The sequence below is a fragment of the Schistocerca gregaria genome, chromosome 2 (assembly GCF_023897955.1).
Source record: "Schistocerca gregaria isolate iqSchGreg1 chromosome 2, iqSchGreg1.2, whole genome shotgun sequence".
In the NCBI taxonomy this organism is placed as follows: domain Eukaryota; kingdom Metazoa; phylum Arthropoda; class Insecta; order Orthoptera; family Acrididae; genus Schistocerca; species Schistocerca gregaria.
In genome coordinates, this window is record NC_064921.1 from 172,577,292 (window position 1) to 172,649,380 (window position 72,089).

Consider the following 72,089-nt stretch of genomic DNA (forward strand, 5'->3'; position numbering starts at 1 on the left):
GCAGATGGCTGCACTCATTCACAGTGTGTGTTTCTCATTATTGATAAAACAAGATGAGAGGTGGCCACTGTCTTTGTCAATGGCAACTCTCACTTACATTTCTCATAATGTAACAATATTTAATGAAATTGATCGTCATATTCTTCTGAGAACACGAGTTTGATCGTAATAATATCATTTTCTGATTGTAATAATATCATTTAATTTACTTAGCATAGACTTACTGTGGTGCCTGCAAACCAACACAAAGTTAAAACAGAATGACCAGAGGAATCGAACTGTTTTTATTGACTGAATAAGTTAAGAATGCTCACTGTTTGCTATACTTCCATATCCTATTGAATCCATAGCAGGAGGGAGAAAGAAATGAATGTATGAAAATAATTGCAGGAAGAATGTTTGGGGAGAGAATAAGGATGGAACGATATTTAGCGATTGTAGGTGTACGATAGGGAACAACTAGTCAATAGGCAGCGATTATAGACGCTCTGAAACAGCCTTAGGCTGTAGCGAGGTGTAGGAAGGTTGGATAGTCTGCAAAACTTACATTTCAGTCTTTGGGAGGAAAAGCGCGGGATCTTTCTCACTGTGTAGAAGGGAGGTTTGACCGGCATATTTAAACTGCGGAAATTCTAAGCTGATGATTGGTTGGGAGCCACCCCCAACGTGAGCGGTCATGCGAGCAGAACGGCAGTGTGGGTCCAAGTTGTGGACTGCTGCTGAAGACTTGGACAAGAAAGGACGCTTTTCTGAGATGGTTCGAGCCATGCACGATTTAAATGTGGGAAATGTGCTATATTTATGATTAATAGTTTCACATTAGGTGAACAACCATTTTTTGCAGCTAAATGTAAAGTAATATTAATATTCTAGGGGAACGAAATTTACTTAGGTAGGTCATGTGCAGTAGTAGGTGATGTAAAATTGTTACTTTCCTTTGTGATAGTAATTTGTAGCTTTGGGGTTTTATAGCAATTTCGAGGTGAATAATTTAGTATGATATGTTTGAGCAAGCAAGTTCATTAGAAAATGAAATATTTAGGTTCGTGTGGCAATTTATTTAGTTTTACACCTGGCACTCACCACATGGGGCTGATCAGGAATTTTATAACTAGCGGATGCACGAGTGCTAGAGACCTATAGCATGTAAGTAGGAAGCGTGCTATTACATCAAATATGCGTGTGAAATTAAGTACTGTTATAAATTATCAATTTTCTTACATATCTGTGCAATCTTGAAAGATTTAGTAAGGTGGATCCTTTGTTAAGGACATGTGGTATCCTGTGTGAAAGCGTGTGTCGAATTTTAGCAAACCAAGTAAAGATAATGCTTGCTTACTCATGTTTATTGGAATGTAGAGTCACGTGGGGAGAACTTCTGAACAATTAAAATTGCAAAGCGGAGAAAGAGATTATAAAACTGATGACGTAGCCATGAATTTAGGTTGCAACAAAGTAAGTAGTTCATCTTGAGTGTATGTATTCTTTGTATGTAAATTTGGAAGGGTTTTCATATTTCAGTGGGTGAATTTGTGTCAGGCAGCAGTACAATAGTGGCTATTAAAGTGTATGATCAAGTAGGAGAGGAATTTATATGTAATAATTCGTGATTTTGGTAGAACAATTTTTAGTAGAGATATTTACTGTATGGTGAATATCAGAAGTGCTAATGGCTCGATCCTTACATTTCTCCTGTGCATATGTTGGTGCAGTAATTGTGGGTGTATGTGGATTAATTGATACAGTTATGGAATATCCCTCCGATCCCAAAAGAGGGCACTTGTGGTGATAAGAGATAGCAGTCTGAAGGAGACCATAGTTTTAGTAAAAAGTCAGATGCATTAACGATAAATAAAGATACAACGTCAGAAGCGTTAAATTTTACATTGTTAATAGGAAAGTCAGATCAATGTAAATTACACCGTGGAGTCTGGTGCAAATTTCATACTGTGTAAAGATCAGTCCCTTAATATTTGTTTAAAGAAGTGAGTTTTTTTGTTCTTATAATAATCTGAAATGCTTAATCATTAAACCAATTTGTTCTAAAAAAATTCAAATTTGAGTCAGAACATTCTTTCTGTAAGAATAGACAAACCTTTCATTGTTTTATTTTATCATCAGCAAAAAAAAGAAATTTCATTTAATAGTTTTACTAATTGTATGAATGTCAATCATTGGACCAAGCAGAATTGACATAGCTTTGAAATTAGGGCATTTATGCAAAGGTCCTGCAAATATATCTGTTGCACATAGTGTAAAACTGAAGCAGTAGTGAGTACTTTGCAAAGAAAACTGAGTGATGGTAGGTGCAGTTTTTGCATATATAGCACAGTAAGGGGGGTTAGTACAGCAGTCTACGCTACACCAGGGACAAATTCGAGAGTATGTCCACCTCTCAACCCAAGTGGATGGGTGTACACAGACAGAACATTTGCCAGTACTTGGATGCGAAAATTCAGGCTGTGTCGCATGAAGTTACAGATATGCACAGGGAACTAGAGACATATTGCCAGACTCTTCTGAGAATGGTGAATGCGTTAAATGAGCTAGTTAATCAAGTCAGTAAGAAAATAACCAAATTAACTGAAAAGGTCGATGCTTTTCAGGGGAAAATAGATGTAGACTTCCTTGTTGTTGAGAATGGTGATCAGGATCATAGTAAGAGGAGGAAGAAGATGACCAGGTATATAAAGCCTGACACCATGGAGATGTCAATGAAGCAGAAAGTGATTCAGGCGCGTAAAGCAGTTCGTGAGAAATTATGGCTGCTCATTAGGGCATATGGATCGACAGCAAACACTAAGAGAGACCTTAAGCCAGTTACTGAATCTCTCCGACAGCTCTCAGCAAAAACAAAAACAAATGATAACGAGGACGTTGTCATTGATGAATTCATTATTCGTCACACCCCAAGTCAGATAGATAGAACATTCGGCATTAGCAGGGAAAGACCGTACATGTTGGGTGCGCATCCTATAATTGTAACTGAAGACGCAATACACATTGGTGATAGACGGTTTGACTGAACACCCGGCTTAATGAATCTTATTTTCCTAAGACCTACCAAGAAACCCATAAATTATTCAGTTAAGAGCAGGGAAACGTACTGTGAAATACTGCACATGCCTGGTGCACACGAGATCACGAAAAGCCTGAGCAACAAGAAATATAAAACCATTATGATGCCAATACCTGAAAGTGAAAACAACAACGGCGGCAGCAGCGGTGATTGTATTGACATTGAGCATCAAGCAGTGAACAATCGAATCCCTCAGTATATATATATATTATGACGATCCCAACAAACTAATAGATCGACTACAGTTGCTAATGTCATCAGCTGTTGCAGGTAATACAGCTTATTCGAATGGGGTTATTTCGATAATCTTAGAGCTTAGAGAGAGAGGTATCATCGATTAAGTATGGAGATGGTAGTTCAAGAACTGCACAAGCCAGCACGCAAAACAGACTCTCGCAGGCATTTTATGATTAAAGGGTTGGATGACTTGTGGCAAGCTGATCTTGTAGATATGAGGCAATATTTACATGAGAATAACGGATTCAAATACATTTTATTGGTTATTGATACATACTCCAAATTTGCCTGGACATTACTGGTCAAAACAAAAACTGGTCGAAATGTCGCTGATGTTTTTGAGTGTTTGCTGTAGACAGGAACGAATCAATGCCCAGGCAACATCCAAACCGATCATGGTGGGGAGTTCTACAATAGATATTTCAAGACAGTGATGCAGCGGTATGGAATACATCACTACACAACACTCGCTCACCTGAAGGCAAGTATCGTGGAGCGCCTGAACATAACCATAAAATGTGGAATGTGGATGCGTTTTAACCTTCACGGCTCATACAAATGGACAGATATCCTCCCAGAAATAATTGCTCAGTATAATAGAACCAAAATAGTACAATAATTTGAGACCAATCGATGTTCGTGATAATGGACTCATGGATACGGTGTACTATCGCATTAAGATGCTTGATCCACGTAAACAGAAACTTAATGTAGGTGATATGGTGTGTATCTCAAAACACAAGATGGCATTTGGGAAATCATACCTACCGAACTGGTCAACTGAAATATTTACAGTTTCAAAAGTGCAATGAACGAATCCTAGAACTTATATATAGAAGGATAGTAAATGTGAAGAAATTGCACGCTCCTCCTACACTGAGGAGATGCAGAAAAGATCAGAACTGAATGTTTTTCTCGTGGAGAGAGTCATATGATGTCAGGGAAATAAGGCACTGTTTTAGAGAACTTACTGCTATGATCTTATTACGCACACTGCTGATTTCCAACGCATGTGAGACATGCGAACAATACAACTTGCACTTCTTTGTTATTTGATCTTTTACTTTTACAACTAAAAAGTTTCCTACGTTATCATGCAATCAATTCTGAGGTTGGCTCAGCTATATCAGTTTCTTTCTCACTTTGTTCTGGGTCATTCATACAGTATTCTCCACTTTCTTCATTGCTGACATGGGACATTTCCCAAGCTTCTTCTGATTTTGGAGCTTCTCCTTCCACATGGTTCTTGGCCTCTGCTTTTCTTTCCCATAGTGGAGCTCTGTAGGGGGATCGTTTAAAGATTCATAAGTGTTTTCTTTGATTCCAACAGAATTTACATCAACTCTTTTGTTGGATAGCAGATTCAGTAGATCTTAGGAACCTAACAGAACAATGTTTGTTTTTCTGAAACCACTCCCAATGTTGTATCCAAGGTTCTTGGGTGTCCAGCTGGACACCCAAGAACCTGGGATACAGCAAATTCGCCGGGATAGCCTCAGATCACATACTCCCAATGTTGTCTGTACAGCTTTGAATCAGTTCTTTAATGACTTTTTTCATCACTGGGAACTGTTGGTTGCTGCTGTTTCTGCAGGTATGGTGAAGCTCTTGTAAAATAGCAGTCCTCCAAATATTTTTGGTCCAACAAGTCACTCTTTATACACCCATAACGTGTGCCCTTAGGTCCTCCACATTGCTATGGGTAATACAAATTTTCAGCTTTGTATAAAACATTAATCAGTAATAATTTTCCATACCACTGCCAGAAAATATCAAGTTCGTTACTCATTTCACAAAGTAATTTATTTTTCACGCTGTTTTTGATACTTTTGACAAATTTTTTTTTACTTGCAGGATTGTCTGTCAAAATTTGTTTTATAGTAACTTCCTGGCAAATTAAAACTTGGGACCTTTGCTTTTCGCTGGCAAGTGCTCTACCAACTGAGCTACCCAAGCACGACTCACACCGCGTCCTCACAGCTTCAATTCTGCCAGTACCTCGTCTCCTACCTTCCGAACTTTACAGAAGCTCTCCTGCAAACCTGCAGAACTAGCACTCCCGTAAAGTTTGGAAGGTAGGAGATGAGGTACTTGCAGAATTGAAGTTGTGAGGATGGGGTGTGAGTCGTGCTTGGGTAGCTCAGTTGGTAGAGCACTTGCCTACGAAAGGCAAAGGTCTCACGTTCGAGTCTCGGCCCGGCTCACAGGAAGTTTCATATCTGCCAGGAAGTTTCATATCTTCTCACACTCCACTGCAGAGTGAAAATCTCATTCTGTTTCATAGTAGTTTATAATACTACAAAGCTCTACATCACTAAGTGCTTCTTCAGATATGTCAAAATAATCATTTATTGTTTGCGCAGACATGCCACTGTGCCCCTTTTAATATTTTGAATCACTCTTGAGCTAAGCTGCTCTTTGCACCTCATCAGAAATGAAATGACCCAATCTTCACCGGGTAGATTATTTTTGAACTTCTTTGGAGTGCTGCTTTTTTTTGTCGAAATATCCTTTAACAATAACAAGCAAACTCATATATGTTAACAGAAAAACCCCTTCTCTGAGAAGAATGATTTTATCTGAAAAAGGAAAATGTTTAAATAACACATATGTCTTATTAGATAGTTTACTTATAGTACTGCACACTAAGCCTAGATGAGTTCTGCCTAACAATACTCATACTTTTATATAGAGTTCATCATAAGAAAAAACCTGATGTAATCATTATAACATTACACCATGCATTCTTCCCCATTTGCTTGAATCTCATTGGATTCTGCTTCACATGGAGTGGAAACCAAGCTATGTCCAGTACAATCAAGTACAGAATGATAATTACTGAACCATGTGAAATAGAATCATCCTAACTTCTGACTGGTTTATGAAAGGACATTCAAACTGCACGGTTGGCCGCAGTTGTTGTTGGCCATTTGCACATGAAAAATGTCACAGTACAGTTTGCCTGGGTGTATAGGCCTACTATGTGAGTAATAACAGCCCAACTGCGGCTGAAAGGAAGTTTGCGACAGAGTTCAAGCTGAAGACAACAGTTCCAAGTGTGCTAACAATTTGATTTGAAAGTTTGAAAGAACGGGTTGTATCAGTGATGACAGTGTTGGCAATGTTGGTCGCCCAAAAAAAGGTGAAAATGCCTTAAACATCGAGAAGACACGTGCTGTGATTCACACCAGCCGCAGAAAATCGATTAGATGAGCTGCTAAACAGGTTGGAATCAACTGGGAGACACTGTGACAAATTGTTGTTGAAGATCTGCATCTCTTCCCATACAAAATTGAAACCCATGAGCCATTACACCGCAGGGCCATGGACCAGCAATTGTGTTTCGTCAACTCTATTGTACACAGAATTGAGAAACAAGACTTTGATGTGAATATTATTTGGTTTAGCAAGAAAGGCCACTTTCATTTGGAGGGGTCATCAATAATCAAAACGGGCGGATTTGGGGAAGTAAGAATCCGCATTTCACAGTCGAGAAGTCTCTTCACCTTCAATGGATGGCTGTGTGCTGTGCAGTGACCAGTCACGGAATAATCGGTATGATATTCCTTGATGGCACCGTGACTACTGAACGGTACATGAAGGTTTTGGAAGATGATTTTATTCCCATTATCCAAAGTTACCTTGATTTTGACAAGATGTTGTTCAGGCAAAACGGAGCTCGACTCCATCGAAGCAGGAAAATGTTTGATGTTCTGGAGGGGCACTCTGGGGACCGCATTTTGGGTATGGGGTACCCAGAGGCCACTGCCATAGACCTTGATTGGCCGCCAAATTCTCCAGACCTGAACAAACGCAACTCCTTTTTGTGTGGGCATATTAAAGACAAAGTGTACAGCAATAGCCCCAAAACCATTGCTGAATTGAAAACAGCCATTCAGGAGGTCACCGACAGCATGGATGTTCCGACACTTCAGTGGGTCATGCAGAATTTCGCTATTTGTCTGCGCCGCATCATCACCAATGATGGCAGGTATGTAGAACATGTTATAACGTAAATCCGAATATCTATAGTGACATTTACATGTTGAATAAAGTGTGTACTTGCCGAAGTTTGTAACTAATTAACATTCTTTCACATAGCTAAATAATTCTCACCCTTTGCTGTGTTACACGCACTTAGATTGACCGACAATGTGGGACAACAGCTTTACCAGCTCATTTAACTCGGATAGCAGTAGCCAGCTAGCAGGGCTGCCTAACCTGCAATGATGTATACAGTTGCAGTTCAGAAGTAAAAAGGAACGAGTAGAGAAACAATGCAGCTCCGAATATCTTCTAATTTTTAAATAGAATTAAATAATATTCGGCAAATCTCCAGCACTACTGCATGCTTACGTGACCAGAAGGGAAGCTTAAAATGCGCTTGTTCTCATCTAACATAGTTTTCTAATTACAAACAAGAGTTATGAAAATTCTTATCTTAAACATGGGTAATTTTGCTGAGCAAGCTATGTGTGATGCAAAAGCATACTGCAGGGATTTAACTATATTGTCAGATACTGAAGCCATTGGAGGTATTAATTTCAGTCAGCAGTCTGGTAAACGTTTCGGTTCTGGAATTGTCATCTGCTCAGTTCTGTAACTCTCATCTGCTAGGATGATAACGAGTCGGTCAAAAACAGTACCACAAAGCCACCAGGCGCCGCATTTTCTCCTCTTCTTTTATGACATGCCGTTCTACATCCCACCAGCGTTCGGCAGTGCCATGTGAAAAAGCTGGCTGTATTAGTTCCAGTCCATCTGGCAGCTTAACAGTCTTGTTATTTCTCATGACAAATCCCATAACTTGAGTCCAGATAGGTTTCTGTTGGGTTCATATTGTAGTAGTACAGTGGAAAATGTAGAAATGCACTATTTGTAGGGTTTTCTCAACGCTGCGAAAATGATTGTTATTCATGTTTCTAGGACACTTATCACTCTGGTTCATGTGAGACCACATCTGCTATCTAAAACAATGAACATAGTCCAAATAAAGAGTATTTGGTTTTTCATTTTTGTCCTAAAAATCAAAGTGTTATGTTTTCTTTATTTAAGCAACCGTCATCAACAATCTTTCATAAAATATAGCTAATTAAGAATTTATATTTGAAATGAAAACAGAATTTCGCGTGCAATATGTAATTACAAGCAACAAACTGTGCATTATTCATAAAAAAATGATGATGAATTTTACAATTACGAGATGTATGAATTTCAAATTGAACGGAAAGAGAGAGAGAGGGAGAGAGAGAGAGAGAGAGAGAGAGAGACAGAGAGAGAGAGAGAGAGAGAGAGAGAGAGAGAGAGAGAGAGAGAGAGAGAAACAAAGGGGCGACATGAACCAGCAATCAATAAACTGCACTAGACTACGAATCAGCTCTGCTACCGATTCCACCATACATCCAGTGTGTGTATGTAAACAATTTTATTGATCATAAATAATTACAGAGTTTAATCAAAGACTCTACTACATATGGCCAAACTGGTGCTGCACTTTAGAAACAAACATGAACAATAAATGTCCTGCTTCTTTTCGCGGCATCCCCAGGAATCAGGGGAAAGCAAGTCCAGCACACGTCAGCCGACGGCGAATCTTGGCATCGGTCGTCTCACCATCATATGTTTGAATATCTTGTACATAGAACAGCAGCTCGACAGGACTTTGGCACTCAAGATCGCCAGCTCTCAGGGTCGGAACCCCAAGTCAAGGAGGTCCTGTGCCGATGCGGGAGACCAGGCTCCCTGCCAGTTCCCTGTAGCTGTGGACATCATCACCTTGTGGACACCTCATTGCAGATTGGAGACAGGATGATGGATGGACAGCGTGTTGTAGTAGGTCGCCTTCTGGGTGTGACACCAATCAAGCCATACATGGTCGCCGACTACCTGCACATCGACCATGCGAGCGATGCCATCTTTCCCACCACCATGTCAGGCTTGCACAGTCCCTCAGGTGTGTGGAGGTGGGGCTCTACAGTGATGGTGAAGCCCTCTGCACAAGTCCACGGGCGACATACTTGACGAATGCGTCATATCGCTTCACCCGTGACCCGTGCATCTGGTAGCAAGCCTGGAGGACGTGGTTGGCGGTCTTGACAGCTCAGCAGCCCACGCAGCATCTGGTGACGGCCTCACGCCCCTGATTGCGCTGCGCCTTCATAGGGAAGGCTTTGATGTAGTTGGTTGGTAGGTTGGTTTAAAGGCAGGAGAAGGGATCAAACTACGAGGTCATCGGTCCCTTGTTCCTAATAAAACAATGCCACAAGTGTTGAGAATAAAATGGACGAAATATATAACACAAAATGGAAAGAAAAGAAAAGCCACAAGAACGAAGGGAAGGAAACGAACACTAAAAGGAACAAAAGGGGACAAGAAAACAACAGAAAGACGCAAGAAACAGAAGAGAGTAAGACATGAAAGCAGACTACAGTGGTTGGCCAACCACTGGAATAAAAAGGGAGAGTCAATCACTCTGCAACACATTAAAACCTCCACCCTAAAAGCGCTAGGGTGGAGGACACAGAGGGACAAAGGACGTGCGCTAAAAACTGCATAGAAGTATAAAACTAAAACTGCTGTGCAGGTATTGTCGCCCAACACTGAAGGCAAGGTGCTGGGAAAGTTAAAAGTTTGCCACAGAGTGGCTAGAAGGGGGCAGTCCAGCAAGAGGTGGACGACTGTCATTTGGGAGCCCCAGCAACACTGAGATGGGTCCTCGCGGCGGAGTAGGTAACCATGCATTAGCCATATATAGCCAATGCGGAGCTGGCAAAAGGACAACTGATTGCCTGTGAGAGGCCTGCATGAAAGACTTCCAAACATTCATAGTCTCCTTAATGACACGTAGTTTGTTGTGCGTGCTGTTATGTCATTCCATCTGCCGAAGTCGGAAAACCCTGCGGTGTCAGACAGAACGCAGGTTAGCTTCAGAGATGCCTATCTCCAGAAGCTGTTTCCGTGTCGCCTGTTTGGCCAGCCTGTCGGCAAGTTTGTTGCCGGGGATTCTGACATGTCCTGGGGTCCACACAAACACCATGGAACGGCGGGACTGTTACAGAGCATAGATGGACTCTTGAATGACGCTACCAGAGGGTAGCGAGGGTAGCACTGGTCGAAACCTTGTAGGCTGCTCAATGAGTCAGTACACAGGAGAAATGACTCGCCAGAGCCTGAGTCGATGTACTCAAGAGCACAAGATATGGCCACCAGCTCTGCAGTGAAAACACTGCAGCCAACTGGCAAGGTGTACTGTTCAATACGTCCTCCACGAACATATGCGAAGCCTACGTGACCATCAGCCGTTGAGCCGTTGATGTAAACCACTTCACAGCACCGGAACATGTCAAGAATCAAGAGGAAGTGACAGAGGAGGGCGGCGGGGTTAACAGAGTCCTTAAGGACATGCAAAAGCTCCAGACGAAGCTGCAACCGAGGTGTACAACATGGAGGCGCACATGAACGGACCACAAGTAGAGGTGGTAAAGGGAAGGACTCCAGTTCGGAGAGAGGGGAAAACATGCAAACCGCAATCGTTAGCCCTGAAGTGGGCCGCCGATGGGGGAGATGAACTGCCATGGGTGGGGAAAGGAGACGGTAATTCGGACGCTCAGGGGAACTCTGAACGTGTGCTGCGTAACTGGCGAGCAGTTGCGCATGTCTGATCTGCAGTGGAGGGACATCAGCCTCCACCAGTACCTTGGTCACCGGACTCGTCCTAAAAGCTCCTGTCACTAATCGAACCCCACAGTGGTTCACAGGGTCGAGTAAATGCAATGCTGAAGGCGCTGCCGAACCATAAACCACACTCCCATAGTCAATTCTGGATTGGAGAAGGGCTCTGTAGAGCTGCTGCAGCGTACAGCAATCTGCAACACAATTGGTGTTGCTCAGGCAACGGAAGGCATTGAGGTGCTGCCAGCACTTCTGCTTATGCTGACGAAGATGAGAGGGCCAAGTCAATCGAGCGTCAAAAACCAGTAACAGAAATTGATATGTCTCCACTACAGTGAGTGGATCGTCATTAAGGTAAAATACGGGTTCTGGATGAACAGTACGAAGCCGACAGAAGCGCATGACACGCGACTTTGCGGCTGAAAACTGGAAGCCAAGGGTTCAAATGGCTCTGAGCACTATGCGCAATGCCTCTCGGTCACGATCTTCGCATTGGTGGCAGCAAGGTGTTGGTGGTTGTGATGAACCCCGAGGCTGTTCTTGGTGGTGAAGCTGCAATGGCACTGACTATAGGCATACAGTGCTGCCCCATGTACAAGATCATCGACAAGGCCGGTTGGATACTGGAGTAGTTCGGGTGGCACCTACAGCAGAAGGGCCAACACCGCCCCAACTGAAAAAAAGAGTATTATGTGAGGGGGCTGGTAAGAACCCCAAGCCCCCAGTGCAGTCTTTCACTCAACAAAATCAGAGGGCCCACATGAAGGAGGAAAGATCGCAGGTGAGGAGAGGCTAAGAGGCTAGACCCATGTACTTCGAATCACTCACCCTCTAACTACAAACCAAGGAAGGAGCCTCAGAGCAGCGGCCCGGTCGCGACAAGACTCTGCTTCGGAAAGCAAAGTCCGACCATAACCGACACACCACCCTTTGGCTACCTTGAGAGAGTCATGATTACTCCTTAACTGTATCAAATATAGTTCCTCAGAAAACTTCAAAACTTATTTTTTCTGTAAATTTATGGAAAACATTAAGAACAGCTTATTTCTCGGCAGTTTTTAACTGCATTCCACATGCGTCTTCACTACGGAGCAGGAAGTGGCCTCTGCTGTTTTCTTACTGCGTATCAATCAGAGCACAACAGTACAGTGACTGTACACGATTTTTGAAATAAAAAGTACATACCTAAAGCATGATAAACAATAAAACGTTGATAGCTGTTAGTACATTAGAATATATTAAACTTTCATTTAACATAGCTTAGTAATAACATATCTGACATACTTCCAAGAGAATAACAACACCAGTGAACGTGTGCTACAGCTTCCGACCAATCATTGATTTGTGTTTGTTTATATCAGGTTTATTCTTGGAATATATCCACTATAGTGGACCACTAATTGTAACCGTTTGTGGCGACCATCCATCATTAGATTTCTTCATCTCTGACATTATCATCTTTAAATCTGCTCTCTTGGCCTTGTCTGCTCGCTATTCGCTTTGTTCAATTGCATTGTGCTTCTACGTCTCATTACAGGTTGGTGTTTTCCATCCTCTACCATGTCTGGACAGGAATTACCACATGTTTATTTAGGTACTGCAGGGCCTAGATACTGCATGTTAACATAGAAAATGAATAATACCTACCTTTCAATACAGGCTCTTCTACAAAACTCAAAGTTGTTTGCATGACAATAGTGTTTTTGAGGATTTTTTACATTTTCAAAAATCTTTGCCATGTCTGTGGCACTTTTCCAACGCAGCACCCAAAGTTAATTTTCCATTTTTGACTTCATTTACGACTTTATTTAAATCATCAGCATTGTGCTGATTTTGTCCCAGGGAGAGACTTGTAATACATGGGCATCTTGTTTTACCGAAAATACAAAAAACAGTGAATTAGGAAAATTTAGTTTCAGTGGAGTGAAGTGGTACGTCCAGGGCAGAACCAACTTTAATTTTTTTACATTTGTTTAAAAAAGAAGTCTTTTTTAAATTTGGAATATCATTAAAAAATTATTGATCATAGTTACGTTCCTTACCTTTTGCAGGAAATTCATCTTTATTCAAATATGGACAAGTCACAACACAATCTCTCATAGTAAACAACACAACTAATCAGCAAAATTAGCGGTATAACAACAGCTAACTGCCTCGTGCTTTAAAAATTGACGTACATGCCTGGGAAACGCCAATGTTGCCACATTTACTTCGCGTTGCCTATATAGAGGCATATAAAACACTGCGTTCTGTCTCAGTCCATCACTTTAGATCACTTCACCCCAATTTACGGTACTATTTCATATAGAATTGTTGCTGCCCATAAACATTGCTACCGTAGTATAACTCAGATTTGTGCTGATGTTCATGCATGTGATGCTGTTCCAGCAATTCACTTTTTAATTTCTGTATGTTCGCGTATGGTACTCAACTCGCTGTTGCTGTATGTATTCTTTCCAGTACTATTGACGAGCCTAAAATAACAAATCAGTAGTCAAAGATATTTGTCTGTTGTGGGCGTTATGGAAAAAGAACCGTTAATAACTTACTTTTTATGAGTTAGTAGGATTACACATTAGATAATATAAAAGCCAATAAAAAGGAAAAAAACATTTGATAATTTCTTTGAGCCTCAAAAAATTTTAGTTTTTTACGAGCTGCATTGATAGTTTCATTTGTTACGAAATATACCTAAAGACGTCAGCGATGCTCGCTATCACAAGTTACATTAATTTTAAATCTTTGGCGTCGCTAATCAGAAACATCACACTGTCAAAGAACAACATGCGTAAGGTAGCGAAAGAATGAGTGTAAATATGTGCTAGGGACGTCTGCAGGCGAATTTGGAAGAAGACTGTAATTTCTTCATTCATATTTTACCGACACGCTTATCGCATCACGATGAGCAACTCCCAGAAAACAGAAATGGAGGTTGACGAGACGGCTCCAGCTAAAAGTGTTATGGCATCGTCTGGCACTGTTGGTAGTGTTTCTGTTTCGTTGCACCCACTAGTCATAATGAATATCTCCGAACACTGGACAAGACTAAGAGCGCAGAAAGGAACACCGCAACAAGGTATGAACTCAGCATATTAGAAATAGCTGCTCACTCCCAGTGTCTATTTTCATTGTTTTCCTCTTGAATTAATAACATTCACGAGGGATCGTGGATAATCAGGTTTATTTATATTGATTTACTTTTGGGTGAAATTAAATAATATCACCAATCTTTCATTAGCTCTGCTTTGATACCTACAACATAATGTCACACAAAACCTACATATGGAACTGTTCAGTCACGTTGAAGAATTGCTGTATCTGTCCTCGTACTTACGACTTCACGATTAGATGGTGGTCACAATGATCTGTGTCGTTGAAAATTCTGATCAGATGTCATGATAAAGCCCACTTATGATGTTTTTATAAACAAATAATTGAATATGTTGTACATAAGCAAATATGAGCAATGTTTGGCAATGAAATGTGGTCTTACAGTAACCATTTTAAAACCTATTAACTTGACTCAAAAATCCTCATATATCAGTTGACTCAGCACAATGTAGGGAGACAGGCGTGTGCATGAGAGTGAGTGAGTGAATGAGATTAGATTTACTTTCATTCCAATTGATCCGTAGTGAGGAGGTCCTCCAGGATTGAGTGAGAGAGAGAAGAGTGAGTATGTGTGTGTGTGATCCGACAGCTAGCATAAGGAAGTGCTTTCCAAAAGTAAGCCAAACTCCATACCTTTTGTTTGTGTGCCTCTTGACAGTGCAGTGCTTTGTCTTTCAGTGAGTCATCTACTTTATTCCTGAATAATTCATACCTGTTTCTCCGATACCTTCACTGACAGGGTACTGTAACAGAAACCTGTATAGTTCAGATAATTGTCTTTTGTTAATTATAAGATGTAGTCCTTTTTAACAGAGATGTGACCCAACGTGTAGCACATTTATGCATGCTGAAAGGAATGTTTGCTTTATGTTTTACATGCAATTTTCTGTGATTTATCTCAAAGCAATAAAATAACTGTTCCAAACTATGTATCAAATTGTTTATGTACAAGATATGCTTATTTACAATAGTGAAGGAGGAACTGATGCATATAAAAGTTTTGTGTTTATATCTACTCTGATGATAGTCGGTTGCTACTTGTGTGCACTGTGCACCCATAAGATAATCCTGTATATTATATGTGTTCATCAGATTTTTGTCATTTCATAACCTGTTACTCTATAGCAAATAACAATAACAATAGATAATTTACTCTTCCCTCATTTCTTAAATTTGTTCTATGTGATGACCCACCAACACTCACTTATCAGCTTCATATATTACTTCACTGAGATGGAGTAGTCCTTCTGTACTAAGGAATTCACTGATGATCCATCATGTTCAAACATTTTTTAAACTTTAATAATGACATCTCGGACCATGATGATAGAAAACTGAAACAGACCAGTGCTATTGTAAAAAGATACAGAAACTAAGCTCCTTGATTGCTATATTTTCGAGAAATTGGTGACTTTCATTATCTCAGACTGGGTGGTGTTGCCTAATTAGTTGGGTGCTAGTATTTTTTCAATGCTTACAGGTGTCGTATTGTGATTTATAAAAAATATCTCATTGAAATGAAGACTAGAACACACAAGGTTATCCTCCTGAATTTTCTTACAGTTTCATGTCGTTATTTTCTTTTAGCAATTGTAGTCTTGTACAGAAAAGCACAACTTATAGATGACTTTAAGAATGCACTTACTCCGGCTAAAGTTAACAATGGGCCTCCCATGTGCAGATGTTTACAACACCTTTTATGTGTATGATTAAGAGCAAATATGTTAATTTCAAAAAGAAAAACTGATCACTTATCTTCACCCATCCACCTCTGTAGCACTATGATTCAATTTTTTTTAAAAATCGTATGAAACACTGATCCACAATTCAGCTGTTCCATCTTTAATTTCCCTTGAGGCCCTTTGTAAAGTTCTACCGTTACTCCAATTCATTGGCAAATGAGTTTAGCTACCATATAGGTGGGTGTATACCTATATTATCCTGTCATGTGATTTCAGTCTTAAAATAGGTGCTCAACCAATCACAGACTTCTGTTAGAAAAATGGGATCAATATGTGCCTCCGGGGCCTTGGTTGTAATGACACTGGGAACTTACATCAAAATATTAAAAGTGGACAGACAGATTACATCTACATATATACTCCGCTAGCCACCAAGCGCTGTGTGGCAGAGGGCACAATTCGCGCCAAAGTCATATTTCCCTCCCTCTGTTCCACTCGATGATCACACAAGTAGTATCAAAAAAGTATATATACACACACCAAACGGGAAAGCGCTGGTAGACAGGCACAATAAAAAAAACACAAACTCTTTGCCTTTAAATATATCTGCTTGTGTCTGTATATGTATGTATGGATGGATGGGTGTGTGTGTGGGGAGGGGGGGGGTGAGTATATATACCTATCCTTTTCCCCCTAAGGTAAGTCTTTCCGCTCCCGGGATTGGAATGACTCCTTACCCTCTCCCTTAAAGGAGTCATTCCAATACCGGGAGCGGAAAGACTTACCTTAAGGGGAAAAGAGGATAGGTATATACTCGCGCGCGCACACACACACACACACACACACACACACACACACACACACACACACACACACACACACACACACACACAGATATATCCATCAATACATACACAGGCACAAGCAGACATATTTAAAGGCAAAGAGTATGGGCAGAGATATGAGTCAAGGCGGAAGTGTGGAGGCAAAGATGATGTTGAATGACAGGTGAGGTATGAGTGGCGGCAACTTGAAATTAGCGGAGATTGAGGCCTGGTGGATAACGAGAAGAGAGGCTATATTGAAGAGCAAGTTCCCATCTCCGGAGTTCGGATAGGTTGGTGTTGGTGGGAAGTATCCAGATAACTCGGACGGTGTAACACTGTGCCAAGATGTACTGGCTGTGCACCAAGGCATGTTTAGCCACAGGGTGATCCTCATTACCAACAAAAAATTTCTTGAAAAACCTTAATCCTACTCCCAACATCACCACAGCCGAATCCCAGGCTATACGTGATCTGAAAGCTGACCGATCCATCATCATTCTTCCGGCTGACAAGGGTTCCACGACTGTGGTACTTGATCGTCGGGAGTATGTGGCTGAGCGACTGCGTCAGCTTTCAGAAACTCTACATACAAAGTTTGCCAAGGTAATCCCATTCCTGATGTCCAGGCGGAGCTTCAAGGAATCCTCAGAACCTTAGGCTCCCTACAAAACCTTTCACCTGACTCCATCAAACTTCTGACCCCACCGACGCCTCGCACTGCTACCTTCTACCTACTTCCTAAAATTCACAAACCCAAACATACTGGCCGCCCCATTGTAGCTGGTTACCAAGCCCCCACAGAACGTATCTCTGCCTACGTAGATCAACACCTTCAACCCATTACATGCAGTCTCCCATCCTTCATCAAAGACACCAACCACTTTCTGGAACGCCTGGAATCCGTACCCAGTCTGTTACCCCCGGAAACCATCCTTGTAACCATTGATGCCACTTCCCTATACACAAACATCCCGCACGTCCAGGGCCTCGCTGCAATGGAGCACTTCCTTTCACGCCGATCACCTGCCATCCTACCCAAAACCTCTTTCCTCGTCACCTTAGCCAGCTTCATCCTGACCCACAATTTCTTCACTTTTGAAGGCCAGACATACCAACAATTAAAGGGAACAGCCATGGGTACCAGGATGGCCCCCTCGTATGCCAACCTATTTATGGGTCGCTTAGAGGAAGCCTTCTTGGTTACCCAAGCCTGCCAACCCAAAGTTTGGTACAGATTTATTGATGACATCTTCATCATCTGGACTCACAGTGAAGAACAACACCAGAATTTCCTCTCCAACCTCAAGTCCTTTGGTTCCATCAGATTCACCTGGTCCTACTCCAAATCCCATGCCACTTTCCTTGACGTTGACCTCCATCTGTCCAATGGCCAGTTTCACACATCCGTCCACATCAAACCCACCAACAAGCAACAGTACCTCCATTATGACAGCTGCCACGCATTCCATATCAAACGGTCCCTTCCCTACAGCCTAGGCCTTCGTGGCAAACGAATCTGCTCCAGTCCTGAATCCCTGGACCATTACACCAACAACCTGAAAACAGCTTTCGCATCCCGCAACTACCCTCCCGACCTGGTACAGAAGCAGATAACCAGAGCCACTTCCTCATCCCCTCAAACCCAGAACCTCTCACCGAAGTACTCCAAAAGTGCCCCACTTGTGACAGGATACTTCCCGGGACTGGATCAGACTCTGAATGTGGCTCTCCAGCAGGGATACGACTTCCTAAAATCCTGCCCCGAAATGAGATCCATCCTTCATGAAATCCTCCCCACTCCACCAAGAGTGTCTTTTTGCCGTCCACCTAACCTTCGTAACCTCTTAGTTCATCCCTCATCCCTATGAAATCCCCAAACCACCTTCCCTACCCTCTGGCTCCTACCCTTGCAACCGCTCCGGTGTAAAACCTGTCCTATGCACCCTCCCACCACCACCCACTCCAGTCCTGTAACCCGAAAGGTGTACACGATCAAAGGTAGAGCCACGTGTGAAAGCACCCATGTGATTTACCAACTGACCTGCCTACACTGTGAAGCTTTCTATGTGGGAATGACCAGCAACAAACTGCCCAGTTGCATGAGTGGACACAGGCAGACAGTGTTTGTTGGTAATGAGGATCACCCTGTGGCTAAACATGCCTTGGTGCACAGCCAGCACATCTTGGCACAGTGTTACACCGTCCGAGTTATCTGGATACTTCCCACCAACACCAACCTATCCGAACTCCGGAGATGGGAACTTGCTCTTCAATATATCCTCTCTTCTCGTTATCCACCAGGCCTCAATCTCCGCTAATTTCAAGTTGCCGCCACTCATACCTCACCTGTCATTCAACATCATCTTTGCCTCCACACTTCCGCCTTGACTTATATCTCTGCCCATACTCTTTGCCTTTAACTATGTCTGCTTGTGTCTGTGGATGGATGGATGGATGTGTGTGTGCATGCGTGCGTGCCGTGCGTGCGTGCACCTATCCTTTTTTTCCCCTAAGGTAAGTCTTTCCGCTCCCGGGATTGGAATGACTCCTTACCCTCTCCCTTAAAACCCGCATCCTTTCATCTTTCCTTTTCCTTCCCTCTTTCCTGACGAAGCAGCCGCCGGTTGCGAAAGCTCAAATTCTGTGTGTGTGTTTGTGTGTTTTTATTCATTGTGCCTATCTACCGGCGGTTTCCTGCTTGGTAAGTCTTGGAATCTTTGTTTTTAATATATTTTTCCCATGTGGAAGTTTCTTTCTATTTTATTTACACCACATTATATATGGGTAGGTGTATAAACAGAAGTAAGTCATTAAATTATATGATTTAAGCAAGGGCTTGATTTGATTTTTTATTTAGTCAAATTGCTCACGTAATGTACTAATAATGTTTGGTAAGTCAAGTGAAATAATACAGTAATACATGATCATATGTATTCTATTTTGCTCGTTTTCAAAGAGCAACTGGTTGCGTATAATATTAAAACCTGTAGTTTACTGGCATAAGTATTAAATGAATGACTAAAATAGTAAAATAAATGAAAGCACACTTTTATCCTAATCACATAAACAAATTTGTTTTCTCATCATAATTTGTACTTTATTAACTTCCTTCTGTATGTTGATCAGATGTTTGCAAGTATATTTTCATAATACCTGACTCAGTAACTCCTGTGTGTACTTTTGTGAGGGTAGCAGAGCCTTCGCCTGCCTTATGTTGATGTTGTGAGTGACAGTTTTCCTGAAATAATTCCTTGTTTGGCTATAAACATTATCAAACCTGAGATACTTAGAGATTACTGCAGGGATTTATATGAAAGGCCCCAATGCTTGTTTCTGTAGTTAAAAACTTTTTCAACTCCTGCAGCATTTCCCCAGGAGATTGTACCATAGGACAGTCTAGAATGGAAGTATGCAAAATGTTGCAACAGCAATACTTCCCAGTCAACAAAGTGAGGAATGACTCTTAGTGTGAATCACACTGAAATAAGTTTCTTGATTAGCTGACCAATTTACTCTTTCAATTTTCTGGTTGCTAATATCCAATTCAGGAGCTTGAAGTTTTTTATTTCTTTTCTGAAACTGTCATATTTGTTTTTGAAAAAAGTTAGGATTAGGCTATTCGCTGTGAATCACTTGTGTACTTGGTTAGTAACCATCAGGGCCGTGTGTTGATTGGAAAGGAATCGCGTAGAACAGAGGGGGCATGTTGCAATGGGCACACACCAGTCCCATTTCATATAGAAAAGAGCCAGCAACATTGGCAACCCTATGACCAAACAACAGCGAATAGGTCAAACAGTAGAAGGTCCAGGATGGAATAATGACACTATTATGAAAACAATAGGATCACTACTCATCATGTAGTGGAAATGTTGAGTCACAGACAGGCACAACAAAAAGACTACTAAACATGTGAGTTTTTGGCCAAAAGACCTTCTAAAGTAGACAACACATGCACATTCACACAAGCATAATTCAAAAACACGTGACTAATGGCTCTGGCCACTGAGGTGACACTGCTGGCCACTGTGCAGTCTGGGTTGTGGTGGTAAGGAGGAGGCTGAGTGTGGAGGGGGACATTTAGCAGGGTAGGGGTTGGGGATGGTGGAGTGCTGCTTGTGGGAGCATGCAGGGTGAGGGTTATGGTGAGAACAGAATAGGGTAGCAAGGTGCAGCAGTCGGGTGGTTAGACTGGGGGGGGAGGGGGAGGAAGAGAGTAGTAGAGGAGGGAATAAAAGACTGTAGGTGCATTGACTGTGAAGCAGTCCCTGAAGTGAAGAATGTCATGTTGAGCAGCATATTCAGCAACTGGGCAACTCAACTGTCTCTTCGCCACAGTTTGTCATTGGCTGTTCATGCAGTTTGTTGGTTGTTATGCCCATGTAGAATGCAGTGCACTGGTTGCAACTTTGATTGTAGATTGACTGCTTTTACATGTAGCCTTGCCTTTGATGAGATGGCTGATACCTGGTGGGAGGTCTCCTCCAGCTGACAGGTTCATCCACATTCAGACCCTGCAAAAGTGACCCCATTCCAGAAATCCTACAAAATCTCCAGTCCTTCAAGACCTCAGGCACATCCCACAACCCCTCTGCTGAGTCTTTGTCACACCTTCCACTTCCTGCACTCCACCTTCTGCATGTTTCCTAAAGTCCATAAACCCAACCGCTCATGTCAGCACATTGTGACAAGTTACTGTGCCCCCACTGAGAGAATCTGTGCTCTTGAAGACAGCCTATTGCTCGTAAACCATACTCGTATAAGTAAGATACCAACCATTTCCTCCACTGGCTCTCCATTATTCCTCTTTCTGTACCACATGGTACCTTGTTTGTCACTATTCCGCCACCTTCCTTTACGTTAACAACCCTAATGCACATAGCCTTGCTGCTGTTGAACACTACCTTTCCCAATGCCCAACTGATTCCACACCTGCAATATCTTTCCTGGTCATCATGGCCAGCTATATCCTCACCCGGAATTACTTCACCTTTGGAGACATCACCTACAGACAAATTCATTGTACAGCAATGGGCACCCACATGGCACCATCCTATGCCAACCTATTGATGGGCCACCTTGAGGAAGCCTTCATAACCACCCAGAATCCCAAACCTCTCACCTGGTTCATTCATTGAGACATCTTCATGATCTGGAGTGATGGTGAGGACACCCTGTCCACATTCCTCCAGAAGCTCAACACCTTCTCCTCTATTCATTTCGCCTGGTCCTCCTCGACATGACTAGCCACCTTTCTCAATGTTGACCTTCACCTCGAAGATGGCCACATGAGTACTACCGTCCATATCAGACCTACCAACCACCAGCAATATCTCCACTTCGACAGCAGCCACCTATTCCATACCATGAAGTTCCTTTCATACAGCTCAGCCTCTCGTGGCTGTCACAACCGTAGTGACAAGCACTCCCTTCCCAAATATACCAAGGGCCTCACTGAGGCCTTAACAGACAGAAATTACCCTCCCAGCCCTATACAGAAACAAGTTTTGGTCAACCATCACTCCCTGAGCTGCACCATCTGGTCACAAAGGAGCATTCCATTCATGACTCAGTACCACCTAGGACTGGAGCAACTGAGTCACGTTCTCCACCAGGGTTTCGACTACCTCTCGTTGTGCCCTGAAATTAGGAATATCCTACCCACTATCCTTCCCACCCATCCAATAGTGCTATTCAGTCACCCACTGAACCTACACAATATCTTTGTCCATCGTTACTCCACTCCTGATACCAACCTTGCCTCATGGCTCTTCTCCCTGTAACAGACTTAGATGTGAGACTTGTCCCATACAACCTTCCATCACCACCTACTCCAGTTCAGTCACAAGCATCACCTATTCCATCAATGGCAGGGCTACTTGTGAAAGCAATCATGTAATTTACAAACTTAGCTGCAAGCACTGTGCTGCTTTGTATGCCACCAAGACCACCAACAAGCTGTCTGTAAGAATGACCACTGATAAGCAGCGGCCAAGAGACAGCTGGACCACCCTGTTGCTGTGCAAGCTGCCCAACCCAGTGTTTTTCTCATCAGTGATTACTTTACAGCCTGCACCCAGATCCTTTGTACCACCACCAGTTTTTCTGAATTGTGCTCGTGGGCACCATGCATGCCAGGAAGTAGATGTCTGTGTTCCTGGAGCATCAGGACTCCCAGCAATGGCCATCATCCCAGTTAGTCTTTGCTAGGGTGAGTGGTGTCTGTGGGTAGAGCCCTTGATCATGGTAATTGACATTAGGGTGGACATTTTGCAGATTATGGCTGTTCTGATCTGTCTGTCTCTTCATACAGGAATCAAAACTTCCATGCAATTAGTTACAATCACACTACTTTCCCTATACTGGCTACCCCTTGGAAAGCGGGGCATACCAGACATCTAGGAGCAAAACAGGTTTTTGAGTACTTGTTGTACAGTAGACTTTTACTGCAACAAAGTCATTATTTCTGTGGAGCATACTGAAAATAAATTTATAGTAGTAGAGTCTTTATGAAAAATGTGCAATGGATTACTGTTGATTAAAGCCTCTCCTGTTGCTCAGTCTACAACTCTTCATGCATGTGAATGTCTGAGTAAGGTACCAGTGATCATTGCCCAATACACAACTTTTAATATGGCCCAAGCAGTCATTTTCCACCTTGACTTTATGCTTCAAACAGATGAGGAACTACAGGCTGGTCTTCTTAAGCTGCAAGGCATACATTTTGTCCATCAAGTCCAGAAAGTCCCAAGGATTATATAATAGATTCAGGCATGTTTGTCGTGGCCTTTGTAGGGAGTGTCCACCTAGAAAATTTATTCATGGTGTAAAAGTGTGATGTTAAACCTTATGTCCCACTGCTCACAAGTGCTTTCAATGCTTGTGCTTTGATCATATGTTTTTTTTGGTCATATGTTTTCCTGCAGCATGGCGGCCCCAGGATGTAGTGGCTGTGGATGTTCTCTCCACGAAAGTAGTTCTTGTGAACAACACATCTTTGTGTGTCAGTTGCATGGAACATCGTACTTAACATTCACCAGTTTGTCCAGTCTTGAAGGAAAAAAGTATATACAGATAATGCCAAATTATGTGAAACTCAATTTTTCAAAACTGGTTCTCCCACCAGCCTCATCTCTTGTGCTTCTAACAGCACCGTCTTTGGCAACCACTTCCCACACCTGGCTGAAGGAGCAGCTACCAGTGACAAGACTCCCTCTTTGGATCCTTCTCACCAGAAACTACAGATCTGAGGTCTGATTCCAACCAATGGCTGAAGGAACCATGACCTGTAGGTCCCAGGGTTGTCTGCTCTTCATCCATCTTCATGCTCGTCAAGGATAAATTCACAAGAATCATGGCATCCAAAGAAGAATTGGGACAAGGCCACTCTGGTGATCCCGGAGCCACAAGATCCCCTCACTCCATTGGATTCTGAACTAATGCTCATTGATGTGTTTCCACTGCCATTGGTGGCAGACAGTGATCCTAGGGCATGACCAGTCCCCTTGGCTCCTTCGTACCAAACCTGGACACTCATTACACAAACGTCAGTGGAACTGTAATGGATATTACTGACACCTGCCAGAACTAAAACACCTTATTTTCTCCTTTTATGCAATTTTCATTGTTCTACAAGAAATACATTTCACTGCTGCCCAGTCCCCAACGCTCTGCAGTTATTGTGAATTCTATTGGAATTACCCTGATAGAGCATATGGAGGCATCTATACATTGGTCCACACAGATGTTGTCAGTGAGTGGATTCCCCTTCGTACTATGTTGGAAGCAATAGTACTTGTGTATTTCAGTGCACACCACCTCCTGTTGGTGAGTACCACTGTGTGTGGTTGGAGCCTTCCAATTGGCCAGCTTCTTACCATGATCCATCTTCCTTTAGTGATGATACTCCTACCCACTTCACTGCCACCCATGGCACATTTTCAGTTATTGATCTAATGTTCTCTTCTCTCTGTCTCGTGGCTTCGCTGTATTGGTCACTACATGCTAATCTTTGTGACAGTGACTGCTTATGGTGATTCTGTCACTTCCTTGCCATAACGCGATGGACCGGCTACCATATTGGGTGCTTGAAGACCCAACTGGCAGTTGAATGCCTGTGCTGTAATCTTTGCATGCTCTCTATCAGGTTGCATCAGTGAGGTTGTGCAAGATTCTCAGATGTGATACCCACACCGCCGGAACTACTATTTCCCTTTATTTAGATGCCCTCCACTGCCAGCCAGTGTCATGGTGGACTCAAGACATCGCAGTTGCTGTTCAGCATTGCCGAAGAGATGTGGAACATTTTAAGCAGCATCCTTCATGCACAAACCTTATCACTTTCAAGGGACTTTGTGGGAAGGCTACCTGTCTAATTAAATGTAGCAAGAAGGAATGCTGGAGAATTGTGTCTTCTTCCTGGGAATAAACACCTCTTCGTCCCAGGTGTAGCCAAGGTTCCATAGTCTTTTTGGCCACAAATGGTCAACTGTTCTGGGTCTTGTCCTTCAGGGTTGCCTCCATACCAATGAATCACTTCTTTGTGAACATCTTGTGACCCACTTTGTGACAGTATCAATGTCCTCTCCTTATTTGATTACCTTTCTACTGCAGAAATGACTAGTTGAAGAAGATCCCATGTTTTAGCCTCCATTAAACCCTATCATATAATGAATCTTTTGTTAACAGAACTGTTTCAGATTCTTGCATTGCCTTGACACGGTCCCAAGCCCTGACCTAATTCTTGATCAGGTGATCCAGCACCTGTATGCTACTTGATGGCTACACATACTCAGGGTCTTCGACTGTCTTTGTCTCAAAGGTGTCTTCCTTTCACAATGGGGAGATAGTATCATTGTGCCAGTCCTTAAGCCAGGCAAAAATCCAATGTCCTTTGACCCCCTGCGGGTTCGGGGGTAAGAATAGGCCCGCAGTATTCCTGCCTGTCGTAAGAGGCGACTAAAAGGAGTTTCAAACGTTTCGGCCTTATGTGATGGTCCCCTCTTGGGTTTGACCTGCAATTTTCAAAATTTCCGTTGTTAGTGCGTGCCATTTGGGGAAGACCGCCTTACGTGGTGTTCTTCTATTGGTCCACCGTGCACCACCATCTTGCATGCTATGTATTGTCGTGTGGCAGGATTTACACTCCATGTCTTCTGGGTTGCCTCCTCGTCTTGTGCGCAATCCCCTTCTTAGCGCCCACGACAACGGTGGACCCTTTCAACACCTAAAATCCAGCACGATAGCCAGTCCGTTGTGGTGGGGTTGTCATGTACCCTCTTGGTGGTAGCCCCCTGACCACGCAGGGATCGCACTACAGATGCCAGAGCTGTTTCCTCCCCATGCATGCCAAGGAGTATGTGCCCATCTTGTCTGGGGCACGGGGACTCCGGGCAATGGGATATCGGCCAGGTACCCGTTGCTTTGGCTGGGTGGCGCCCTTGGGGCAGAGTCCTCGTTCGGAGTAGGTGGCATCTGGGCGGATGTGGCGCAATGAAGTGCAATAAATCTCACCAAGCTGGTGGTCGCACTGCCACCAGCGCCTCTAAGCGAGGCAGAATTCAATTTGATGCTGCACAATATGACCCTCAGTTGTTACCCTCGTTGGCTGCGCCGTGGGAGGGACGCAGATCTAGTGCCAAGCCGGAGCCTTATGTACCACAATACCTTGTCTGCAGCAGGACTGATGGTGACTCTTTCGAGAAAGCCTCTGTTTTTTGTGGAACACCTGGAGGATAAGTGGCAGGGTTGTCTAAAATGAGGAATGGGTCCATCCTCCTCAAGACGTCCTCCCCAGCCCAGTCACGGGCGTTGCTCTTGTGTGATAAGCTGGGAGGCGTCCCTGTTACCGCCACTCCCCACAGTAGCTTAAATATGGTCCAGGGGATTATTTACCATCGCGACCTCTTGTTACAATCCGACGACGAGCTGAGAGCTGACTTGGAACGACGTGGTGTGCATTTCGTCCGTCGTGTACACAGAGGACCCAAGACTAACAGGGTGGCCACCGGTGCCTTTATCTTGGCCTTCGAGGGTGCTGTATTGCCTGAGTAGGTCAAGGTAATGGTTCCGTTGTGACGTCAAGCCATACGTTCCTCCCCCGATGCGGTGCTGGAAGTTTGGGCATATGTCCTCCCGTTGCCCATCCAGCGCCACATGTCGAGATTGCAGACGCCCCTCTCATCCCGATTCTCCATGTGCGCCTCCGCCTGTCTGTGTCAACTGTGGGGAACACCACTCTCCATGCTCGCCGGACTGCCCCGTTCTTTATAAGGAGCAGAAGATAATGGAATTTAAGACCCTGGACCACCTTACTTATCGCGAAGCAAAACTGAAATTCGAAAGATTGTATCCTGTCCCCCTTCAAACGTCCTATGCTGCAGCCACGTTATCGTCGCCCTCGCGTTGCCTCATCTGTTCCGCCTTCAGTGGGCCCTCGGGGCCGTACTTCTCTGTCTGCCCCCCCCTCGTTTCTGGGGGCAAGCCTTCCTCTGTTGCCCCCTTAGCAGTTGGGAGCAAACCCTCTTCTGTCACTCCCCCCCGCACATGCTTCGGGAGTGACATCTGATCAAAAACCAGGGGGCTCGATCCCTCCCCCTCCTTCTCCGCCGGCGTTGCCTCTGCCGGTTCCTCTCTCGCGGAAGGGGTCCCTCGGGGCCCTCCCTTCTTCCGTTTCTTCTCCTACCCAGCCGGATGTCAGCCAGTGGCTGAAGGTTCCGCCACCTGCTGGTCGTAGGGCTTCTGCGTCATCGTCAGCCTCTGACGCTCCAGAGAAACTCTCCCAGCCCTCGCCCTCTAAGCCAAAGGACAGACGCGAGAAGAAGGAACGGAATGTGTCCAAGAAGAAGGACGTTCCGGCGGTTTCAGTACCGCCTGCTGTACATAGTTCTGACTCTGGGGATGAGGTGGAGATCCTTGCCTCTGCCGCGGATCTCGCCCTCACGGAACCTTCGGGGGCCTCTCCTATGGATGCAGCTGACTCTTGCCCGGTGACGGCCATTGGCTCTGAGGTGCTGTCTGCCTCTTAGTTGCCTTCACGCCCTCCCAGTCCCTTCCTGCTTCCATTCTCCAGTGGAATTGAGGCAGTTATTTCCGCCACCTGCCTGAGCTCCGGATGCTTCTGCATTGCTCTTCAGGAAACTTGGTTTCCAGCAATGCGGACCCGTGCCCTTGGCGGTTATCGGGGATACTATAAGAACCACGCTGCCCGTCAACGAGCTTCAGGTGGAGTTTGCCTCTTTGTTCACCACTCTGTCTGTAGCTCGCCAGTACCCCTTCTGACGCCTTTAGAGGCAGTCGCTGTCAGGATTGAGCTCTCGCCGGCTATTACTGTTTGCTCTGTTTACATTCCTCCGTATGGGCAGCTCCCTCGACATGTCTTGGCTGCGCTGCCATTGTGCCGCCATTGCTGCTTCTGGGCGATTTCAATGCCCACAACCTTCTATGGGGTGGGACTGTCTTTGATGACTGTGGTCGTGCCGTGGAGCATGTGTTGGCTCAGCTCGACCTTAGCCTCTTGAACACCGGTGCTCCCACGCATTTCAGTGTGGCCCATGGCTCGTTCTCGGCCATCGATTCTCTCTTTGCAGCCCCGGACTTGTCCCATCATTCCACTGGAGAGTGCATCCTAACCTGTGTGGTAGTGACCATTTTCCCATCTATTTGTCACTGTCCCAGTGTCATTCTTCTGGGCGCCTGCCCCGCTGGGCTCTCAACAGGGCTGACTGGCCGGCTTTTACTTCCGCTGCCACCATTGCTTCTCCCCCACAGGGTGACATTGATGAGGTGGTCCGTGTCTTGACCACGTCAATTATTTCTGCGGCCGAGGCTGCCATCCCCTGCTCTTCTGGACTCCCTCAGAGAAAGGCTGTCCCCTGGTGGTCACCGGAGATTGCTGAGGCTATTCGCGAGCGTAGGCGGGTTCTCCAGCGTCATAACGGCACCCGTCTCTGGAGACCCTCATCGCCTTTAAGAAGCTCCGTGTCTTGGCCCGTCGTCTTATTGCACGGCGTAAGCAGGAGTGCTGGGAGAGGTATGTTTCATCCTTGGGCTCCCGTGTCTTCCTGTTGCTCGTGTGGTCCCGCATCCGGCGGATTTATGGATACCAGACCCCTATGGGTATCCCTGGAATCTGCCTGGACGGCACTGTCTGCACTGACGCTGCCACCATTGCTGACCACCTTGCCGCGCACTTTGCTACGAGCTCTGCGACTGCAACTTACCCTCCCGCCTTTCGCTCTCTAAAGGAGCGCGCCGAGCGGACGCCGTTATCATTTCACATACGTCGTTCTGAAAAATACAATGCTCGTTTCAGCGAGAGGGAATTCCTTGGTGCCCTCGCCGATTGCCCTGATACGGCACCAGGACCGGACTGCATCCACACGCAGATGCTGAAGCATCTCTCCAGGGACTGCCAGAGACACATCCTCACCATCTTTAACCCTCATTTGGAGCGAGGGCTTGTTCCCGTCGCAATGGCGAGAGGGTGTTATTGTCCCCATCTTGAAGCCCGGTGCGGACCCTCTGGAGGTGGACAGCTATCATCCCATTACCCTCACCAACGTTTTGTGCAAATTGCTCGAACGTATGGTGGGGCGGCGTTTGTGTTGGGTCCTTGAGTCGCGCGGTCTCCTCGCTCCATCCAAGGGTGGCTTCCGTCAGGGCCGGTCTGCTGCGGACAATTTGGTGCGGCTGGAATCTGCTATCCGTACGGCCTTTGCCCGCCGTCAGCATCTCGTTGCTGTGGAAGGCATATGACACAACATGGAGGCATCACATCCTTGCTACGTTGCGTGAGTGGGGTCTTCATGGTCAGCTCCCAGCTTTTCTCCAAAACTTTTTTATTGCGCCGCTCTTTCTGGGTGCAAGTCGGTGCCTTCTCTAGTTCATCTTATATACAGGAAAATGGGGTCCCGCAGGGCTCGGTGTTGAGTGTTTCCTTATTTCTAGTGGCCATTAATGGTCTGGCTGCAGCCGTGGGGTCGTCGGTGTCTCCTTCTTTGTATGCCGACGACTTCTGCATCTCATTTAGCTCAACGACTACGGGAGTCGCCGAACGCAGGCTGCAAGCAACCTTTCACAAGGTGGCATCATGGGCTCTGACTCATGGATTTCAGTTCTCTGCAGCCAAGACTCGAGTTATGCACTTCTGCAGGCGTCGGACAGTCCACCCTCATCCGGAACTTTACCTCGGCGGTCACCTACTTGAAGTGGTGGACACTAGCCGCTTCTTAGGACTCGTCTTTGATGCCCGGCTCATATGGGTTCCTCATATTACTCAGCTGAAGCAAAAGTGCTGGCGGCACCTCAACGCCCTCCGCTGCCTGAGCCACATGTCTTGGGGTGCAGATCGCTGCACGCTGTTGTGATTGTACAGAGCCCTTGTGCAGTCCTGGCTTGATTATGGGAGCCTGGCCTATGGGTCTGCATCACCCTCAGTGTTGACGTTGTTGGACCCCATACACCACTGTGGGGTTCGGCTTGCAACTGGCGCTTTCCGTACGAGCCCCGTGGATAGTCTACTGGTGGAGGCCGGGGTTCCCCCGCTGCCGATTCGCCGCCACCGACTGCTCGCCGACTATGCTGTCCATGTGCATTGCTCACCGGGCCATCCCAATCATCGCCTGCTTTTCCCTGCCAGGATCCTCCCTCTGCCCGACTGGCGACCTTGGTCTGGGCTTTCAATTGCTGTCGGCATCCAGTCCCTGCTGTCGGAACTGGGGTCGTTCCCTCTTCTGCCACCCTTCCGGGTCCGTGCACCCACGCCTCCCTGGTGTATGCCCTGGCCGTCCATCCGCCTGGACTTGTCACGGGAACCCAAGGACTCGGTTCCGCATGTGGCCCTCCGTCGCCGTTTTCTTGCGCTCCTCGCCTCATTTTCAGGCTGTGAGCCTCTCTACACTGATGGTTCCCTGGTGGATGGTCGTACTGCCTACGCTTTTGCTCACGCTGCACCATGTTGAACAGTGCTCCTTGCCGGTTGGCTGCAGTATTTTTACTTCAGAGCTGGTGGCTATATTGCGCACTCTTGAGCATATGCGTTCCTGCTCAGGTACGTCCATCATCATCTGCAGTGACTCCCTGAGCAGCCTCCAGGCTATCGACCGCTGCTATACCTCTTCTCCTCTGGTATCCTTTATTCAGGAGTCTGTTTTTGCCATTACCCGCTCTGGTCGTTTGGTGGTCTTTGGACGCCAGGTCACGTTGGCATCCCGGGGAACGAACGTGTCGACAGACTGGCCAAAGGGGTGATCGACGCCCCCACTTTGGAGATCGGCCTCCCGGCTCGTGATTTGCAGCTGGCGTTGCGCCGTAAGGTGCTTGGGATGTGGCGGTACGAGTGGCGTAACCTGACTTCGCCGAATAAACTACGGGCTGTTAAGGAGACAACCGATGTGTGACGGTCCTCCCTGCGGGCTTCTCGCAGGGACTCTGTCATCCTGTGTCGGCTCCGCATCGGCCATACCTACCTGACGCACGGACATCTTTTGTGTCAGGAGGATCCCCCCCCTGTGTCAGTGCGGGTCCCGGTTGACGGTCGCCCACATTTTGTTGGAGTGTCCCCGACTGTGCAGCCTCCGCAGTCTTTTAATCTCCCGGGCATGTTGCCTTTGGTTTTAAGCGACGATGCCTCCATGGCTGACGACGTTTTAAATTTTATCCGTGGTAGTCCTTTTTATGGTTCCATTTAGGGGGTCCTGCCCCTTTCCCTTTCTGTGTCTCTTGTCCTCGAGTCTCTCATTGGTTGCAGATTTTAGTGTGTATTTGGATGGTTGACTCTTTCCCTTTTTTTGTTCTCATGGTCAGTCAACCAGTCTCCGGCCCTCTTCTTTTCTTCCGTTTCTTTCTGTCCGGTGTTCGTCTGTACTCTTCTTGTCTCTAGCGTTCGCTGCCACATTGGTGTTCTTTCATTGACTGGGGGAGGGGCGTCTCCTCCCCCCTTGGGGTTTTACCTGATCTGTAAATTTTCGTCTCGCCTGTTTTTGGAATGGGGGACTGATGACCTTAGCTGTTTAGTCCCCCTTAAACATCCCAACAACCACCACCAATGTCTTTTGACAGTTTCTGACTGATTAGTCTCACCATGATGTTCTGCAAACTGATGGAGAGGATGGTTGCACACAGATTTTGCTGGATTCTTGAATCTCAGCGTCTTTTGTCCTATCAGGATGGTTTCCGGGAGGGAAGATCCACAACTGACCATCTGGTCCAGCTAGAAACAGCAATCCAGCACACTTTTTCTAAATGCTAACTCCTCATTGCAGTCTTTTTTGACATATGTAAGGAATGTGACAGTTTATGTGATTGCTCTAAGCTTGTTGGTACCAGTGCCTACCAATTTTAATTGTATATTACAGCACTGAGGATGGTCACGAAGTGACTGAAAATTGATTTTGTGGATAATAAAACAAAAGAATACAATCAATGCTGTTTCTCCTTCCAATTATTTCCAAGTGTCTGGCACCTTCACATTGTACTTACTCTCCATAACGTGAGTTTTCAAGGATCCCCACTGACTTCTATTCATCAGTCCTCATCTCACCAGTTGTTCTGCGTTCGAATAGGTAGGTCAAGTCTTTGAACCACACATCACAAATCATTTAATAAAGGCAAGTCGTCCAGTCCAGACTGTATACCAGCTAGGTTTCCTTTCATAGTATGGTGACATAGTAGGTCCATACTTAGCAATAATACACAATTGTTTGCTTGATGACAACAAGTTTCACAGGTCACACCAATACTCAAGAAAGGGAATACAAGTAATCCACTGAATTACAGATCTGTCACTGATGTCGATTTGCAGTAGAATTTTGATATGCTGTATTTGGACATTAAAAATTACTTTGAAAACAATGTATTAACACAAGGTCAGCACAATTTTAGAAAATATTGTTCATGTGCAACACAGCTAGCTCGTTATTCTCATGGAGTTATGAGTGCTATTGACAGATCTTGAATTTATTACATATTTCTAGATTTCCAGAAGGCTTTGATATAATCTCTCGCAAGCAGCTTCTAATCAAATTGTGTGCCAGTGGAGTACCATCTCAGTTGTGTGATTGGATTTATGATTTCCTGTCAGGGGGAGGGGGGGGTCACAGTTGAAGTAGTTGACTTCAAAAGAAAAAAGGAAAGATGTCTGGCATTCCTCAGGGAAGCACACTAGACTCTCAGTAATCCGGCCCTCAGTAGTCTGGCCTCTCAGTAATCCGGCGCACATCCAAAAACGCATGCACAATGAATTATCATGCACAACAATGCTTAGTTAAATCATGCTTTATATACTGTATTTGAAATTGTAGCTTTCATTACAGTTCGGAATCATGTCTTCTTAAAGGAAGTATGTCACACTAGAGCTCAAGCAGAAACTGGAAATTTTAGATAAGTTAAATCGAGGTTCTTCGCAGAAAGCCTTTGCTGCTGAGTTCAGTGTTGGACAAGCAACTATTTATGACATCAAAAAGAAATAAGATGTTATTCGACAGTACTCAACACAAATGGATAGTGAGTTGGGAAAACGGAAGGTTATGCGAGAGAGAGAGAGAGAGAGAGAGAGAGAGAGAGAGAGAGAATGAAGCACGAAGAACTGGATGAAGCTGTTTACAGATGGTCCATACAACAACACAATAAATGAATTCCAGTCTGTGGCCCAATTAGAAAGGAAAAGCAGCTGCATATATCAAACAACTTAGCAGTAGTAACTTGTTTGCAGCAACCGAAGATTGGCTATTAAACTGGAAAAAACGACATGACATTCGGCAGCTAACTGTCACCAGGGAAAGTTGCTCAGCTAACGGTAAGGATGCTGATGAGTTTGTAAGATGGAAGATAGTATAAGAAGATGATTTAACAGCTGATGCCTTGTCTAATGCCGATGAAACAGGACTCTTTTTACAAGATGCTTCTTTCAAAAACATTAGCTGCCAAGAACGAGAAGGAAGCCCGTGGTGACAAACAACAGAAACAGCGCATAACAGTAATGGCATGTTGTAACGCAAATTGAAGTCATAAACTACCGCTTATGGTGATTGGAAAATCCCAACATCCACACTGTTTTCAACACACTGACACAAATACTCTACCAGTGCAGTATTGCACCCAGAAGAAAGTGTGGATGGACAGACAAATATTTTCTCGATGGTCTATGAAACATTTGTACTAGCAGTGAGAAAAGAGCTAAAGAAAAAGCTTCCACTGAAAGCTAGCCTTTCAATTGACAGTACTCCCAGTCATCCTCCAGATGTTGCTCTAAATTCCAATGGTATATATGTACAAGCACTCTTTCTCCCACCCAATATGACAGCCCTAATTCAGCCCACGGACCAAGGAATTTTGTAATCAGTTAAACGTCGTTATAGACATTCACTTCTTGTCTACTGGCTGAACGAAAGAGAAAATGGCTCTATCGAGACTATGCTGAAGGCGTGGAAAGCAATTAACATGCGTGATATTGTTTTCCAAGCAGCTGAAGCATAGAATAAAGTGGAAAACGCTACCATAATGAAGAGCTGGAGAAAATTGTCACCATCAATTGACGCCATGTTGGATCCAGCAGTGAGTGACAGCAATGAGCTAGTCAACTTGGAATTGTCAATTACTGTGTACACTGACATGTTCCACAACATTCCGTGAGGAGAAGAAATTGATGATGAAGATGTTGCTAAGTGGTTGAATGAGGAAAATTGTGATACAGACCAAGCTTTTAACAGATGAAGAAATAATCAAGTGTGCACAAGAAAGTAATGAAGAGGAGGACACAGGAGGAGAAAGCATGAAGATTTCTCTCACTGCTGGTGCTGAAGCTGCCAAGGTCTTCCTGGAGTACATTATGCAACAACCAGATACATGCAGTACTGATGTAATGCTTGTTAAGCAGTTGCATGATTAAGCATGCCACCATCGCGTATCATCATTGTGACAGTTAAAAATTAGAGACATGTTTCATAGTGAGTGATAAGACTGTATAATTGTGTACAGAATACACTCAGGACTAAGTTTTCTTTGAAAATTAATGTATGTTTGGATTTAACAAAATGTATTATCTATGTTTTAAAATTGTATCCTTCTGTTAAGTAAAGTACAGTACACTATATCCCCTATGTTTTCAAAATAAATAAAAAAACAAAATAAATGAATAAAATAAATTTCAGACACTCAATAATCTTCCACTTCCACTAATCCGGCACCCATATGTGCCAGGAATGGCCGGATTAGCGAGAGTCTAGTGTAGTGTGCTATTCCTAATTTATACAAATGATTTAGGAGACAATCTGAGCAACCCTCTTAGATAATTTGTAGATGATGCTATTATTTATCACCTAGTACAGCCATCAAAAGTTCAAAACCAACTGCAAACTGATTTAGACAAGATATCTATATGATTCAAAAAGTGGCAGTTGACTAAATAATGGAAAGTGTGAGATCACCCATTTAGTGCTAAAAGTAATCTGCTAAATACTGGTTACACGATAAGCCACACAAATCTAAAGGGTATCAATTCAATTAAATACTTGGGGATTACAATTACAAACAGCTTAAATTGGAAAGACCACATAGGTAACATTGTAGGGAAAGTGAACCAAAGACTGCATTTTATTGGCAAAACACTTGGAAGATGCAACAGATCCTCTACAGAGACTACGTGCCCTCTGCTTGTCTGCCCTCTGCTATAGTAATGCTGTGTGGTGCGTGTTCCTTAGCAGACGAAGAACATCAAAAAAGTTCAAAGAGCAGCAGCACATTTTGTATTATCACGAAAGGATGTAGTGTCACGGGTATGGTACACAAGGTAGAGTGGAAATAATAAAAACAAAAGCCATTTTTCACTGCAGAAGTAGATGTAGATGTTTCTGACTATCACTCGTTTCTCAGTGACAAGACCACAGTTCTTGGAGTGCTCACTAATTCAAATTTAGTTGTCCAGCTTCTGCTCCTGATAAGAACTGAACACAACTCTATAAAGTCAGCTCATGTGTCATTAACATATGCAAAAAATTTGGAAACATTTAGAAGAAAACACTGCTCAGAACAGATAGATATTATTCACTTCCTCACAGAAACCCTTACAAAAACGAATAAACTAAATGCTTTATGCAAGTGGGATACAGCTGCTGCTAGCTACTGCTCACTAGCCTAGAGCTGAATTACTATGGCATGCCAAAAACTCAAAAGCACACATAGCAAGCTCTTGACTTCACAAAAGTTGTGTGAGAACATTCCCTTCATTGAATATTCTTTGAAAAAGTTCCAGTTACAGTAACACCAGCTTTGATAAGTTGGATTTTAGAAATAGTGCTCGAGGATTAGGTGAGTTTTGGAAACATTGTCTGAATTTGTGCTATATGTAGGTTTAGGGACAGTTTGTTGCAAAGCATGCTGTACTATGCCAATAAATTAGGCACTCATATTTCATAGGAAGTGAGACTGACAAATTTAGGCTCCCTCTGCATTTAAGGAAGGACTGATTTGATGCACTATGGAATGATGTAGAGCTGTCGTCCAAGAGGTCCAAGATAACACAAGTAGCCAGACTAAATGTAAAGCGTAAGATTTTGTGTAAACCTTATATATGTCGAAGTACATAAATATATTGACAAAAATTTATTGACCTGTAGAATGCATTTATATAAGCAGCACTCTCAGCCGTACCAGAGAAAAGAAGGGAACCAGTGGAAAAATGCTCCTGTCGGAACACAAAAAAGGCAAATATGTTCCTCTTTAAAAGACTCTAACAGAAAAGTGGAGATCCAGCTGTCTTAGTTCTCATTCCGCCTTCTTCGCCAAAAATTTTGCATACGAATGTATTTGCAATTGTTTGTGCTGGAAGAGAGGAGCAGAGAGACAGTGATGGTGGAAGAGAGAGGAGACAGTGACTGACTGTGTGTGTGTGTGTATGTGTGTGTGTGTGTGTGTGTGTGTGTGTGTGAGAGAGAGAGAGAGAGAGAGAGAGAGAGAGAGAGAGAGAGCTCTCCATGCTACTCTATCCTGTGCAAGCTTCTTCATCTCCCAGTATCTACTGCAACCTACATCCTTCTAAATCTGCTTAGTGTATTCATCTCTTGGTCTCCCTCTAAATTTTTTACCCTCCATGCTGCCCTCCAATACTAAATTGGTGATCCCTCGATCTCTCAGAACATGTCCTACCAACCGATCCCTTCTTCTAGTCAAGTTGTGCCACAAGCTCCTCTTCTTCCCAGTTCTATTCAATACCTCCTCATTAGTTATGTGATCTACCCATCTCATCTTCAGCATTCTTCTGTAGCACCACATTTCAAAAGCTTCTATTCTCTTCTTGTCTAAACTATTTATCGTCCACATTTCACTTCCATATTTTCAGAAACGACTTCCTGACATTTAAATCTCTACTTGATGTTAACAAATTTTTCTTCAGAAACACTATCCTTGCCATTGCCAGTCTACATTTTATATCCTCTCTACTTCGACCATCATCACTTATTTTGCTCCCCAAATAGCAAAACTCCTTTACTGCTTTAAGTGTCTCATTTCCTAATCTAATTCCCTCAGCATCACCCGACTTAATTCGACTACATTCCATTATCCTCGTTTTACTTTCGTTGATGTTCATATTATACCCTCCTTTCAAGACACTGTCCATTCCGTTCAGTTGTTCTTCCAAGTCCTTAGCTGTCTCTGACAGAATTACTATGTCATCAGCGAGCCTTAAAGTTTTAATTTCTTCTCCATGGATTTTAATACCTACTATGAATTTTTCTTTTGTTTCCTTTACTGCTTGCTCAATATGCAGATTGAATAACATCTGGGAGAGGCTACAAACCTGTCTCACTCCCTTCCCAACCACTGCTTCCATTTCATGCCCCTCGACCCTTATAATTGCCATCTGGTTTCTGTACAAATTGTAAATAGCCTTTCGCTCCCTTTATTTTACCCCTGCCACCTTCAGAATTTGAAACAGTCTTCCAATCAACATTGTCAATAGCTTTCTCTAAGTCTACAAATGCTAGAAACATAGGTTTGCCTTTCCTTAGTCTTTCTTCTAAGATAAGTCGTAGGGTCAGTATTGCCCCACATGTTCCAACATTTCTACGGAATCCAAACTGATCTTCCCCGAGGTTACCTTCTATCAGTTTTTTCATTCGTCTGTGAAGAATTCGCATTAGTATTTTGCAGCCGTGGCTTATTAAACTGATAGATTGGTAATTTTCACATCTGTCAACACCTGTTTTCTTTGGGATTGGAATTATTATATTCTTCTTGAAGTCTGAGGGTATTTCGACTGTCTCATACATCTTGCTCACCAGATGGTAGAGTTTTGTCAGGACTGGCTCTCCCAAGGCTGTCAGTAGTGCTAATGGAATAGTGTCTACTCCAGGGGCCTTGTTTCGACTCAGGTCTTTCAGTGCTCTGTCAAACTCTTCGTGCAGTATCATATCTCCCATTTCATCTTCATCTACATCCTCTTCCATTTCCATAATATTGTCCTCAAGTACATCGCCCTTGTGTAAACCCTCTATATACTCCTTCCACCTTTTCTGCTTTCCCTTCTTTGCTTAGAACTTGGTTTCCATCAAAGCTCTTGATATTCATGCAAATGGTTCTCCTTTCTCCAAAGGTCTCTTTAATTTTCCTGTAGGCAGTATCTATCTTACCCCTAGTGAGATAAGCCTCTACATCCTTACATTTGTCCTCTAGTCACACTGGAAATACCACTTCATAACTGTTTGCTGCGCTATTCGAAAGGTGGGCCATGGAATCTTCAGCTGTCGTGACACAGTTTGTGCACTGCTTGAAGATAGCATGTTGCTTCCAGCATGCTCAGCCATGGCAACAGTAACTTCTTCAACAATTTTTGGTGCTGTGGGCTGTTGGCTTCTCCTAGGAGTAATTCCCAAATAGCCAGTTAAATGGAACTTCCGAATCATGTTCTCCAACACTAGTGAAGGAAGAGGACCTCTCCGTATTCTTTTAATGTGTCAAAGCTCGCAAAGTGCATCAGTACTATTGCTGTTGGTTTTGATAAAAAAGCATTACGATCAATGCTCCATTGACTTTGTCCAGACCCATGTTGACTGTCTGCAAATTCAGTACACACTGATGCTGTCTTTAAAGTCTAAATCGCTGTACCAGTACTGACGCTTAATGGCAAGTCATGACAACAACACTATTAACAATGCAAATTCTGCAGCATGCGGTGTCCTACAAAGTTGGGTACCCACATGGTAAATAGTTTCCAGTCTACTCTAGCTCAAGCCCCCCCTCCCCCCCTCTCCATGAACCATGGACCTTGCCATTGGTGGGGAGGCTTGCGTGCCTCAGCGATACAGATAGCCATACCGTAGGTGCAACAACAACGGAGGGGTCTCTGTTGAGAGGCCAGAGAAATGTATGGTTCCTGAAGAGGGGCTGCAGCCTTTTCAGTAGTTGCAGGGGCAACAGTCTAGATGATTGACTGATATGGCCTTGTAACAGTAACCAAAACGGCCTTGCTGTGCTGGTACTGCGAACGGCTGAAAGCAAGGGGAAACTACAGCCGTAATTTTTCCCGAGGACATGCAGCTTTACTGTATGATTAAATGATGATGGCGTCCTCTTGGGTAAAATATTCCGGATGTAAAATAGTCCCCCATTCGGATCTCCAGGCGGAGACTACTCAGGAGGACGTCGTTATCAGGAGAAAGAAAACTGGCGTTCTACGAATCGGAGCGTTGAATGTCAGATCCCTTAATTGGGCAGGTAGGTTAGAAAATTTAAAAAGGGAAATGGATAGGTTAAAGTTAGATACAGTGGGAATTCGTGATGTTCGGTGGCAGGAGGAACAAGACTTTTGGTCAGGTGACTACAGGTTTATAAACAAAAAATCAAATAGGGGTAATGCAGGAGTAGGTTTAATAATGAATAGGAAAATAGGAATGCGGTAAGCTACTACAAACAGCATAGTGAATGCATTATTGTAGCCAAGATAGATACGAAGTCCACACCTACTACAGTAGTACAAGTTTATATGCCAACTAGCTCTGCAGATGACGAAGAAATTGAAGAAATGTATGATCAAATAAAAGAAATTATTCAGATAGTGAAGGGTGACAAAAATTTAAGTTATGGGAGACTGGAATTCGGTAGTAGGAAAAGGGAGAGAAGGAAACGTAGTAGGTGAATATGGACTGGGGCAAAGAAATGAAGAAATGAAAGAGAAAGCCGCCTGGTAGAATTTTGCACAGAGCACAACTTAATCATCGGTAACACTTGGTTCAAGAATCATAAAAGAAGGCAGTATACATGGAAGAAGCCTGGAGATAATAAAAGGTATCAGGTAGATTATATAATGGTAAGGCAGAGATTTAGGAACCAGGTTTCAAATTGTAAGACATTTCCAGGGGCAGATGTGGGCTCTGATCACAATCTATTGGTTATGACCTGTAGATTAAAACTAAAGAAACTTCAAAAAGGTTGGAATTTGAGGAGATGGGACCTGGATAAACTAAAAGAACCAGAGATTGTACAGAGTTTCAGGGAGAGCATAAGGGAACAATTGACAGGAATGGGGGAAAGAAATACGGTGGAAGAAGAATGGGTAGCTTTGAGGGATGAAGTAGTGAAGGCAGCAGAGGATCAAGTAGGTAAAAAGATGAGGGCTAGTAGAAATCCTTGGGTAACAGAAGAAATATTGAACTTAATTGATGAAAGGAGAAAATATATAAATGCAGTAAATGAAGCAGGCAAAAAGGGAATACAAACGTCTCAAAAATGAAATCGACAGGAAGTGCAAAATGGCTAAGCAGGGATGGCTAGAGGACAAATGTAAGGATGTAGAGGTTTATCTCACTAGGGGGTAAGGTAGATACTGCCTACAGGAAAATTAAATAGACCTTTGGAGATAAGAGAACCACTTGAATGAACATCAAGGGCTCAGGTAGAAACCCAGTTCTAAGCAAAGAAGGGAAAGCAGAAAAGGTGTAAGGAGTATATAGAGGGTCTATACAAGGGCGATGTACTTGAGGACAATATTATGGAAATGGAAGAGGATGTAGATGAAGACGAAATGGGAGATAAGATACTGCATGAAGAGTTTGACAGAGCACTGAAAGACCTGAGTCGAAACAAGGTCCCGGGAGTAGACAACATTCCATTAGAACTACTGACAGCCTTGGGAGAGCCAGTCCTGACAAAACTCTACCATCTGGTGAGCAAGATGTATGAGACAGGCGAAATACCCTCAGACTTCAAGAAGAATATAATAATTCCAATCCCAAAGAAAGCAGGTGTTGACAGTTGTGAAAATTACCGAACTATCAGTTTAATAAGTCACAGCTGCAAAATACTAACGCTAATTCTTTACAGATGAATGGAAAAACTAGTAGAAGCCGACGTCGGGGAAGATCAGTTTGGATTCCGTAGAAATGTTAGAACACGTGAGGCAATACTGACCTTACGACTTATCTTACAAGCTAGATTAAGGAAGGGCAAACCTACAATTCTAGCATTTTTAGACTTAGAGAAAGCTTTTGACAATGTTGATTGGAATACTCTCTTTCAAATTCTGAAGGTAGCAGGGGTAAAATACAGGGAGCGAATGGCTATTTACAATTTGCACAGAAACCAGATGGCAGTTATAAGAGTCAAGGGACATGCAAGGGAAGCAGTGGTTGGGAAGGTGGTGAGACAGGGTTGTAGTCTCTCCCCGATGTTATTCAATCTGTATATTGAGCAAGCAGTAAAGGAAACAAAAGAAAAATTCAGAGTAGGTATTAAAATCCATGGAGAAGAAATTAAAACTTTAAGGTTCGCCGATGAATTGTAATTCTATCAGAGACAGCAAAGGACTTGGAAGAGCAGTTGAACGGAATGGATAGTGTCTTGAAAGGAGGATATAAGATGAACACAACAAAAGCAAAACAAGGATAATGGAATGTAGTCAAATTAAATCGGGTGATGCTGAGGGAATTAGATTAGGAAATGAGACACTTAAAGTAGTAAAGGAGTTTTGCTATTTGGGGAGCAAAATAACTGATGATGGTCGAAGTAGAGAGGATATAAAATGTAGACTGGCAATGGCAAGAAAAGCGTTTCTGAAGAAGAGAAGTTTGTTAACAATGAGTATAGATTTAAGTGTCAGGAAGTCATTTCTGAACGTATTTGTATGGAGTGTATCCATGTATGGAAGTTAAACGTGGACGATAAATAGTTTGGACAAGAAGAGAATATAAGCTTTCGAAATGTGGTGCTACAGAAGAATGCTGAAGATTAGATGGGTAGATCGCATAACTAATGAGGATGTATTGAACAGGATTGGGGAGAAGAGATGTTTGTGGTACAACTTGACCAGAAGAAGGGATCGGTTGGTAGGACATATTCTGAGGCATCAAGGGATCACCAATTTAGTGTTAGAGGGCAGCGTGGAGGGTAAAAATCATAGAGGCAGACCAAGAGATGAATACTCTAAGCAAATTCAGAAGGATGTAGGTTGCAGTAGGTACTGGGAGATGAAGAAGCTTGCACAAGATAGAGTAGCATGGAGAGCTGCATCAAACCAGTCTCAGGACTGAAGACCACAACAACAACTAAAATATTTGGAGAGGAAGGTGGAATGGGGTTATAGGCAGCTGGTTCCTCATTTTTTTGTCAGTCCTTTTTAAAGAGAAACATATTAGTCTTTTTGTGCTCCAAAAACAGCATTTTTCCGCTGGTTAAAACAAAATTACAGATAGTGAAGGAACATAACAATATATGGTTTAAAAAGAACACAAGATAATCTATGGAAGTCATTAAAGTCTAAGCACCAAAGTGCTTGTTTTCTAATAAGGAAATGGAATAACTCTGCAAAAAGTTTGTGAAATGCATACATGCTGATAAATTCCACTACAAGATGATAGTGCCAGCATGCAAAAAGAGGGGACAAAAATTGAAGAATTCTTCTGTGGGACACTATGGTTACAATAACCAAAAATTACAGAAGTTGCACAAAGCGGCCAAGAAACAAATAGAATTACAAAGAAAACTAACTGAATTCGCCAAATAATAAAGGAATTGTACAGCCTATGACATGTCTAAACGTGTTGAATATTCAAGTGACTGTAAACATATAAAGCTAGGAAGAAATAAACTTCTTAGGTAGAAAATCAGATATTTACACAATGAGAATTTATTTCAGAATAGTATGTTATAGGAAATGAAGATTATAGCATAGACAGAATTCACAGTTATTTAACAAACATACTTTGCTAAACAGCAAAAAATGTGGTATGAAGAAAGCAGGAGATAATCTCAAATGAAACATGGCAAGTATTAAAGTGGAAGCAAGAATTTTCAGTTAAGGAGAATAGGAACATGCATGAAGCAATTTGTGGCAGTACCAGTGTGCCCCACTTCTTGTCATTATCTTACCACCTGGCTCCTTATGTGCTATAAATGGGGTATGAACCGATTAGATTTATTAGCTTACAGTTCTCTAGCAGTAAGGAAAAAATATACAAGCACTTTAAAATTACTGTGAGCAATTAATTAGTGTGTCCCCTCAAGAGAAAATCACCTTTCACCTCCTGGTAAGTCAGAGACTCAAAACTTTTCGATTCAGTTCAGTGTGGAGGAGGCAGTCAGTGACCTTAAGGCTGTTACTGCCTTAATATCTATAGTGTTACAGGGAGTGTTAAGAAAGGTAGGAAAATATTTCTGCTTAGTTATTGTGATAGGTTTTATGAGCAGACATCATCAAACATCAGTCTCTTGGGATGCTGTTGTAGAGTACCAGAATTTAAACTTCTACAGGATTTTAAGATTTGTGTGGGCGTATGAAGTGGGAATGACACACCTTAATTCAACATCTATTGTAGAATGTTGTTATGAAAACAGTGCTACATCATAGTTTTATATGAAGATAGTCATGTTGATAAAATAGTGAAAAAATGCATCACAGCAATTATTAGGATTGGCAGGTACAAAAACAAATGGATGAAGAATCCAATTGTACTGTGAGTTTACTTCTTTATTTAAATTTTTTGAACAAAAAACCTAGGATCTGCCCACTCATTCCTGCAGTGCCTGTATTCATCTCATCTGAAAGCTATAGATTTAATCATGTGACCCTTTACTGTCCACTTATTGAAGACATTCTGTAACACTTGAAAACATTTGGACAATGTAAATTAAACAAAATAGACGAAACTATTGAATACATTTGTTTGTCCTGCAAATGCATAAATGATTCCTGAATGCATTCTGATGATGGGGCTGATCCTTGAGGAAAAGGCACTTTACCTTAATCATTTACATGCGCAAACTACCAGCATCTGCAGCCATTGTGCAACCTGGAAGTTCAAATTACTTCCATGGGATAGTGCACTAATTGGGGAGGTAGTCCATTTACTTTTTTATGCAAGGAGCAATCTGGAATTTTGGAAATTACATAGTGGATGTAGTATAGATTCATGGAGAAACGATGAACTGCCGAATTAGATTTAGCTTCTGTGTTGAAAAAAAGAGTACTTTAGTCTCCATGATGTATGGGGTGGTTCGAGGTGACTATCTCAGTCTGTAACACTGCGAAGCGATTTACTTTCCAATTCAATGCTGGATAATAACAACCAGTGCGCAGAACTACCCAACTAATTCCTCCTCCCTTCCCCCCTCCCCCCCCCCCCCCCCTTATGGCATACAGAAGCTGCTGCCGACTTACAACTTAGGTACCTCTTACCTCTTCTTCCTGGCCAGAGTTCAAGATGGAGGAAGGAACACTGCCATTAGATGTCCAAAACACAATATATGAGGCCACTTAGACTGAAGAATTGTGTCATTCGTTAGTGCATACTAATTGCAGAAAAGGATTGCTTTAAAAACCACATCCTGGTTACTGACAACACACTATTCTGGCTGATGGTTGAAGTGTTCTCATGTGGATGGGGCAGGGGGGTTTACACAGAATGAAATGGAGACAATGATAAATGTGCTATCATATCTCAGTTGTGGAATAGATTTGGACATAGAGTTTGATTACATGCATCCATTTGTTCATCAATAGGTCTGTTTTACTTTCTGTAGGAAAAGGCATCACTCGATTGATCTCCAATTCTTGGTATGGTTTGATAACTGCTCCATGGACTTGAGTGATTGTGTGATCGCCTATTTAAAATGACCTCAAGCCTCTGAAGCACATGTGGAACCTGAACTGTGTGAGCTTGGGACAGCAGCTAGAAAGTCTGTATCAGTGTGGATCCCCTTTAGAATCTTGCTGACACATCACTGCTGTCATAAAGATGCAAAGTGCTAATTCACACTACCGTGTAGATGTATTTAAATTCAGTAGATCATGTGTGTCTAAAGTTGCAAAATGTGTCCTTGGAACAATTTGATTACTCTGTCATTGGAACAGATTTGGACATATTTTGTGAAGTCAAAATTCTTAATTTTATTAATGTAAAAATAAATATTATTGTTTGTGTGTTTGTAGAAACTGGCTTTGTCGGTTTCATTGCACACTTAGGGTGCTAGATTAAAAATAATACTTTCTACTACTGGCAATAGTTCTTCCTGTTAAGATGAACACAAATAGTGGTTGTATCTGTGATAATACATGGATATTTGTGTTCTTTTAACTGGTTGTCTTATTTAGAACTTGTGTTCTAACTTTATTTGCTTTTTACAGTTATTGGTGCTCTGATTGGTAAACAGAAGGGACGTAATTTAGAAATTATGAACTCCTTTGAACTTCTGTTCAGTGTCATTGCAGGAGACATAATAATTGATAGAGATTATTACAATACAAAGGAAGAACAGTGTAAGTAATCTTTGTTATATTTTGACTGAATAATACAGTAATTGTGTTTATTGTTTGATGTGAAGTTGTGGCCGAGCAGTTCTAGGCGCTACAGTCTGGAACCGTGCGACCGCTACGGTCGCAGGTTCGAATCCTGCCTCGGGCATGGATGTGTGTGATGTCCTTAGGTTAGTTAGGTTTAAGTAGTTCTGAGTTCTAGGGGACTGATGACCGCAGCAGTTAAGTCCCATACTGCTCAAAGCCATTTGAACCATTTGATGTGAAGTTATATTCACCATTTACTATAAGTTCCCATGGTGCTTTCTGCATTGAATTTCTCTAGAATGCTCATCAATCAAGTTCATGGGTTCCTTGTGCTATGAAAAAGGTTATTACATTGCTGGCAAGCTGGAATCATGTTTGGGGTTCATGAAGGGAATTATCACATCATCGTCGACATGAAATGTTCGTAAAATTGACCCAATCATTGTCATCTAAGTCTTGACCAGTGTATAAGGTGCTTACTGCTAGCATCCATTGCTTAAGGTGATTTTATAATTCTAAGAGTGTAGAAGAAGCAATTTAAAACACCTAGAGTGGTGTAATGCATTCTGTTATTGTGGGGTGATAATATACTGCTTCTACTCTGAAGCAAATGAACAATTCCTGTGGTGTCTGAAACATTTCCAGAAGATTATGGTTTACATTCTGGCTACAGATTGGCTAGTGTAACATTGCTTAGGGGACTCTTGCAGTTTTCAAGCATAAAAGTAAATAATGAGTTTTTTTTGTTTGGTCATCCTCTACAGCAACCACAGAAATATTTGTTTCGTAAATAAAAAATTCCTTCTCTTGTTGCATTGTATTTTATTTCTCCCAGGCATTTTTGCCTTTTTTTCACTTTTAAGGCATCATCAATAAGGCATAAAAGCTAACAACTATTCCACTGATGGTGCCTTAAAGTGAAAAAAGGTGAAACATGCCTGGGAGAAATGAAATACAGTGTAGCAAGAGAACACATTTTTTTATTTACAAAGCACAAACGTAAAGATGACCATTTCCTTACAAATTGTGTATTTCAGTATAGTACTCATGCCATAGTAATTTGATAAGTGTTGGATGTTCACATAACTTTAGAGGAGGTATCCATTTCCTGGTGCAGTGTATTAAACAGAAAGTCCTTGGCAATAATGGCCCAGTGCCTGCACTGTATGGGGGAGCTGTGTTTAACCTTGCCTTTCATTCAGCTTTTCGTTTTCTGCAGTTTCCTCAAATTAGTTGAGGTGAATACTGGATTGTTCTACCAATAATTTGGATTCAAATTCCTGTTTACCTTTGAAGATTTAGATTTTCTGTGGTTCCCATAAACTGCTTAAGAAAAATTCCGTGATGAGTTCTCTGTAAAGAAATTGGTGGGTTTGCTTCCTATCCTTGTTGAGTTCTGAGCTTGTGCTCTCTCTCTCTCTCTCTCTCTCTCTCTCTCTCTCTCTCTCTCTCTCTCTCTCTCTCTCTCTCTCTCTCTCTGATCTTGTCGTTAATTTAACTTTGAACACCAATCCCTCTCTTTCCTCCATTAATTTGATAGCTTAGTTTATCATTCCCATCCCCAAGCTCCTCTGCTATGTGATTATGGATTTGTAATAACTGTGTATTTTTTGTGTGTTGTTGTTGTTGTCTCCAGTCGAGAGACTGGTTTGATGCAGCTCTCCATGCTACTCTATCCTGTGCAAGCTTCTTCATCTCAAAGTATCTACTGCAATATACATCCTTCTGAATCTGCTTAGTGTATTCACCTCTTGGTCTCCCTCTACAATTTTCACTCTCCTCACTGTCCTTCGGTACTAAATTGGTGATCCTTTGATGCCTCGAAACATGTCCTATCAACCAATCCCTTCTTCTAGTCAAGTTGTGCCACACATTCCTCTTCTCCCCAATTCTATTTGGTACCACCTCATTAGTTACATGATCTACCCATCTAATCTTCAGCATTCTTCTGTAGCACCACATTTCAAAAACTTCTATTCTCTTCTTGTCCAAACTATTTATTGTCCATGTTTCACTTCCATACATGGCTACACTCCATACAAATGCTTTCAGAAATGACTTCCTGACACTTAAATCTATACTCTATGTTAACAAATTTCTCTACTTCGACCATCGTCAGTTATTTTGCTCCCCAAATAGCAAAACTCCTTTACTACTTTAAGTATCTCATATACTAATCTAATTCCCTCAGCATCATCCGACTTAATTCGACTACATTCCATTATCCTCATTTTGCTTTTGTTGATGTTAATCTTATATCCTCCTTCCAAGACACTGTCCATTCCGTTCAACTGCTCTTCGAAGTCCTTTGCTGTCTCTGATAGAATTACAATTCATCGGCGAACCTTAAAGTTTTAATTTCTTCTCCATGGATTTTAATACCTACTCTGAATTTTTCTTTTGTTTCCTTTACTGCTTGCTCAATATACAGATTGAATAACATCGGGGAGAGACTACAACCCTGTCTCACCACCTTCCCAACCACTGCTTCCATTTCATGCCCCTCGACCCTTATAATTGCCATCTGGTTTCTGTACAAATTGTAAATAGCCTTTCGCTCCCTGTATTTTACCCTTGCCACCTTTAGAATTTGAAAGAGAGTATTCCAGTCAACATTGTCAAAAGCTTTCTTTAAGTCTACAAATGCTAGAAACGTAGGTTTGCCTTTCCTTAATCTATCTTCTAAGATACGTCATAGGGTCAGTATTGCCTCATGTGTTCCTTTCCAATTCATAAACATAATACTGCCATCTGCTGTGTATGTTACTGTTTCTGCACTTTTATTCAGTTTTTCTTGTCACATATTTAGGCAAACCCACTCAGTTTTTGCAAACTGTTCCTCAAAAACTATTACAGTCAAATGCCGGTGTGTTCATTTAAAAATTATTGTATGACCTTTGCTCAGCAACATCAAATACTGAGGTTGTTGTTACAAAGCATGGGACTCATCCACAGACTGCAGTGATCAGTTGTATAAACATGACTAAGTTGTTTATTGACATAGTCAGTAATTGACTGATAACTTTCAAAAATAGACTTAATTTTCACCATTTTCTGTACTTTTATTTACAATCTGCAATTGCAATTTCAATCTTTTGGTAACTCTCAAGTGGGTAACAGGCAGTGTAATCACAGCTGTAGTCAGCAGTAAAATAAATAAAAATGACATGAGACTCTAGTCCTTATGTCAATCATAGTTACATACACCATCATTGTATGACAGACTGGATAAGAGCACATGACATAAAGCTTGTGCCACTGCATACATAACTAACACACCATACTGCTGCTGTGCATACAGCAACTGTTACCCACTTAAAAATGACCAAAAGGTTGAAATTGCAATAGTGGATTTTAATAAATGTATAGCTAATGGCAAAATGAAGTCTTTCACAGAATTTTTACAAGACTGTGATCCCACAACAATTACAGTTGTGTATATAACTTCTGTCATAGTTTGCTAACAAAATGCAACTATTCTAGCAGTAATATTGTTATGTTGTATGGCATCAATCTGAAAATTCATGGAGTGAAAATTTTACATTTTTGGAATAATAATCACTGATTGAGTTTCCGCAAAATATGTGCCAATAACACAGCACTCCCATCTGTGAAGTCACAAAACTCTTGTAGTAGTTTAAAGGGAAGTTGCTGGTATGTGTACCAGTTTTTTCTTCTCTCTCTCTCCCTCCCTCTCTCTCTCTCTCTCTCTCTCTCTCTCTCTCTCTCTCTCACACACACACACACACACACACACACACACACACACACACACACACACAACCTAACAGCTGCTGCTGGTTTCGTGGCATTCTGAATAATCATTTTTATAAATAAATGAGTGTGCTGATTTCTCTATTTAACATATTATCATCTTTGTTTAGTTACATCTACATTATATAAAAAAAGTAATCACATACAGTTTTAATTTTTCCATAGTGTGCCACAGTATTATGGTTTTAGATAAGTTTTAGAATTCTAATATTTTGAGCATTTTCATTACAAATTTCAAACATTTTGATCAGTTAAACAGGTATTCAGTGATATGGACTTCTTGGGATGGTATACAACTGGTGATCAACCAGATGATAAGGATATCAAGATTCACAAGCAGATTTGTCAGATTAATGAAAGTCCTGTACTGCTAAAGTTAAACCCACAAGCTAGGCACAGTGACGTAAGTCTGGTCACTCTTTGGTTAAAATGCATTTTTTTTTTTAATTTATGATTAAGAATTGTACTGTTAATAATGTATCAAGGTTGCCTTTATCATCTTTATTTATTTGCAGCTTCCAGTTGCGATGTATGAGTCAGTCATAGATCTGGTAGGTGGTGAAGCCACTATGCTCTTTGTGGAGTTGCATTATACGTTGGCTACAGAGGAAGCAGAAAGGATTGGTGTTGATCACGTGGCTAGAATGTCAACTAATGAGGCTGGTGAAAGCTCATTAGGTAAGATAAGGAGTTTTTAGGTTAATATTTATGACAGCAACATCTTTCAAAAATCCTACTTCGCTTCATTAAAATGAAGCTGTTTGTTCAGTTGAATAACTTCTCAGATTTTAAATTATAAATTTTTATGCATTTTGCAGCTCAGAGTGTAATCCATTTGATTCTGCAAGTTAATCAACCTAGCTGATAAAAATTTCACTTTGTGCTGGAGTGGGATGTAGTCTTAAAGTGAAATTGCTTCTGCCCTTTTTTCTCCATTGCGTTGCTTATCTAATAGTTGAGGAAATAAAATTTGTGTGGCATGACTAATAAAAAATCATATGACTCATTCTATTTGGAAGATTTATTTACTTTCCAAATCGGCACCTTTACACTCGAGGTATGAGTAATGCTCCTCAAGAGCAGACAGTGTAGGTACACAGTCTACATGTCTCAAATGGCACCAGTCAAGTTGCTGAGCTGTATCCCTATCTGAAGGACATGATATCACCAACATTACCATTGTATGACCTCACTGCACAGGATGCTATGAATATAATCTTGGAATATTTGCACATTATGTGAGGATTGGGAATGTTTGCTGCCATTTGTTCTTCTCTTGCCAAGTCTTCCAATTACATAATTCAATCAGTGGGCTCTGCTGCCATTGTGCTGGTGCACAGTACAGACGTTACCGTGAAGGTGGTCCATGTGTTGTTGCTGCTGCTGCCATCATGGTCTTCAGTGCAAAGAATAGTTTGATACAGTTCTCCGTGCTAGTTTATTGTAGGAAAGCCTCTTCATGTGTGCTTAACTAGCACAACCTACACCCATTTGAACCTGCTTACTACAATGAAGAGCCAAAGAAACGGGTACACCTGCCTAATATCGTGTAGTGCTCGTGCAAGTACACAGAAGCGCTGCAACAAGACATGGTATGGGCTTGACTAATGTCTGAAGTACTGCTGGAGGAAATGAATCGAGCAGTGCTGTCCATAAATCTGTAAGAGTAGGAGGGGATGGAGATCTCTTCTGAACAGCATGTTGCAAGGCATCTCAGATGTGCCCAATAATATTCATGTCTGAGGAGTTTGGTGGCCAGCGAAAGTATTTAAACTCAGAAGTGTGTCCCTGGAGCCACTCTGTAGTAATCTTGGACATGTGGGATGTCACATTGTCCTGCTGGAATTGCGCAAGTCCATCGGAATGCACAGTGGACATGAAAGGATGCAGATGATCAGACAGGATGCTTATGTACGTATCACCTGTCAAAATCGTATCTAGACATAATGGGGGTTCCATATCATTCCAACTGAATGTCCCACACCTTTACAGAGCTTCCACCAGCTTGAACAGTACCCTGCTGACATGCAGGGTCCATGGATCCACGAGGTTGTCTCCATGCCCATACATGTAAACTCGCTTGATACAATTTGAAATGAGGTTTGTCCTGCCAGGCAACGAGTGGGGCTTCAGTTCCAGAAGCCCATATCGATGATGTTTCGTTGAATGGTTAGCATGCTGACACTTGTTGATGGCCCAGCATTAAATGGTCATACGGCAAGATCCCCACTTCATCGCTACTTTGGAGATGGTGTCCCATCGCTCGTGCGCCGACTATAGCACCACATTCAAACTCACTTAAATTTTGAAACCTGCCATTGTACTAGCAGTAAGCGAGCTAACAACCGCGCCAAACACTTGTCTCATATCGGCATTGCCGACCACAGTGCAATATTCTACCGGTTTACATATCTCTGTATTTGAATATGCACACCTACATCAGCTTCCTTGGCACTTCAAGATATTCACACTGTGCTCTTTTTACAGTTTTCTTTTTCCATGCTTTGCTACATTACCAAATCAATGAGTCCTGATGTCTAAGGGCAAGTCCTATTAACTAATCTTTTTTCAGGGAAGTTATTCCACAAATTTCTTTTCTCTCCACTTCAGTTCAGTACCTCCTCATTAGTGATTCGGTCTACCCATGTAATCAAAATTCTTCTGTAACACTAAGTCTGAGAACCTTCTATTCTCTTTTTTTTTTTTTTTTTTTTTTTTTTTTTTTTTTTTTTCCCAAAACTGTTTCACTTCCATACAAGACTGCACTCCACAAAAATACCTTCAGTAAAGACTTCCAGACAGTTAAATTTATGTTTGATGTTAAAGAATTTTTTGTGTTGTTTCCAGTCTGCATTTTATATTCTTTTCACTTCTGCCATCAGTTACGTTTATGCCCAAATAGCGCAATTCACCTACTACTTCCATTGTTTCATTACTGAATCTAATCCCACTTCACAACCTGATTTAATTTGACTACATTCCTGTACTCTTGTTTTATTTTGTTGATGTTCTTTTTATAACCTCTTTTCAAGATACTTTTCATTCCACTGAACTGTTCGTTTGAGTCCTTTGCCGCCTCTGACAAAATTACAATGTCATCAGCCTCTTTTTATTTCTTCCCCCTCAGTGTTAATTCCTTTTCCAAATTTCTTGTTGGTTTCCTGTATTGATTCTCTGTGTACAGACTGAATAAGGTCGGACTTAAGCTACAACCCTGCCTTACTCAGTTCTCAATATTGCTTCCATTTTATGTCCTTAGACTCTTATAATGACAATCTTGGTTCTGTACAAGTTGTAGATAACCTTTCCTTCCTGTATTTTATCCCTGCTACAATCAAAATTTCAAAGAGTGTATTCCAAAGAACATTGCCACAAGCTTTCTCCAAATAGATAAGGTGCATTCAAAAAGAAACAAACTGTAGGCTGTAAAATAAAAACCTCTGGAGTGCTGAGGGCCCCTACTCACAGCTAAAGGGATACGAGAGCAGACCCATATGATAGAGCGAACATGTAGATGTGTTAACCATCCTGCATGCAGTCATGTGGGAAACAGTGAAATGGAGGCATCAGAACAGCCGCTAGTGTGTTCAGTGTTTTTCTGATAGCAATAGTAGTGCAGTGAATGGAAACCCATTGAAGAAAGGCACAGAGAGCACTGCATATCAGTTGCAGGGGCCAAGGTGTGTCACAAGCAATTCAGGGAAGGGTGGGAGGTGTGCCGTTGACCAGTTGGTCTGGAATGCTACACCACATTATCGATGCCATTGTCCAGCAGGGGAATGTCCTCATTATTCAAAACTGTTGACTTAAGGTAGCAGTCATCGCAGCAGAGGTCAGATTGAGTGTCGGAAGTGTTTGTCTGATCATCAAGGACAGACTGACATTTTGCAAAGTGTGCAACCATTGGGTTTCTCACAATCTTCAACCAGCACAGGAAGCCTGTCAAATGGACACTCCCATGAACATAAGCAGTGCTATACTGATGAAGGAAATGAGTGCCTATCATAAGTGTTGCCTGGAGACAAGACGTTGTTGTCACTTCAAAGCTGAGTCAAAGGGACGAAGTCGCCGGTGGAAGCATGCACTGCCAATTGCCACTCAACCAGTTCTAAGCTATCCACACAAGTGCAAGAAAGGTTATGCTCACCTTTCTTTGAAAAAAGGGATCCCACTTCTGACTGAATTCCCTGTAGTGTGGGATAATGCTGAATGTTTATCAATGCTCACAAACCTTGAAGATCCCTTGCAAAACCATCACATCTAAATGGCCAGGAGACTCACCGTGAAGTCATTCTGCTCCACAACAATGCAAGACCCCGTCTAGGATATACCGTCAAGGAGCTCTTGCAGGTATTGAAATAGGTGTTCCCTAGTCACCTTCCATTCAGTCCAGTCCTGTCTCCCTGTAGTTGTGAGCATTGGGACACACAAGGCAATGTTGGCCCTATGGATTATCTTAACAGATAAGACCAAAGAAAGGAAAAAATCTTTCTTTAGCCAACATTGCCTTGTGTGTCCCAACATTCTGCACTACACTTATTGACCTTCCCTGAGATCAGCATCTTCCTCTTTACACATTTCATGCCAGTGTTTTCCAGCCACGACTTATTGAACCAATAGTTTGGTAATATCCATATGTTAGCACTTACCTTCATTGGAATTGGAATTATGATGATCTTCTTGAAGCCTGAGGCCATTTTGCCAGTCCCCTATACATTGATAAGCCAAAACCTTTTGACCACTTATTTAATAACATTTTAGTTTGTCTTTGGAATACAATACAGTAGCATAGTAATAATACAGGTTGGGGCTGAAAATGCGTGCTTTGCTGTTGAGTATTCAAGACTGTATCTAGTGGCAACCATCTCAGCATATAACAATAGACTGGCTTTAAGTGTAGGACTGGATGCTCACTAGCAGCCATGCATGTACCTGTCAGAGCTGAAACAAATGGCAGAGAGAATTTATTTTTTTAAAGATTTGTTGCAGTAGACTTGGGATTTTAAGTTTCCATTCAAATAATAAAAACTAGACAACTGGTGACTATTGAGAGGTTAAGCATGAAGAGATGCCAATGATCTGCAATAACCCATTAATTGCCAAAATATTTTTCTTCAATCTACAGTTATTTTTGGATTACCCGATCTGGGAAAATGAATGTAATTTTTTTTTAAAGTAAGTAAATCAGTAAAGATGAAGTAAATACTATATTTTTGTCTATCCTCAAATGGGGATCGTGGCAGTTCATGGGATAGTGGTAGCATAGTCCACGGCTGTCATGGTGACTTAGATTACTATCACACGTCCCTCAAACATCCATATGATTGCCCTCCATAGCCCAGTAGTGCCTCCGTCATCCTGCATGCGTGTCATGTATGTTTGAAGTAGACATTTGTCTGGATGATTGCATATCTGGACACTAACACTAACGTAGTTTATCAAGATGGAAGATCCAGCTAGGTGACACATTTCTGTTGATTCACTGTGATCTCAGTGATTCCATTCCCAATTACAATGTCATTGGCTTCAATGGGAACACACAGTAACTTTCTGCTGTGGAGCCCCATTTTCAATAATATGCACTGAATGGTGTGCTTAGAGATCATTGTGCCTGCATCAACATTATACTCTGTTGCCAGATCTGCTACAGATCGCCACATATCCCGCTTTACAGAGCAGATACGGATGTCCATCAGCTTGTCGCGTACTCACAGTTTCACAGTCATTCAACTACTTTACACAGTCGCTCACAACAGCAGCAGCAACATGTGAACAGCTAATCAGCTTCACTGTTTTCAAGATACTTTTTCACAGGTGCTGGGCCATAACAGTCTGCTCTTTGTCAAAATCAATTATGGCAGGGTTTTCCCCCATTTACAGCCTGTATCATTGCTAAAATGATTCCTTATTCATATCTGCTCCACTTCTTACTGGATCACATGACCATAATGTCACAAAGCAGTATTCAATCTAGTGGTGGGCATTGGTCATAATGTTTAAGCTTATTAGTATATCTTGCACACCAAGTGGAATAGTTTTGTTATGGCTGGCTCTCCCAAGGATCTCAGTAATTATGAGGAAATGTTGTCTACTGCAGGGTTCTTGATTTGACTTAGGTCTTCCAGTGACCTGCCAAATTCTGTACTCCATAATCAGGTGCATATGAGTGTGATATTGTTAATTCGCACATTAAAAGCCATTGCATGTGGTTTTCATCATTTGTCATTCTTGACACGCATCTTATGCGTACGAGGATAACTCTTGTGTGCCTAGCTCACAAAATACACTCCTGGAAATGAAAAAAGAACACATTGACACCAGTGTGTCAGACCCACCATACTTGCTCCGGATACTGCGAGAGGGCTGTACAAGCAATGATCACACGCACGGCACAGCGGACACACCAGGAACCGCGGTGTTGGCCATCGAATGGCGCTAGCTGTGCAGCATTTGTGCACCGCCGCTGTCAGTGTCAGCCTGTTTGCCGTGGCATACGGAGCTCCATCGCAGTCTTTAACACTGGTAGCATGCCGCGACAGCGTGGACGTGAACCGTATGTGCAGTTGACGGACTTTGAGCGAGGGCGTATAGTGGGCATGCGGGAGGCCGGGTGGACGTACCGCCGAATTGCTCAACACGTGGGGCGTGAGGTCTCCACAGTACATCGATGTTGTCGCCAGTGGTCGGCGGAAGGTGCACGTGCCCGTCGACCTGGGACCGGACCGCAGCGACGCACAGATGCACGCCAAGACCGTAGGATCCTACGCAGTGCCGTAGGGGACCGCACCGCCACTTACCAGCAAATTAGGGACACTGTTGCTCCTGGGGTATCGGCGAGGACCATTCGCAACTGTCTCCATGAAGCTGGGCTACGGTCCCGCACACCGTTAGGCCGTCTTCTGCTCACGCCCCAACATCGTGCAGCCCGCCTCCAGTGGTGTCGCGACAGGCGTGAATGGAGGGACGAATGGAGACGTGTCGTCTTCAGCGATGAGAGTCGCTTCTGCCTTGGTGCCAATGATGGTCGTATGTGTGTTTGGCGCCGTGCAGGTGAGTGCCACAATAAGGACTGCATACGACCGAGGCACACAGGGCCAACACCCGGCATCATGGTGTGGGGAGCGATCTCCTACACTGGCCATACACCTCTGGTGATCGTTGAGGGGACATTGAATAGTGCACGGTACATCCAAACCTTCATCGAACCCATCGTTCTACCATTCCTAGACCGGCAAGGGAACTTGCTGTTCCAACAGGACAATGCATGTCCGCATATATCCCGTGCCACCCAATGTGCTCTAGAAGGTGTAAGTCAACTACCCTGGCCAGCAAGATCTCCGGATCTGTCCCCCATTGAGCATGTTTGGGACTGGATGAAGCGTCGTCTCATGCGGTCTGCACGTCCAGCATGAACGCTGGTCCAACTGAGGCGCCAGGTGGAAATGGCATGCAAGCCGTTCCACAGGACTACATCGAGCATCTCTACGATCGTCTCCATGGGAGAATAGCAGCCTGCATTGCTGCGAAAGGTGGATATACACTGTACTAGTGCCGACATTGTGCATGCTCTGTTGCCTGTGTCTATGTGCCTGTGGTTCTGTCAGTGTGATCATGTGATGTATCTGACCCCAGGAATGTGTCAATAAAGTTTCCCCTTCCTGGGACAATGAATTCACGGTGTTCTTATTTCAATTTCCAGGAGTGTATGTACAGTGACAAGCTAGTAGTGTGGTGGTAGTGGAACAGCTGTTGTGAGAAGATAGTGGGGAAGGTGGTTAGTATCTTTGATGTTGGAAGGGAGACTGCAGATAAGAGATCGCACATGCTGTCCAGCAAAGGTGGAGAGTCTTGCTGTGAGAGTATTATAAAGAGAGAAAGTTCGTTAACTAGTAGGGAGAGATATAGGTTTGAATTATCGATGTTTTGACCCACGTAAAGGGAGTGTATATGAAAGTTGGCTTGTCACTGTGTCCCTCAACACCAAGATGCCATATGACTGTGGTCTAGCTTCCATAGTCTGCAGTCATTTCCAGCAACCTTCTGGCATGAAGCCCATCGCCTCTTTCATAAGTCATTCAACATATCACCTTCTTACCAGTAGTTGTGTCTCCTTTGAGGGCCAGAAAAATCCATAGAATATCTGCGAGTAATCACATGAGATCTTTCTGTGTCAATCTGTTGAGGGACCAGTGCATAGATGTTCCATATCCAGTCAAAGATAGGGCCAAAGGTAGCCATGTCACATACCAGCCATACTGGAAGTATAGTATAGTGCAATATTGCAGGCCTAACTTGTTCAGAAGTTCAATGCAGAGTCCCTTTGGACATGCATGCTTGTCCGAAGGAACAGGTACTGGAGTGACTACAGCCGTATCTGGTGGACAACCAGTGGTAGTTTGGGTCTGGCTGTGAGTCGTGTTTGGGTAGCCTAATGGTAAAGTGACCATTTGTGATCAGTGGGAAATCTAGGTCTGGCACAAATGTTCATTGCTGTGGTTGTCCATATTCATAAATGCAAATAATTTCATTTATTGTACAGTGCTCTATGTTAGTATGAGAACTAACCAGTTGGCTGTCTGCATGAATGGCCACTGCAGAATTTTGGCTAACTCCAAAATTGACCATCCAGTAGTTGAACATGTTTGTAATGATTGGCAGCAAATCTGCACTTGTGGTAGCTCTTTCCCCATATAAATCAATCTGGAGTAAAGCTTATTTATGCGTGTTGCAAATATCACCTACTGATTAGTAGCTACTGGACAAAATGTTGGTAGTATTTGATAGTAACAGTTACCTATCTCAGGTAACAAGACACCCACACACTTTTGAAAATGCTCCAGCATTAAATAATTTGCAGAACAATTACAGGGTAATATTACATTTGATGTTAACAGTTACCTACCTAAGCTAACAAGATACCAATACGCTATTGATAATGCTCCCGTACTAAATAATTTACGGGGTAATATTATACATTTAACCATTTGTTAATTTTATTACATTAATTAATTCATCTGTAATATTTACAATCTCCTACATTTAGCTCTAGTGCTGCTTTAATGCTGTTTTCTATATTTGTTTTTCTAACCATCTAGCTTGTAGCTTTGAACCACGTTTCCGGTATTAAGCTGGAATTAGTAAAGACAGAACAAGAAATGCCTGTGACTTAAAATGATAAAGTTCTTACCAGTTTTATTTCCTACACATGATAGATATCTTGGCCTAAATTTTAGACAACCTACACTGTTTCTTTGCATACCTATACTTTTCTGGCTGATTCTTTTTGTATCCAATGCAGAAGAAAGAACCTTAATGTCATTTGAAAAATATATTTCTTCCATGTCTGCTTCATTGAAAAACATTCTATGTGTTACAAATTGCTGCAGAAATTATATTTACAGTAGTGACCAACCCTGGCACTGCACAGGTATCACTTGACAACACGTCCGTCATAGCGGTAACAAATTATATACACTAATCCTCATCGTGAATCGGTCTAGCTGTTAGTGAAAACTGTATCGAAAACTCTATAGTAGTTCCTTAGGTTAGCCATCACATCCAGACAGGAAAATGTGATGGGAGCTTTAATGTATAATATGTATGTTCTTTTCCGCTCTTAGAAGAAACTAATTACCATGTTATCAACTGAAGCTGTTTACTTGCTACATGACTTGTAAAATTATGATTTTTTCGGAAGGTTGTAGTGTGTTATTTTATATGACATTGATCATCTTCTGTATTTTGTCATTTGATTTGATCATTTGAATGTTTTATACATGTGGACTTTTGAGAAACATGGAAATAAAATACAGCTTCATCAAAATGAAATAAAAGTCCAACAGCACTGTTTTTTATTTATATATTGTTGCTGTACATGAGTGTTAGCTTCATTTTGTTTGCTTTCAGTGGCAGAGCATCTCACTGCACAGCATTCAGCCATTAAGATGCTGCACAGTCGGGTGAAGCTTGTCTTGCAATACGTGCGAGCAGTGCAGGCTGGGCAGTTGCCCAGAAATCATGAAATCCTTCGTGAAGCTAATAGCCTTAGCCATCGTCTGCCTGTTTTGCAAAGTCCGCAATTCCGTGCTGATTTTTACAATGTGAGTTGTACTTAAAATGCTTTATTTTAGAGCACCTAAATTTGTCAAAAATCTGATAGTGTCCCAAACAAGTAGACTTGTATTTTTTTTTGTATTTTTAAAATTTTTTACTTGTGTATCTAACATTATTTTTCTTTGTTGCAGCAATGCAATGATGTTGGTCTTATGACATATTTGGGAACAATCACCAAAGGCTGCAATGATATTAACCAGTTTGTCAATAAGTTTAATATACTTTATGATCGACAGGGTATGGGTCGTCGTATGCGTGGCATATTTTTTTGAATGATTTAAAATAATTATTTAAAATGAACTTTTCATCTGTGACAACCTTGCAAGTCGTTCACCTTGCTATTAACTGAAAAGAAATGTTCAACGCGTCATACAATACTTCATTTTTTGTCATCAACCTAATTTTAAGTATTTGTGATAAAAAAAACAACCATTATGAGTAAGTTAAATATGCTTTGTGCTACAGAAATAAAACTGTCAGGTATTTTTCTTATGAAACTACTTTGTCGTACTTGCGTGACATTCAGAAAGTGTAATTAAATCTTCTTTGCTGTTACTTTTTCTAATGTTGCTTTTATTATTCAGTTTTTTCCAAATGCAGCATGTGTGTTAACTGATTTAATTTTATGTTGAAATATAATTATTTTAAGAATTGTTTCAAACTGATATTATTTATAATAGTAGAACTAGAGTATGTAAACTGCAGAATGCATCTGCTGTAAATGAGATGGTATGTTTTATTTGAATTAGGAGTTGTTATGAGGTTTTGTTTAAAGTACAAGGTAATTGTTTGAACTATGGAAAAGCTCCCCTGTGGGCTCGGAACTCTTTTGTGACTATTTGCTTGGCAAATTTGTTGCCTGAGCTCTTGCAGTACCCTTTTTGCTGTGCTATCCTTCTACTCTTCATCCTCCAGTTACTCCCCCTTCCTTCAAGGGTCTCACATCCAATGAGCATGTGGTTGGTGCCCACTGTGTCCTTAGCTAGTACTGAAATTGCTTCCCAGTCCCTATGCCAGGCCCTGTCTTTTGTCTACTGTTTTGTTGCTAGGGCCTGTTTGCACACTTGTGATGCTGCAACATAGTTGCTTTATGCACAGGCTGTCATTTCATTTTTTTTCTTGTTCACGACTTCTTACATTCTTCCTACACATCAGCATTTCTTCCTCCCTGTGCATTCCTAAAACCTGTCTTACGTATTTGATGTGCAAAGGGTGACTGTATGATGTGTAATTCCCAGCACCTGAATCCACAAGTATGGTATGAACATACACCCAGATAAGAAACAGGCTCAGGGACATGTGATGGCCCCCAGCTAATACCTTCCCAATCACCAATTGATCCCTATATCTGGAGTTCAGGAGGTGTGGCCTAAGATTGTGCTATTCAGGCCCAAAACCAGTTGAAAGCTACGCTCCTCTACAAATACCCTATTTGTGAAGGGGCCCATCACACACTGAATTACTTAAGTGAAATTATGATCACCTATCTACCTGATGGTTTGACAGAGGGTGAAATCCGAGGTTACCTTGACGATCAAGGTGAAAACCTGTCTGCCAGGTTATGAAGGAGATAGTTAGTGCTGGCCGATATCCACATTCAACCAGGTGGACTTCCCCTTTCCTGTGAAAATGCAGTTAAATGTGTAAATTGTGGCAGCGATGCACATGAAGTAAATTGCACATCCACATCACCCTATTGCATTTACTGTACAGGAGACAGTGCTGCTTCATACTGTGAGTACACTGTGCACCAAATTGACTGGACTATGCAGGTTATAAAGATGAGGGAAAATGTCTCCCCTAGAATATGTTTATGTTTGCTGCTGGCACATTGCACCTCTGCTTACTAACAGCCTTGTTACATTTATGCTGCAGCCTCTCTGCTCACCTGGAGTAATTACCCTGCAAATGTTCACATAGCTAGCAGAGTCATACATGTCACTGCTGGAGTGACCTTAAAGCAGCTCAAGTTTCAGGACATAATGGAAACACAACCCAGCTTGATATCATCGCCTGGTGGGGGTCGGGCAATGCTGGCGTGCAGCGAGTTAGGAGCACTAATGCACTTTTAGTGTTAATCAGAAGATATTGGCCTTCTGAAAGACTTCCATATCACCATCCAGGAGTTACAGCACTGTTGTTGCTATGCTAAAACTAGAAAACACTGTGGCCAGTTAAACCTGTGACCTTCAGTTTAGTGTCATACTACAGCTTATCGCTCAGCCCCCAACACCTTCCTTACTGCTTGGCAACTGCAATGCTTACCATCCCATTTGTGGGTGTAGGAAAGCTTGTGCAAGGGGCACGCCCCTGGCAGATATTTTGAACATGCTTAATATCACTCATCTTACCTCTGGTGAAACCATATTTCTTTCAGATTCTCCATATTCATCTCATTGTGACACCTTGATATCTTCTCCTTCAGAACACAGATTGCTCACTGTCGAGAGTGTTCTGTTGTCTCAAGACACACTCAAGCAATCATTTCCTGTGCGAAATGTGTTTGTTGGTCCTGTACAATCTTTTCCCAAGATGATCTGGTAACTTTGTAAATCTCATTGGAGACTCATCTTCTCATTGATGACCCTTGACAAACGTTAATTCCACAACAGTTATGACCAGGTAGAGTCCGTACACTTAATCCTCACCACTGCCGAGTGTGTTCCATGCTTTTGTAACAGGTTTTAGTGCAGGGTAGGAGTGGCCGAGTGGTTGTCTGGTGGAGCTTGACGATGGAGCGGCCAAAGAAGGCAGCCATTCCATTGATAGAACACTTTATTGATGAAAACAGACACACTGTTCAGCACATCTGAAACAGACAGACTGCAAACTGTGGGAGGTGATCATCGTACACCAGCACTCAGATACAGACATGACAGTGGAGGCATCTCCCACAGACAGTAGTCGTGACCCGGCTACCACAGAATGCAGGTGGCAGTGCGGCAGCAAGTTAACGTCCCTGTGCCAGGGAGGACACTCAGGCGGCAGTCATTGGTTCATTGAGCAGTAGAGACAGTGTCATAGACGCAGTGATGATCCAAAACCTCCGTCCTATCTAAAGGCCTCACCTTCAGCCCCACTCCCAGATTCAACCAAACAGCCCTCGTCAAAGATTTACTGTCCTACACTCGTACTTTCTGCTGGAAATATCACTTTGCCATGAAGAAAAATGATCCTAATCCTACTCCTAATGATCCAACTCCCCAAGACACTATCCAAATTGAACCCTGCCTGGAACAGTTCTGTCCTCCGTCACAGCAGGACCCACCTCCTCTTCCTCAAAATCACCCTCTCCAAACCTTCCAGGAATTTCTGACTTCCAGCCTTGCCTCTCAATCCTTCTTAAAAAAAAACCTCCCAAGCTATCTGTGATCTGAAGGCTGACCGATCCATTGTCATTCTTCTGGCGGACAAGGGTTCCACAACCGTGGTACTTGATCGTCTGGAGTATGTGGCTGAGGGACTGTCTCAGCTTTCAGACAACACCACATACAAAGTTTGCCAAGGTAATCCCATTCCTGATGTCCAGGCGGAGCTTCAAGGAATCCTCAGAACCTTAGACCCCCTACAAAACCTTTCACCTGACTCCATCGACCTCTTGACCCCACCGACACCCCGCACCCCTACCTTCTTCCTTCTTCCTAAAATTCACAAACCCAATCACCCCGGCCGCCCCATTGTAGCTGGTTACCAAGCCCGTACAGAACGTATCTCTGCCTACGTAGATCAACATCAACCCATTACATGCAGTCTCCCATCCTTCATCAAAGATACCAACCACTTTCTCTAATGCCTGGAATCCTTACCCAATCTGTTACCCCCGGAAACCATCCTTGTAACCATTGATGCCACTTCCTTATACACTAATATTCCGCATGTCCAGGGCCTCGCTGCGTTGGAACACTTCCTTTCACGCCAATCACCTGCCACTCTACCTAAAACCTCTTTTCTCATTACCTTAGCCAGCTTCATCCTGACCCACAACTTCTTCACTTTTGAAGGCCAGACATACCAACAATTAAAGGGAACAGCCATGGGTACCAGGATGGCACCCTCGTACGCCAACTTATTCATGGGTCACTTAGAGGAAGCCTTCTTGGTTACCCAGGCCTGCCAACCCCTAAGTTTGGTACAGATTTATTGATGACATCTTCATGATCTGAACTCACAGTGAAGAAGAACTCCAGAATTTCCTCTCCGACCTCAACTCCTTTGGTTCCATCAGGTTCACCTGGTCCTACTCCAAATCCCATGCCACTTTCCTTGACGTTGACCTCCATCTGTCCAATGGCCAGTTTCACATGTCCGTCCACATCAAACCCACCAACAAGCAACAGTACCTCTATTTTGACAGCTGCCACCCATTCCATATCAAACTGTCCCTACCCTACAGCCTAGGTCTTCGTGGCAAACGAATCTGCTCCAGTCCGGAATCCCTGAACCATTACACCAACAACCTGAAAACAGCTTTCGCATCCTGCAACTACCCTCCCGACCTGGTACAGAAGCAAATAACCAGAGCCACTTCCTCATCCCCTCAAACCCAGAACCTCTCACCGAAGAACCACAAAAGTGCCCCACTTGTGACAGGATACTTTTCTGGGACTGGATCAGACTCTGAATGTTGCTCTCCAGCAGGGATACGACTTCCTCAAATCCTGCCCTGAAATGAGATCCACCCTTCATGAAATCCTCCCCACTCCACCAAGAGTGTCTTTTCACCGTCCACCTAACCTTCGTAACCTCTTAGTTCATCCCTCATCCCTATGAAATCCCCAAACCACCTTCCCTACCCTTGTAACTGCCCCCGGTGTAAAACCTGTCCCATGCACCCTCCCTCCACCACCTACTCCAGTCCTATAACCCGAAAGGTGTACACGATCAAAGGCAGAGCCACGTGTGAAAGCACCCACATGATTTACCAACTGACCTGCCTACACTGTGAAGCTTTCTATGTGGGAATGACCAGCAACAAACTGTCCAGTCGCATGAGTGGACACAGGCAGACAGTGTTTGTTGGTAATGAGGATCACCCTTTGGCTAAACATGCCTTGGTGCACGGCCAGCACATCTTGGCACAGTGTTACACCGTCCGGGTTATCTGGATACTTCCCACTAACACCAACCTGTCAGAACTCCGGAGATGGTAACTTGTCTTTCAGTATATCCTGTCTTCTCGTTATCCACCAGGCCTCAACCTCCGCTAATTTCAAGTTGCCGCCGCTCATACCTCACCTGTCTTTCAACAGCATCTTTGCATCTGTAATTCCGCCTTGACTGACATCTCTGCCCAAACTCTTTGCCTTTACAAATGTCTGCTTGTGTCTGTGTATGTGCAGATGGATGTGTGTGTGTGTGTGTGTGTGTGTGTGTGTGTGTGTGTGTGTGTGTGTGTGTGTGTGTGCCTGTGTGCGAGTGTATACCTATCCTTTTTTCTCCCTAAGGTAAGTCTTTCCACCCCCGGGATCGGAATGACTTCTTACCCTCTCCTTTAAAACCCACATCCTTTCGTTTTTCCTTCTCCTTCCCTCTTTCCTGAAGAAGCAACTGCTGGTTGCGAAGCTTGAATTTTGTGTGTATGTTTGTTTGTCTGTGCGTGTATCGACCTGCCAGCGCTTTTGTTTGGTATGTCACATCATCTTTCTTTTTAGATATATTTTTCCCATGTGGAATGTTTCCCTCTATTACATTCATTCTATTAATGGTTCTTCATTTCTCGAATAAGACTTTGGCATGTCTTCCTTTTTATTTCACACTGTATGTAATGTCTCACTCCTTTGACACTTAAGCATTGAGTTTCTGTGCCCCTCTTTGCTTTCTTCTCCTTTTTCTCACAACTGTGTATTGCTCTTTGTAGTTGACTCACTCTTCACTGGTACTGGCATGATTATTGTGGACCGACAGGTTAAAGGAAGATGACAGGATCTAGGCAGCTCTACGTCTGAGATGGCAGTACACAGTACTTACCATCATCAAAATTACACAAACAGCTGTTGTAGTAGTCCCTATGGTTAAGCATTGGGATCATTCATTCTGATGTTTTCTTTCATTATAGAGTAGATGCTTCATTGTCTCACAACCATTTTGTGGTACTATCAGTCCAGGATAGCCAGAAGTGTTAAGTCACATGTGTTGTTTATAAAGTCAAGTTTTCCTTGTGTAGGATTTGAAAAGGTACGTACAATAAGTAAATTTAACTGGTGTTCAGAGTTGTAGTTCTGGTATGGGTGGCAGAAACTGGAAAGTGGGACCTGGAATGTCTCATTGAGTACCTGATCTCATAGTTCTGTGTGCAGGGTGCTGCTGAAATGTCCCTGATCATAGCAGGTGACAATGACTACTATCAGTTTGGTACTGAATACTGCCATTGTTGACCTTATCTTCTGGAAAAATTGGGCTTTATTTGTGATGACTTCCCTGGGGTATTTAGTAGCAGGAGTCTTAAAGTGAAACAAAGCATACTCACATTACTCAGATACGATGTGTATTTGCTTTGTGGTGCAAAAAATGATTTGCCTGGCACAATATTGCAGTGACTCCATGGTAGAGGGTAGTACTTCCTCAAATCCCTCATCATCTTAAATGACTGGCTGACCTAGAAAACATTTGTTATAAAGATTCATGAACCCTTAAGAGAAATGCCAAGATGCATATCATATACTCACTCATTCTCACTTACCTACTAATTCACTTTCTGCCTGCATATCTACTTCTGTACCAACTACATATCAAACAAAACAATTTATTTAAATTAGGCACACTAATGTTCTGTCAATATTTCTCTAATCCATTACCTATATATAAATGTTCTATGTGGAACTTTCTCATAAAAAACTCAAACATAGACAATACCCTAATAACTAATGTGGTAAGTACAAACATTGATCTCAAGGCTAGGTCATGATTTTAAGGAGTATAGGTGTGTCGGAACAATTTCAGGTATAGTCTGAATCACTGGTTTATTCCTATCTTTCTTTCTTCTGTTTTCTCTACCCAGTTCCCTTCCTCCTTCAAAAAGTGCAGCCAGCAATTGAGACAGTACTTCTATTTCACCTTGAAACAGGCTGATTCTCTCATATTGGCAACTGTGGTTCGAGTAGGGAGGTTTTTTTTTTAACATTATCTGGGGATGCCATTTCAACTACCTGGTAGTGGCCTCAATACTGCACAATGAACTTCTTTGTTTTCCTCTTCAGAATGTGAAGGCTGGATAACATAATCCACTGCCTGATCTGTTACTTGGGTAATTTCGCTTTATTATTATGGGTGTTATCCGGTCTTTCTAGAGGCTTCACATTCATCTTTTTTGCCTGGCACCATATCCTTTTAGACTGTTAGTAAAGTCCCAAACAGAGGATAAATCCTCAGTGGTGGTGGCACATTGTCAGTCTCCATCAGCAATGAGCTGTACAGCACCAACCATGACGCACAGGGGCAGACGTGACTGCTGTTGCAGAACCCAGTGGCATGCTGGTTTTGTGGACAAAAATTCTATGGCAGAATCATTGACATAGGAGCCCCACAGCTGATTTTGGTGACACCAGTGCAGCACAGAGGAACCTTGAAACAACACAAATTGAATGACTCAATACTTGTGTGTAACAATATTATGATAATAGTTGTGTGATGACATCATGCTCCTGACACTGATTCCTGCCAAAAACGTGGAAAAATGCATTATCCTGTGGCTGAAACTTTGCCTGACCCTGCAGAATGAGTATTGAGTTGTTTCTGCTGTGGCTGTAGAAGATGTAACAGGCTACAGAGACAATGCCTGTGTAATAATTCGGCTGGTGTTTTCCAGTCACATGGCAAGGAGCTCTAGGATGAAAGAAAAATCTTTAAGGCTTGCTCCTGTTTGTGTGAGAAACAGTGTTTCTCCATGTGACTTTGGAATGTTTGAATGAACTGTTCAGATTCATTGTTAGGCTGAGGATGAAAAGGAGCAGTAGTTTCATGGAGTATGCCATTGTCGGCACAAAACTGCTGAAAATTGGCTAACTTCAACTGAAATCTGTTGTCCGACACAAGGACCTCAGGAAGACTTCTGAACCAAAAAATAGAGGACAAAGCCAATAGAGTACTAGCAGTAGTGTTGTATGTCATGGGACTACAAATGCAAATTTACTGTATGCATCTACCAAAAACAACCACTGTGCATTCCAGAAAGGACTCGCAAAATCAATGTGCAAGTGTTGCCACAGTCGGACAGATGTGGTCACTGGGAGAAGTGTTGATGTAGAACAGGTTGCTACTCTACATTAACTGTGCAACGAGAGGCCATTTGTGGAATTTGGGCATCCATGCCCTGCCAAGAACAGTAACATTGGGCAAGTTGATTTGTGCAAACTATGCGCCAGTGACCTTGGTGCAACAAGGTCATAACTTCCTGCTGGAGCGAGTCAAGAATCGCAAACCTGAGCATAGTCATTCTCTGTATGTAACAGAACAACACCTGACTGTGCAGATAGTGCACTACAATGTGAAAAGTAGCAACATACCACTTATGTGGAATTTCTTTCATACTACATGGCCATCCATGGCACATGTATTTGCAAAAGTACCCGAAGAGCTGGGTTGGAAGCAGTTGCTTCAGGAATACACCAAAAGTCAAGAGGAAAATTTTGAAGAATTTTAAAATCTTGATTGTCAGTTTGATAGCATGTCCCTCAGGTGAATCAAATGCTGTGTCAGTAATGTATCTCCTGCAAATGGGTTGCTTATGCTTCGGTGTTGCAACGTGGCAGTGTTTGGAAGGCAGGGAACAGGAGGCACTGCCTACAATGACAACACCCAGAAACATTGAAAGAAGCAGACTTCTGACTGTTCTCAGCCTCAAATTGGAGATGTTTTAATTAACAAGAAAGCTGTCTACCAAATGGTATAACTGTTACATAAGAGCAACAAAATACAGAGTTCTTTAAAAAGCAGTTATGTTATTTCATAGTGCATTGGTGTAGATGTGATTTCTTTTAGCCCTTGACCCTCTGCAGATGGAGAAGTAATCTCACAGTGTAAGGCTTGGCACTATATAGCATGTCGATAAAAAGGTTAGTGAAGTTGCTGACTAAGTTACAACCCATAGCTTGAGCCAGAAACATTTCATTTTGGCCCAGTTCTCTGAAAGGAAGAGGTGCTGAAATGGAGAGAGCTTTTGTGATAAAAATAATTTTCAAGAAATAATGGAGGAACATACAATGTTGTGTAGAGTGAGCCAAGTAAATAACAGAGAAGATTTGGGTGAGCACATGCTCTAGTGTTGTCCAATACAATTACGGCAGTTAAGAAGAAGTCATTTTGTGATTTGGTGAAAACCAAATAAGTCTAAATTAGCACAACAGAAAAAATAAATGATATTAGTTGACTGTATCAAGCAGCTCAACAAGGAATCTTTATGCATTGAAGTAACTGTAGACTTGTGAGTCAAGAAACATTACGTTGATGAAACAGAAGAGTTCGGCATGCTGATTCCAAAACTGAGTGCAGCAACAATCTTGGAGGGCAACTCTGCAGAAACCAACCAATGTGACGACTGTGCAGCTCACGTCACAGTTCAATGGGCTGTCAGCTGACTGCATGACAACTATACAGTGGCTCATCATGACCTCACTCTGCACACACACAATGCATTGACAGTGCAGTGCAGCCTCTTGTGTGCCTAATTAGATGAACTGTAAACAGCCCCAAGCTGTACTGATTCTGTATGTTGGTCTTAAAATAGATAAATGGGATTTCATTGTTTGTGTTGGTGTTATCTCTGTATGCCTGGTCCCACACGAAACATGGGAAAGTAGTCTAGCTGATATAACAAATATTAGGAAAGCTAGACAAGCAGCCAAACAGTATTAAAAATGTAAACACACGGGTAGAAAATATAAAAACAAGGGGGAGGAAGTAAAAAGTAGTATTAGTACATTTTGATGAATGTTAGAGGTGGTTTCTAGAAAAGCCAAAAGTACAAAATAATGTTAAGTCTACATGCAAAGACCAGAAGGAATTTCTAAATTCAAACCAAATGGTCCCTACACCCAGTGGCATTTCTAAAGCAGTTTGAGGAAATGTTACCCATGGTTGGGCTGATACTACTAAAATTAACTTCACTGTTGAACATTTACTATGTGAAGCAGTGGGCTGGAGTTCCAAATTCATTAAATAAGTTTGACATTTAATTTGAAGTAAAGTTTAAACAAGAATTTGCATGTCCTGCTGAATATACTGAGGTCTACAATGTTTGTAAGCCTGACTTTGAAAAATATCTAAGAAATAACTAATAGAAAGATCAAGTCAGTTATTGTTGACCAAAGGAGGAAGGTTTATTAGTAGTTATGAATTAGGTATCGTGCGTAATGTAGAAGTGCTCTGCTTACTAAGAAGCAATGTGCAAATTAACAGTGACATAGGTGGAAAAGATTTACCACACATTTTCTCTCCTGAACGAGGAAGAGGATACAATAGTTAATTCAGAGGACATTACAAATCATTACGGATGTAGTATACCTCATGTCGGCAATCACAGAATGGGGAAAAAGCACTTTTATTTATTTTAGTAATTCGATTATGTTTCCTTCAATGACTTTCCTAGGCAAAGTTGGCCTTAAATTGCTTGTTTTGTTTCATATATTGGTTCATAAAGAAAGAGAATTTAATTGAAAAAGTTTACGCATTTATGTAATATAAGGAATGTTATGTATACATATGTGGAGCTTGTTTCCCAAAGGTTCCAACTCCAACTGCGCAGATTTCTTCTGATTTGAGTAGAAAAATTTCCTGCACCAGCAATAGTTCTTGTATGTAAGTGACAGTTGATATACAGTTTGACCAGGACTCACTGATACAAATTTAAGGTATTCCTCATTATTGTACAGTTATTAGGAATTGTCCGCCTGCTTAGCTGAATGGTAACTTACTTGCCTCCTATGCAGTGGGCCTGGGTACGATTCCTGGCTGCGTTGGAGATTTTCTCCGCCCATGGACTGGGTGTCGTGTTGTCATCATTTAATCCTCATCACCAGTGCATGAGTCGCCTACTGTGTCGTAGACTGCAATAAGACTCGCACTTGGCGGCTGAACTTCTCCGGATGGGGCCTCCCGGCCAGCAAAGCCATATGATGATCATTTTATTTCATTAGGAATATAATTTTGGATTTTTAAATCTACATCTACATACATACTCAACAATCCACCATACGTTGCAATGCGGAGGGTACCTCGTACCACAACTAGCATCTTCTCTCCCTGTTCCACTCCCAAATAGAACGACGGAAAAATGACTGCCTATATGCCTCTGTACAAGTCATAATCTCTCTTATTTTATACTTGTGGTCTTTCTGCGAAATATAAGTTGGGAGCAGTAAAATTGTACTGCAGTTAGCCTCAAATGCTGGTTCTCTAAAGTTTCTCAGTAGTGATTCACGAAAAGAACGCCTCCTTTCCTCCAGAGACTCCCACTCAAGTTCCTGAAGCATTTCTGTAACACTCGTGTGATGATCAAACCTACCAGTAACAAATCTAGCAGCCCGCGTCTGAATTGCTTCCATGTCCTCCCTCAATTCGACCTGATAGGGATCCCAAACGCTCGAGCAGATTCAAGAATAGGTCGTATTAGTGTTTTATAAGCGGTCTCCTTCACAGATGAACCACATCTTCCCAAAATTCTACCAATGAACCGAGGACGACTATCTGCCTTCCCCACAAGTGCCATTACATGCTTGTCCCACTTCATATCGCTATGTAATGTTACGCCCAAATATTTAATCAGCGTGACTGTGTCAAGCGCTACACTACTAATGGAGTATTCAAACATTATGGGATTCCTTTTCCTATTCATCTGCATTAATTTACATTTATCTATATTTAGAGTTAGCTGCCATTCTTTACACCAATCACAAATCATGTCCAAGTCATCTTGTGTCCTCCTACAGTCACTCAACGACGACACCTTCCCATACACCACAGCATCGTCAGCAAACAGCCATACATTGCTACCCACCCTATCCAAAAGATCATTTATGTAGATAGAAAACAACAGCGGACCTACCACACTTCCCTGGGGCACTCCAGATACCCTCACCTCTGATGAACACTCACCATCGAGGACAACGTACTGGGTTCTATTACTTAAGAAGTCTTCGAGCCACTAACCTATTTGGGAATCAATCCCATATGCTTGTACCTTAGTTAAGCATATTGAAAGGCAAGATACTGTGGCATGGGGCTATTGGCAAGATACGTTCGCCAGAAGAATTTGGATTAGTGACAAAGTCGCTATGGGAATGAATCCCAATTCTGACACCAGTTTGTTGACGATCGCTGGAGCAGCTAAGGCAGTGGGTGGAAATAAATCGTTTGGACAACTTTTGTGATGAGGCCATTTATTGGCAGAAAATGCATTCAAATGGGCAACATGAGTCAGGGCCAGGGAGGCGAGGGTAAGTCAGGGCGTAGTGGTAGGTGATGCCTAGTTCGCATCAAACGTGGGTGAAGATAATGAATAGTGGTGTCTGCCATTCAGATAAGTCCGAATGGTGTGGCAGCTACAGAGACCAAGTCCATGGCGCTGCAGTACCGGGAGAGAGCTTCTCGTCGACGGGCGGCAGGGTACAGTCAGCATGGCCACGTGGCTTCCTCTGCCCTGATTGGTCAGAAGCCAAGAAACCCACTGGGGCGGCATGGAAAGTTCTGAAGCGCGACCTGGTTAGCGTCACCTCATCAGCACACAAGGGAGACGCGTGATCGAGATTGCCCACCCCAGTGCTGACTTGCTGTTGCCAGACCGTGGGACGAGAATTACTGGCAGCCGAAGCTGGCGACTAATGCTTGACCGTAAC

At 42.7% G+C, this 72,089-nt stretch overlaps 1 protein-coding gene across 1 annotated transcript; it reads left to right on the forward strand.

The window, feature by feature from the left end:
• Positions 1-13,712: 13,712 nt before the first annotated feature.
• On the forward strand, positions 13,713-59,817 carry LOC126336617 (COP9 signalosome complex subunit 6). Its single transcript, XM_050000491.1, has 6 exons — positions 13,713-14,063; positions 45,220-45,351; positions 49,401-49,552; positions 49,665-49,827; positions 59,056-59,249; positions 59,394-59,817. Exons 1-6 carry the CDS (start codon positions 13,889-13,891, stop codon positions 59,532-59,534), a joined length of 957 nt encoding a protein of 318 aa, XP_049856448.1. The 5' UTR covers positions 13,713-13,888; the 3' UTR covers positions 59,535-59,817.
• The last annotated feature ends 12,272 nt before the right edge of the window (positions 59,818-72,089 follow it).

Coding starts and splice junctions, on each gene's coding strand:
- LOC126336617 (XM_050000491.1), top strand. CDS start 13,889: ATGAGCAACTCCCAGAAAACAGAAATGGAGGTTGACGAGACGGCTCCA. Junction 45,352..49,400: donor CAATACAAAGGAAGAACAGT/GTAAGTAATCTT, acceptor CATTTTGATCAG/TTAAACAGGTATTCAGTGAT. Junction 49,828..59,055: donor GGCTGGTGAAAGCTCATTAG/GTAAGATAAGGA, acceptor GTTTGCTTTCAG/TGGCAGAGCATCTCACTGCA.